This window comes from Lygodium microphyllum, chromosome 29, assembly GCF_053477565.2.
Source record: "Lygodium microphyllum isolate KBCC chromosome 29, Lygodium_microphyllum_v1.1.10, whole genome shotgun sequence".
Classification (NCBI taxonomy): Eukaryota; Viridiplantae; Streptophyta; class Polypodiopsida; order Schizaeales; family Lygodiaceae; genus Lygodium; species Lygodium microphyllum.
Window position 1 is genome coordinate 83991671 of NC_141163.1, and position 62083 is coordinate 84053753.

Below are 62083 nucleotides of genomic sequence, written 5' to 3' on the forward strand. Positions count from 1 at the left end.
CACACCTATTGCATGAGCCCCCTATGCTAGAAGCCTCTGTCCATGCCCGTGTAGCCACCATCAATGAACTAGAGGACGAGGATGAAGAGATAATAGCACCAGCATACCTACGGATCTCGGCCACCGCTCAACGTACACACACTTTTGAGGTCTTGATTGACGAGGGAGCTAACTTCAATGTCTTAACTCACGCTCATTGGACCCTCATTGGTCAACCACAATTATAGCCCACCAATGCTAAACTCAGTCCATTCGAGGGCAAGCCATATGCACTCCTAGGAAAGTGCAAAATCGCAGTCTCTATCGAGTCTGAGAGCCTATCAGTCATCTTCTATAAATTGCCAAACACGAAGGATGCAGGTCAAGAATCGTTGCTAGGACGCACTTTCAAGAAACAAGCACATTGCAATGTAGATTACGATCTACAATGTATTCACCTTGTCATTGGCAATGTTCGAATCAGGACATCTTTCAGCAAGGGCAGCGAGGCTCCACTCAAGCCTGCTATGTCACCAATAGAGCTACCTAGGACCAAGCCTAGGGAGGGGGGTCGTGACTCATCACAACCCACCCAAACTACAAAACCATAGCCAACAAAGGCCATCCCCAAAGCCACTGAGCCCACACTTAAATGGGAACCAAAGCACCAAAAGCGACCTACTCATAGCCAGCAAACCCAGCCCCGCACGGCTAACGACTATCATTCAAGACCTAAGAAACCAACACGATGCTATCAACATAGGTGTGCAATCAAGCCGCGATGTATCCCCAAAGATCTGTTGCGAGCCCAAGGATACTATGAAGGAAACACTTGGATATGGGTGCCCAAGAAAGGAAATCCTAGAGGCATAGCCCAACCACGACCATCGCTTGCCACCCCATCTCTAAGAAGCCACACTCCTGCTAAGGTAGGGAACAACAAGAAAACCAAAGCTGCAAAGCCTACAAAACCTACAACGGTTGAGGTCAAAAAACCCCAACCAATCTATTGGCCCAAACAACAGCTTGATACCCTAGGATCATCTAAGTCTAAAGAGCTTGGCACCCCAGTGGCTGTGCAAGAAGAGGGCAATGCACCATCTATGCCATTGGAGGCACCCTTAGTACCCCAAAGCAGCACTGGACACATAGATCAAACTACGGAGCTACCCTTAGACACACCACTATTAAGTCCACTGCCCCTTGAACCATCACTGTTTAGCCCAAGACCACTGCAACCACCAGCAGGTCTAAGACCTTCCTACGAGCAACATTCGTTCCTAACGGTCAGCAAGGACCTTGCTGAGAATACAGGAGATGACTTGGTGACTTGCATCAAGCTCTTGGACAACACTCTCACCACGTTCACTAGGAGCTATGAAAGACTTGACCTCAACTTGCTTGATGAACCCCTTGCCTCTGATGTTTGTTCTTTATCCTGCACTTGGAAAGAATACGAGTTCATAACCGTAAAATTCCCCAAGGTCGCAAAGGAGTTTATCAATAATGGTGAAATCTCAAAAGAGCACACACTCATCAAACGGTTAATAACATCGTACCGCAAGCCTCAAAGGCTTGTGTCACCCGCTAAGCTTGAGAAACTCGCTCATCTCACTAAATATAACTCATCCTTCCTTCAAAAATGGTGTAACCTACATCTCCAATGGGAGAAACGGGGTTGCCAAGTAATGACTAATGTTGAGCAGCAATGTGCGATTAAAACAACTGAATATGACCCAACTTACGTGGCACCAACCTCTTTCAGGGTCTTGGCCATCACTCAAAACAAATACCTAGACGACCAGGTCTTGGCCCACCCTTACATGATTGCATCCTTATGGAAGAGGAACTACATGTCACTAGCCGCATTAACTTGGGTGATTTTCCAATCGATGTCCTAACTTACATTACCCAAGTATGCTTTAACCATCGTAATCTTGATCGTCATGCCCACTTGGAATACAACCCTGATTTCTACAATTGGCTTATGCCAAAGTAGATAGCACCATATGGCGCTTAAATGCCCTTCCTCTCCCATGTCCAATCCTAGGAAGGATTCTCATCATTTCCCGAGGGGGGTAAGGTGATTAGGTGATTAAGAAAACATACGCAAGAAGGAAACAAAAAGACTTAATCAAAGTTAAAATCAAGAAAGAGTGGGAATGAATAGGCTACTATTCGAAAATTTTGTGTCTTTAATTCAACTTGTTAATTTTCTTCATGGAAGCAAAATCAATTTCCTTCCCATCGAAAAGCCATTAGAGGAATACTAATGTTGGATTATGGTAAATGACAAGTACCCACAATGGCATGGCAAGATAAAGGTGGCAAACTCCCCTTCATGGGAGGAAGAACAAACAAGATACGGCCTAAGCGTAGAAACAAGGGGCTTTAGTCAATTCATCTTCAAGCACATGCTAAATCTAGACAAAGCCATCCTGGAAGAGCCGACTGTAAAGCAATTGGTGGACAAATGCATCCTCTGGAAGTGTGTGGAGAAAGTAGGGCAATCAATTGACTATGGCATGTGCGTAGAGTTCTTAAGAAGCTTTGATGATGCAAGAAACTGCGGCACAATAACAGTCAGGACAGGAGGAGGAGAACTCCAAGTGTACCCCTAAGTGCTACAATGGTGGAGAAGGCCCTAGTTTTGCCCCGCAAGAAAGAAAAACGCCATCAAAGAGACATGTGCGCAATGCTGGGTATGAATAAGAATGATGTGCACACGATAGATGGGATAAGTCTGGCAGACATCCCAAACCCAAAAGTGAGGATGCAAGCGAAGATGGCCCGTGCTCTCTTCTCAAGACAGAGGTACAACACATTGATAAACAGGATTGGCGTGCTATTGCTGGAGAGCATTGTCGCACGGTCCCTTGAAGAGGTAGATTGGAATGGGATTGTCTTAAAAACCATCAAGACCTTGGCCATCGTCCTAGCCACAAGCGCACCACCAGCAGGAGGGAAGTCTGCAACCTCAATGGCTAGATCAATGCGTAGAATCCTACCTCCAAGGCCTCCACGATCAGATTCGACGGAGTCTTAACAGCTATCCTCCAAGAGGCCATAAAAGAGGTAGAAGAAGTTGAGGAGGAGGTAGGAGAGGCACCCTAGTAGTCGCCGCACCCTGATGTAGAGAAATCCAGTGAGAGAACCATCAACAAACCAGGGAGGGCAGGAAGTGCAGGCTACCCAGAAGGAGGCCAAGGCACAAGAGAAAAAGAAGGCCACAAAGTGTCAAGATTGTGGGAGAGAAGGAAGGAGTCTCACTTGTAGCTTTCTTGCTTGCACAATGGGGGAATACACACAAAGGTGGAGGCTGAAAACTGTTTTTCTCTTCTTAGTTGTGTAAGCCAAAAAGAACTCTCATACAAAGAAATAGAAGAACCCTATATATGGGTCTCAAACCAAACTCAACTAACTAAGGTGGCATACTAACTGAGCCACGAACAAGAGTAGATAAGGATAGCTATCATGTAGCTATTATTCATGGGTGGTGTACCAACCGCATCTACAACTGACAAGTCGGTGACATAAATGCACAACGGTCACCCTGGCATATCACGAGTGGAGCTCGATATCTCAACACTCCCCCTCGAGCTCAATCCCAATTCCTCCACACCAAGCAGGTCTCTGAACTTGCGCAGCTTCTCTGCGCCCAATGCCTTCGTAAATATGTCAGCTACTTGATCCTCTGTGCTGGCATAAACTAGATCAATAAGACCTAGTAAAACCCTCTCCCGCACATAGTGATAATGCACCTCAATGTGCTTTGTTCTAGCATGATAGACTGGGTTATTTGCCAAGTGTATATTGCTCATGTTGTCACAATAAATGACAACTGGCCCATCTGTAGGCTGATGCATATCATAAAGTAGCTTATGCAACCAAGCTACCTCACATGCAGCCATTGCTGCATCCCTGTACTCGGCCTCTGTGCTCGACAAGGCAACTGTAGGCTGTTTCTTGCTGCTCCAAGTGACTGCAGCACTCCCAAAAGAGAACACATATCCACTGGTAGATCGTCTATCAGAAAAACTACCAGCCCAATCAGCATCAGTGTATCCATGCAGCTATATCTGAACCCCAGTCTCATAAAATAGTCCATACTGCAATGTGGACTTCACATACCTGAGTATGCATCTAGCCGCATCCAAATGCGGTTTCCTTGGAGCCTGCATAAACTGACTTACCAGTCCAACAGCATAGCTCAAATCTGGCCTGGTAATAGTCATATAAATCAAGCTTCCTACTATGCGTCTGTACATAGTAGGGTCTTCCAGAAGCTCACCTGCATCTGCGCTCAGCTTCACATTCTGCTCCAAAGGAACTGAAATAGGCTTACAGCTTGTCATCCCATATTTGGACAGCATGTCCAATCCATACTGCCTCTGCAAGAGCTGTATCCCACTTGGTAATCTAATCACCTCAATGCCCAAGAAATAACGCAGCTCTCCCAAATCCTTCATCTCAAACTTCTGCTTCAATAGCATTTTCACATGAAGGATATCTTCATCACTGTCACCTGTCATAATCAAATCATCAACATAAATGACAAGTAGCATAATACCTTTCTCTGTTTTTCTCACATAAAGTGAGAAATCTGCCTTGGAAATCTGAAAGCCAATAGTCACAAGATACTGTCCTATCTTGTTAGACCATGCTCTAGGTGCTTGCTTCAAGCCATACAAGGCTTTCTTCAACCTGCAAACAAACTCAGGATGAACAGCATGCACATAACCTGGTGGCTGCTCCATATAGACCTCTTCTTGCAAATCACCATGCAAGAAGGCATTCTTTACATCCATCTGATGTAAAGACCATCCCTTTGATGTAGCCATAGCAATGACTGCTCTTACGGTTGCCATTCTTGCAACCGGACTGAATGTTTCTTCATAGTCAATGCCATATGTTTGTGCATACCCCTTGACTACTAATCTTGCATTGTATCTATTCACAGAACCATCCGCATTGTGCTTCACCTTATAAACCCACTTACAGCCAATTGCATTCTTACCTTTAGGTAAAGGTACCAATTTTCATGTAGTATTTGCTTCCAAGGCATCCATTTCTTCATCCATGGCTTTCTCCCATTTTTCTTTTCCCATTACTTACTCAAAAGAAGTGGGTTCTGGTTCCTGTATCACTTTGACCATATATGCATAGTGAATGGCTGTAAACCCATCATATTTCAGCCTATCCACAGGATACCTAGCTCTCGTAGACCTGCGCAAAGTAGGTTCACTCCCAGGTGCTCTCAAAACATCCCTGGTCTTCCTTACTCCAGGTGTAACAATAGAAGGAATACCCAACTCATCATCAATGCTCTGTTCTGAGCCACTGGATTCACCATCCACATAAGAGTGACCTGCATTCACATCAAACATGGACTGATCAACCTTCTCTTTTCCTTTTCGTGATACCTGCATACCACTATCTGCATTGCTTTGAGAAGATTCTCATGATCTCAATCTGCCTGTCCATGGTGAAGAATGTGAACCACTGCTAGAGGATGCTCCAGGTCCACTAATATTTTGTGACTGCTGCTATGAATTCTGTGCAGCATTACCATTTTGTGCATCTACATCATCAATCACATTTACTGGTTTATACCAACTACTCATCTCATTAAAAAAAACATCTCTGCTCACTGTAAACTTACGAGTAGAAGGGTTATAGCATCTATACCCTTTTTGCTGCAGAGAGTAACCAATAAAGATGCACTTCTCAGCTTTTGGATCCAACTTGGATCTCAACTCATCTGGCACATGTACATAGGCAATGCAACCAAAAATTTTCAAATGAGAAATATCCGGTTTCCTACCATTATACCTCTCCTCTGGAGTCATCCCATGTATTGCTGCAGTGGGAGTCATATTCATTATATAGACTGCTGTAGCAACTGCTTCAGCCCAATAAAAATCTGGCAAGTCTTTTTCGTTGAGCATGGCACAAGATACCTCTCCAATATGCCTGTTTTTTCTTTTTGCAACTCCATTTTGTTGTGGGGTATGACTGCATAAATATTGCTGCTTTATGCCATGCTCCTGCAGGAACCTTGCAAACTCATTTGAGAGGTACTCTCCCCCTCCATCTGACCTTAGGAATTTTATTTGTAGACCTGTTTCTTTTTCAACCATAGCTTTAAGAGTTTTGAAATGCCCAAAAACTTCACTTTTCTTTTTCATAAAATACACCCAAACTTTTCTGCTATAGTCATCATTAAAACTGACCAAATAATGACAGCCTCTAAGAGATACAGCTTTAGTAGTCCACACATCAGAGTGGATTAATTCCAATGGCTTCTTACTCTCTTGAACATGTCTAGGAAATGGTTTCCTTGCCTGTTTTTCAAACTGACAGGCTTCACATACCTTATGCATTTCTGCAACCTTGAATTTTGGCAATCCTGCAACAATATTTTGGGCCTGCGTTGATTTAAGTCGCTGTACATTAACATGACCAATGGGTTTATGCCACATATCAATATCTACAACTACACCGGTCCCATGTGCAAACATTGCTGCACTCAATTCAGACATGTCTGCATCCAACGTAAACATTCTACCCTTCTTCTTTCCTTTTGCTATCAAGCGACCTTTATTTTTCATATCCTCAACAAAGCATCCATGAGGATTAAATCTGACCTGCAAGCCCTGCTCAACCATTTGACCAACAGAAACCAGATTCTTGGTGATATTTGGGACATGAAATACATCAGACAGATATTTCTTTTTCCCATCCTGCATAGACAAAGGATTTTTTCCAATCTGCACAATAGGATGTGCAGTATCATCACCAGTCTCCACAAATCCTGGTTTTTCCATTTTCCTTGCATCCTCCATCCATTCTGCATGACCTGTCATGTGGTTTGATGCACTTGAGTCAACATACCATACATCGTTGCTTTCTTTTACACTTGTCACAAAATTGTTCATGTGCTGCACCATAAACAAATGCTCATTTCTGTCATCACCCTGTCTACAAGAAGATGCATAATTCCCTTGTTGCAGTTTTCCATTCATGATGTCGTTCTGCTTTTTATAGCAGTCTTTAGCCATATGACCCATTTTACCACAGTAGTAGCATTCAACATTACTGTTTGCATTTTGACCTCTTTGCCATCCACCACGACCTCTTTGGCTCCCCCTGCCTCTTGAGTTACCACGTCCTCCTCCATAGGACTGGTTTTCTTGAGTTTCCTGCATATTCTGATTTCTACCACGGCCTCTAAATCGGCCTCCTTTACCTCTGCCTCTACCTCTTCCAGCATTTGAGTAGAAGACAGCTTCTTTTGAAGTTCCTCCTGAAGAGGATGCACCACCATTTCTCTACTCCTCAGAAATTAGAAGAGCAATCAACTCCTCAAAATCAGGAAATCTTTCATGGACGGAAATGGATGTTCGGAACTGTGCATAATCCTTTCCTAGACCATTCAAGGTCACGGAAACTAAATCATCATCTTCCACTGGCGACCCAATGGAAGCAAGTGCATCTGCAATCTTCTTCACCTTCATGTGGTAGTCATTGATACTCATATTTTCTCTTTGCACATTGTGCAACTCTTGCTTGAGCTGCATTTTCCTAGCTTGTGTATTTGTGCTATACATTTTTGACAAAGTATCCCATGCCTCCTTTGGCATACTTGCATCTTGAATATGCACAATCATAGAGTCTGAAATGCTGATAGACAGCCAGTACATAACTTTCCTGGCTCTCTCATGCCATGCTTTAAATGCCTGCATTTGTTGTTGATTGGGAACATCAGGAAGAACTGGTTCTTCTTCATTTCCTGCAACAAATTCCCAATATCCTTTTCCCATAAGGAAATTCGTCATTCTAAACTTCCATGCTTGGAAGTTGTTCTTGTCAAGCTTTTCAGTGACAATCTGTGAAAGAGAATCAGACGCCATTACATAACACTGCAAGAAATTCTGTCATAGCAAAGAACACAACTTCAGCCTCACAAGGGCAAATCTGCAAAATTGACGAAAGTGGTATTTAACCACACAGTCACTTCCTAGTGACGATTTTGCATCAACAGGCAACAAGGATGATTCTGTAACTCCCAATGTCTCTACGCACAGGCATACGATGCAATTTCTACAGTAACTTTTCACCGACCTGTAGAACAGTGCTGCACAGCATAAAACTGGGCCTTTTCCTGAGTGCGTGCAGAAAACTTCCGCCTCCAAAACAAGCCCCGAAATGGCCTCAAATCAAAAAAACAGGGTTGCCAAAGGCTAAAGCCCTCACCCGCAGCATATACTACCCTCTTGCTTCACCGCGAAGGGCGTCTCAACCTGAGACAATGCACTCTTGCAATTTCCGGCTGTGGTACCTGCAGATATCTGCTCCCAAAACAGAAAATGAAAGCAACACTGCTCCTCTTACCAGAACACCGTGAGCTTGGCTTGCTTTCTTGATCTCCTTACCACGAACAAGGCTCTGATACCATGTCAAGATTGTGGGAGAGAAGGAAGGAGTCTCACTTGTAGCTTTCTTGCTTGCACAATGGGGGAATACACACAAAGGTGGAGGCTGAAAACTGTTTTCCTCTTCTTAGTTGTGTAAGCCAAAAAGAACTCTCATACAAAGAAATAGAAGAACCCTATATATGGGTCTCAAACCAAACTCAACTAACTAAGGTGGCATACTAACTGAGCCACGAACTAGAGTAGATAAGGATAGCTATCATGTAGCTATTATATCATGGGCGGTGTACCAACTGCATCTACAACTGACAAGTCGGTGACATAAATGCACAACGGTCACCCTGGCATATCACGAGTGGATCTCGATATCTCAACACAAAGCCCCATCAACAAAGGAGAGAGGAGATGACGAAGGAAGAATGGGCGGAGCTGAAAAGAGCTAAAAAAGAATCCACAAGGGCGAAAGAATAACAAAGGCGAATAGAGGAGGAAGAAATGAAGAAAGTGAGAGAAGAATCATAAAGAGCTAAGGAGGAGAGAAGAAAGGAGAGTGGAAGAAGAGGTGGAGGAGCTAAGGAGAAAGGAGGATAAAGACATGGCGAAGGTCATGCACATGTCTATAGAGGAGACCCATGGCCCCATAGAAATAGCCACCTTGAGCCCATGGCATGAAGGCAAACCAAGCGGCAATGCTCAAGTAGCCCTAGTTGTTGCAGGAAAGGGCAAAGCCCCATTGCATCCCCTCCCTTTGACTCTCACACCTCAGACCGCCATCGCCATCTCCACAACATAGGAGCCAACGCATGCCATGGACACCACTCAGCTTATGCCCATGATGCAATTCCTGGTCATGAAAGTACAAGAGATAGTACTAGGGGCAGGAGCCAAAATGCCGGCTACAACCTAAAAGCGCAACTCAGTGCCAAAGAAAAGGAGGCACAAGAGGATGAAGATCGCCTAAGGCAAAGGCTAGAGGATGAAGCCTAAGACCTAGTGGCGGAGTAGTGGGGCCACAAGTTGCTCATCCAACAATACGTTGAGCTCCAACAAAGGAATGGTACGGGTGGAAGCGATGTATGGAGAACTACGAGAGAGCCAATGAGAAGGATACCAGGCAATAGAAGAACAACGCCAAGAATAGGAGGATGCCCTAGTATTCAAGCTCTGGCCAACAATGGAGAAGCAAGGAAGGCTAGAGAGAGAGAGATAGGAGTCATGTCGAAGGAGAAAGAAGAGGCCATAGAAGAAGCCACCAGGAGCGTGCAGGACAACCTGCAAAACGCCCATCAAGAAGTGGAGGGACTAATGGCCATGGCCATGACCGAAATAAAATTGCACTTGGCGGAGCTAGAAAGCCACATGCAAACTAATGAAGATCTATCGGAAAGGCTCACAGAAGCCCACCAACAGTTCTCCATGGCTGATCAAGGTAGAAGAATAGCCATGAACCGCTGGGATAAAGAAATAACCCAAATGCTAGAAGTGTGGGATGAGCAACAACATGTGGTAATGACGTTGTCTCAGGAGATGGAAAGGGGCGAGGAAGATCTAAAAGAGAAGACATAGCAGTGGGAAAGGTGCAACTTTGAAAGTGTGCGAGGGTTGATAGAGCATATGGGAGCATTCGTTTGGCAATACTCTAGCGAACTGATGGGTCGAGGAGTGGAGCATCATAATCACACAATGGACGTGGAAACCCGCAAACTACTGGCAGGATAAGGTCTATTAGGTTCCCAAAACTGTCCGAGGTTACGAGGCATAGCCAAAGTGGCGGAGGAGGATTTGGGACACCAATTTTGATGCATGGATGGCCTTCTGTGGCATGCTACAGAAAGAACGGAATGATCCTATCTGCATGCCCTACCCTTGTAGACACGGAGTGGATTACGATAGGGGGTTCAATGCAGGTACGACTTTCCAAAGATCTACAACATCAACGCAACAACTCCCGAGGAATGCATGACCTTTAGAGTAAGGGACTTGCGCCCATCCATCAACCGCTTCCTTGAGGATTTCTCTTCCTGCCCGAACCTAGCCTTCATAACTACTTGGAATTACCTTAGGACCATTAGGTTTTTGCTTAAACAAAAAGCCAACAGTTGAGGAAGCCCACCTTTCCCCACTCTTTTTTGACATTAACCTAGGAATAGATAGCTGCGCTATGGCTAGGCACATGATTAGGGCAACCCTACTTCCCTCATTTTGCATGAGGATCCTTGAAGATATGAGCGATAGCCACTTTACAAGGTGCAATCATCCTTTCTTGTTAACCACACCTCTTAGTGCAAAGGCTAGCATCAAGGAATACATGCAAAGCCGCGCCTTTTTGACTAAGTCCCTAAGACCACCTTGCGAATCATTCAAGGAATTAGGGTTGATGCCAGGAGGCATATTCCATGGTGGACTCCATGAGATTTTGCGGTGGATTTCGTAAAATTATATTTATTTGGCAGGGCTCGTATACAAGGTGGATTCCTTGTGAGGAAAGTTGATGGGAACGCCTGTTCGTTTCGGGTGTCATGTTAATTTAATGTGTAAGTGGGTGATTCCATAGTGGGTGATTTCACAAAATACATATTTAAATTAATGGACGTTTATGAGTTTAGAGTGCACACTCATATTAAATTAAGGTTAGGACAGAGTTCCAACCTATTTATTTGTTTTGTAGCTGAAGACTAATAGGTATTCACTTTTGTTGGTTTAATTTTATTATTTTCTAACAATTGTGAATGCTTCAGTTGATATATAGAGCAGGCGGCAGTGGCACTGGGAAGCACTGGGCGATAGCATGTATTCAAGTTATTTAGAAGAAATTATCATTTTTTATGGGCGCGCGTCTTAGGCGTGACACTAATATTTATTTTGACGCACTTATTTATTGAAGCGGTTGACATATATTTATTATTTTGTATGCGCATGGACACACGATTTAAATATTCATTATTAGTCATTGTATTTGGGCACAACCTGACTCTTGGGACGCCCAACCGCTTTATTATTTATTTGGACAAAAGCAAACACAAAAGCTTAAGCATGCTAATTGTAAATTTGGGCTATTTTTAAGCTTGGAGAAAATAAAATATGAAATACATGCTTTGTGGAGTGCTCACACAAGGCATGGGGGGAGATTGTACCCAATTGGTCTTTTGCTTCATGTCGTGCAAGTCTATTCTCTTGGATTTTGAGCAAAAAGTAGAGTTCTTTGTTCTTGGGGACTTTCTGGCGCTCACTATGTACACATACAACATCCGATTTTTGTGCACCAAGGGTAGAGCTTAAGAGCACCCCTTGCATCAAAATGCCGGCTATAATCATCTACTCAAGAAAAAGGGGGGAAAAAACAAAGAAAGAAAAAATGGAAACACTGAATCCCCCAAAAGCACCTTGAGCGCCACAATCACTGCACCTAGGGTTTCCATACCTAGCCACGTCCCCCACTGCACATGCTTAGGGCACATCGAGGGTAGGACATTCTCCCAGACCTGTCTCCCTAATCAACACACCGCATATACAACAATGCATGAACTAGGTCCTCAAGTGTAGGACAGCACCGAGGGCTTGTAGACCCATCTCCTAGTTCCACAAGCATGTGCACCCTGCACTCCACGGTAAGGCAGAGACACTCCCGCGTAGTGCACCTTCTTTTCTTTCCAAGTACAAACAAAGGCATCAACTATCGAATTCGACAGCCCCCTCATCCATGCAATACGCCCCCAACCCCCACCACCTTAATCGGGTGATTTGTTTCTTCCCAAGCTCAATTTCTCTGCAAGCCTGTCATCATCGACTCACACATCTGCCCTTTCTCATCAAACCCTCATCAACTCAAAACCACAATATCTTGAGACTAGCAATCACTTACGCGAGGGGCCATTTTATGCAACAACGTTCCTATTAAGGCAAACCAAGGTAGGGGTAGATTGAGGTAGCCCCAGTCAAAAAGTGAATGAAGAAGCTCATTTGGAACAATACAGGAGAAGACAACCATGTTGAGCCAAATGACGGATCCATCCAACTTTATCTTCAATTTCAAACATGGATCCGCACGTCCATCTCTCTCCACGTAGGGATCTGTCCAACTTTATCTTCAATTTCAAATACATAAATTCCTCCAACACACCCTCAGCCAGGGCTTGTATACAAACTCAAAAAAGCCATCTGGCTACATTCATCACCCCTTCCAACCACTCTGCATCAATGCCCATGGGACTGGCACTCATCTAGGAGATGGTAATGTTAACCCTTAGGCGAACAAGGTGAAAATTTCAAAAAATCTAAAGCACAAAACGAAGGCATGCCAAGAAAAATATGGAAACAAAGAAGCATAGAAGAGTTCTAAATCAAGGAGAAAGGCACATAAGAAAAAGTGCAAGTCAATACTTTTGTAAAAGAGCGCAAGGCGCATCATGATTTATTTTAAGAGTACCGGGCTCTCCGTGCTGATTGTAAAGGTAGATGGGCGGTAGGAAGGAAACTAGGAAGATAGGATAACAACGGAAAAAGGGCCTAGGCCATGGCCGGCCATGTAAAAAGGGGATGACTGCCCAAGGGAAAGAGGGTTTTGTATATAAAGTTCAAAAAGTGAATGAGAGCTCATTCTTGGTGTGTGGCAAAAAGCATCTTCTCCTTCTTCTTCTCTTCTTCTTGCCTTTTTGTGTGTGCTTGAGTGTGAGAGAGTGAGGGAGTGAGTTTGTGAGAGTGAGGGATCGAGGAGAAGAAGCTCCCCATCTCCTCTCTTCATCTTCTTATCTTCAGTTGTCTCACGTGGCTATAGAGGATGGAGCTTGATGGAGAGGGATTGAGGTTCCTCAAGCTTGCATCGAGGATCATGGAGCTACCAACATGCAAGAAAGAGGGTACTCGATCGAGTATCAAGGTAAGCTCACTATACCCCATAGGTAGGGAGAGCGTGTCGGCTATGTGAGAGGTAGCCATGACCGCTTGGCTTAAAACGCTTGACCAATAAGCGGTTCGTAGGTCTCGGGGGTTGAGTGAGAGAGCTCCCTTAAAAAATCAAGGGTTTCCTTTCGCCCTTAAGCAAAGAAATTTCATGTGTCAATATGTCCACTTGGAGCCATAAGTTCCATGAACTTACCAACCACATAACACAAATCTCTTTGGGATTGAACTCCCCTTCAATTTCATACGTTGCACTTGCAGAATTTGCTCACTAAACACTTGCTCTTTTAACATTCCACATATATGGTTATGTCCAAGCATAGATCTACTCATTTATAAATATATAATTTTAACTATTTGCATAAATTTATGTGGTTGGAACCACTTTACATTATAGACATGTGTCCATGATAACTTTTGAAGTAACCATGTAATCATTGTGAACCACTTGCTTTGATTGAGAGTACACAGTGAGAGATATAATGCTAAAGATGGCTAAACTTGAAGAGAAGCCCCATCTTGTTACATTGATCGGATCCGTATCTAGGCATATTGTAATTTAATAGGCTTACACATCTAGACAATTTTTATTAAGCCATGAATCCACACACACACACACACACACACACATACACACACACACACACACACACACACACACAAAAGCTTGAAAACACACTCCTTTGTTACACAAATACCTTTCTCTCTCCCCCCAAAAAGAAAAAAACCTCAAGAAGAAATCCATAACCTATTTAATCCTCAAAAGACAATGCAATAAGAAGATCATTATGGTGAAGCCTTCTTATGTATACATAGGTTTGTAAGTAAACATAACCAACTTTTTAAATCTAGATAATGTCCATAATGAACTTCTCTCCATGTAAAAGCATCACGAAGAAAACATGGCTACATCTACACCCCTTTCTTACACACCTACCCCCTCCCCCCAAACCAACCAGCCAAAACAAGCCCCCTTCAAAAGAGAAAAAAAATCCACGCACACACACATGCACCCTAGCATAAAAAATTTCAAGCTATACATGCACACTTAATAATTTCAAACTCTATGCACACACATATATGGATCTTGTGCTTTACTTACTTAAGATCAAGTCTTTCTGTGGCATTTTTGATGATCCTCCAGGACTACAATATGATGTTATCTAGCCTACTTGAATTTCATTTTTATTTGGTGAAAAGTATGGTTTTAAAGTTTTGAGTGATTTAAAATTACTAAACATTGATTTGAGTTTGCGAATTTCCTGTAAAACCAAACAAACACATATATACATGTGCATACATACACTCACACACACACACACACACACACACACAAGCTTGGATATGCACATCTTTAATAATCTTTAAATTGTGTTTATGCTATAGATCTTGTTATTTGGGAAGGGGCCTCATGGCTCATCCTGGCTGCTTTAAAGAGGCGAATCGCTTATGAACGTCTCCTGTCTCTGGTTCTGACAGAATGACAAGCCAGCATGGCTTGTCCTTCTCGTCAGAATTACAGACTGGCCCCTGTCTGTCGGCCCATTCTCCCAAGTTCGAGCCATCTGTTGCTCCATCTGCTGCATTGAGGCTCAAGTCCTCACCATCAATTTCCCCACAGCTGGATTGCTTGAAGTTTACACGCCGAGGTTTCTTCCACCTTTCCGACCATCATCTTCTGAAAGGCCCCCTCAGGTTTAGGGCTTTGGCGTCCCTTAACAGCCAAGGGCGGGCAGCTGAAGACGACAGAAGTGGATTCATCAGGAAGAAGCTTGCAGTTTTTGTATCTGGCGGTGGTTCAAATTTCCAGACACTTCATAAGGCCGCATTGGAGGACACAATCTATGGAGACATCGTTGCCGTAGTCTCTGATAAGCCAGGTAATATTTGGCAGCATGCCCAATTTTTTTTAGTTTTCTGTCTGTACATACATTCACACATTCATATGTGTGTGTGTGTGTGGGGCATTGGGTAATGGTCTCTCTTAGTGGCTGCACTAATTTTTTTGTAGTTTAAAGCATACTCTACACTAAAGAGTAGGACCTTGGACACCAAATTGTTTATGATACTTGTTTAAAACCTATCATGACTTAGAAACAATATAAAAATGTGTACAAGGTTTTTCTTTTGGACTTCTGAGCTTTTATACCGTTGGTTATACATTTGCCATTCAAAACATTTCTTCAAGCACTTGTTTTCACTTTCCAGCTTGTAAAGCCTGTGATTACGCAAGAAGCAATAACATTCTAGTTCTTGAATATCCAAAGAATAGTTTTGCACCAGCTGGGCTCTCCCCCGTTGAGCTTGTAACTGCTCTCAGGTACATTCAACCTCTCTTTTGCTGCTTGTATTTCATTTCTTATATGTAGAATGATGATATTTCTTGTCATGCTTATTTTTCAATCAATATTGAGCTTACACACATCTCATCGAAAAATGTTCATAGCAACAAATGGTGCTTTAAACTTATCACTACATGGGTAGCAAAAGGCAGCTTGAATTGGTGGGCTCTAGGATGCCAAGGTAATAAAGAATAATTGGTAGGACCAAGCATCAACATTTGACTAGTTGGTAACTTTGTAAGGTCTTAGAGATATATGAATGTATCATTGCAATCTCTTTGATTAGCTATAAACAATAGTCAAACCTTGGGACACAAGGGCAAGGATATCTCGATCCACCACGACACCTTAAGGCATTGGATTGAATTAAACTAAGACTAGGTTATCGATAGTCCATGTCCATTTGTATTTGTTTCATGATCCATCTAGATGGGGTAATTCTAGTTGATAGGCATATTGGATTGGATAATTCTATCAATAGCTAGATTGTAGTGCATCCTTAGGGGTATACTTATTGGTAAGATATGGTATGAGATACCATTATGTTAAGTCCTACATGAATTGCTATATAGTCTCCCTTTTGTGTGTGTGTGTGTGTGTACACACACACACACACACACACACACACACACACATGTATGAGCACTCGGCATGCATACTACTCTTCAATCCTTCGTGTGACGAGATGCTCTAAACACAAAAACACAATACCAATCGTACGACAAAGCACAAACTAATAGCGTAGAACATAGTTAGGGTTAGGGTAACAAAGAGACAATGAACATAGAAAATAATGAAGTGAATGACTGATGAATATACAATGCTCATGCAACAAACACACTATGCAGTGAGTGAATATTGTACCACAAACTTTTGTATCTTGAGGATTAGGGCAGGGTTAATGAGTTGGAGAGAGTGTTGTACTGCGAACGGATCTCGAAATGCAGTGGTGCAACCTCCGGATATTGAACATCGTAGCAGCAAAGAAACACGTTTCTTTGAGTTTGAAACTTACGAAACGTTTCTTAAAGTAAGACATGTTTATGATAGTAAAAAACGTGGGGTTTTTTGGGGGGGGAGAGGGGATCCAAAAACATGGATTTTTAAACCAAAACTGCTAGGCAATGTTAATCATGATCATAGTGATGAGTAATGACTTGTGAGGACTCAAGATTTTGAATGATAAACTTATTTTTTTGGGATTTTGTTTAGTTATTGGACTTTGCCATTCTAGTATCTAGATTCTATTATTGACTTGGGAGTTGATTATTGTAAGACTTTAGTCTCATGTATGAGTTATTTATGATATATTATGATTCATTCTAGATTTTGACATTTTGTCAATTTGTTTTGGAATGAGAATCATGATGTTGCAACTTGACCCAATCCATATTGTACATGAGCCATTTACATGTTTATTTCAATTTTCTTTGTGTGATATGTATGAATTATAATGTTTGAGGTCTAAACCATAGTATATCTTGTCTAAAGACTAACTTTGACAAAGTCAATAATGAATCATGGATATGCAACGTATTATTCTCAGTTGACTCTTATGCATTATTACTAAAGCTTGATTGGCCTCTCTTTGTTTAAGAGAGAGTTCTATAGAGCTTTAAAACCTCTTTCCCTAGTTAAAGCTATTTAAAACTCCCTATATTAAAAAATCCATGTTTCTTATTTTACCCCCTCTTGAAGACACTTATGAAACACGTTTTTGATATTTTGTTTCTAAACGTTTCTGGTTGGTATTTCGAACACCAACAAACGCATCAATGTAAGTGATGGATTTGATGCAGACAATAGAGAAGAGAGAGAATATGAAGTAAACTCAGAGTGAGGAGAGAGAACAACAAAATGCAGCCTGTGAGGGTTGGGCAACAGTTGGAGGAGAGAAAATTGTTGAATGTATTTAGCACAAGCTAGCGTCAGCCTGTAGAAGATGGCGGCGATAGTTGAGGAGAGAGAAAATCTGATCAGCAACAGCTCCAATAGCAAAACGCAGGCAGGATGATGACGTGGTAGGCTGCCTGCCTTCAGTAGAGAGAAACACTTCAGTAGCAGTGGCCAGGTTGAGATTAGTTCCGAACGACGTGTAGAGGTTGGAGATAGGTGTCAGACTTATGTAGATAGTAATGGCTAGCTTGGACTGTGACACGTCCCGAGTGTGGATAGGAAGTTGAAAGGCTTGAAATTTGCAAAAATGAGATGGGAAGAGTGGAGGGCAAATTGCCTATTTATAGAAAGTTTGGGAGCCTCCACTTAACTCTCTCAAACTGTATCCCATGTAAGGGTTTTAAGTAAAATAAGCCTAAAGTAGGCACAAAATAAGATGTTTTGGGACTGTTTAAGTGGCTAATAACATTTCTTAGCTCAATAGCCCTCTCAGGTCTAAAACTGGGCGAGAAGTGGGCCAACCTAAAGTTTTGTTTATCCCAAAGCGTCCCATCCCAAAGCAGCTATGACATTGGACAAAGGGTGCTTATCAGCTGCTCAATGGTTTACCAAGACTATAGAGGCGATGGTTATCTTACCAAGGGAGCTGAAGTGATTACCCAAAAAGACCAAGGTATCGGATCAAGGGTGCTCGTTGGTTGCCCAAGGGTCTACCAAGTCTTGCAAAGGCGGATGAAATCAACAATGGATCTTTTTTTTTTGAATATATCATAAGTAATGGAGGGGTGGTGAAATATGGTGGATCTAGAGTCAACCACTCATGAAAGACCAAAAAGGGATAAATGCACACAGATGCATGTTTACATGAACAAAATGCCAGTGCATGGGGTAATGCAAGTGTGTGTGCCAATCATATGGGGAACATGTGAAGAGGCAAAAAAGATGATGTTGGGCTTAGCAAGACAAGCAAAGCAAGCAAGCAAGTTGGGAAAACTGCCATGGACAATGCCAAAAATATGGTGGATATAGAGTCGACCACTCATGAAAGATCAAAAAGGGATAAATGCACACATATGCATGCTTACATGAACAGAATGCTAATGCATGGGGTAATGCAAAGGGGTATGCAAGATTTCATGCTCATGCAAAATGCGATGCAATGGTGCCATTGGACAATGCCGTTGCAGGGGAATTGTTCAATTGTCTTAGTACCCTTTTATAATCATGTCATTGTGATAGTGCGGATAAAGTTATAAATATTCTTAAGTACAATACAAAGAATAAATGTTTGAAATGCCTAAAGCTAAAGTGTAAATATCATCACTGTCACCAATTAGGAGAAGAAACCGCTTCCTCTCAAATTGGAGGGAGAAGCTAGAGGGAAGCATCCTCTTCCCGTCAAGTTGAAGAAGTAGAGGAGGGTGAAGCCAATCCGAGGTAGGATGTACTGTAGGATTGGCCGATTGATCGTTTTGGTCAAAATGTTTGCAAAATTGTTGCTTGAGGCACAAACTCTAGGTAATAGTGCCGAGCTCAACTTGCTCTTTGGTAAAGTGGAAGTGGACTTCCACATGTTGTGTTCGAGGTGTGATGATTGGGTTGCCCGCAAGGGCAATGGTTTTCTGGTTGTTGCAATAGATAACTGTAGGAGAATCACAGGGGAACTGAAGCGTAGCCAACAAGCTCCTTAGATAGATCGCCTCAGTGATATCATCAAAGAGAGCCCTATACTCCATCTCCACCGTAGAAGCTGTCACCGTCTCCTGCTTACGGCTTGACCAAGAAATGGGAGCCATGCCTAAGGTAAAGAGGCAATTGCCATGGGAATGCGGGGTGACAGGATCTCATGTCTAGTCAGAATTGGTGTAAACTTGCAAGCATAAATCATGTCTATAAGCTCGTTCATAATGAAAAGTACATTGCAAATATCTCAACACACGAAAACAAGGAATCCAATGTAACATCCTAGGTGCTGAAAAATAATGACTAAGTACACTAACTGAGTATGCTAAATCTAGCCTAGCATGAATCAATCAAAGAAGCTTCCCTACAACAAATCGATAGGTGTGTATCGAAGGGCTGATCTAGGGTGGTCTTCAACAGATGGATAGTGGGATCAAGAGGTGTGGCCACAGGCCATGTTTGATCCATTTAATACTATGCCACTAGTTGAAGGGCGTACTTATGCTTTGAGACAAAATACTTTCCTCAGAACGAACTACCTCCAGCCCCAAGAAATAAGATAATGGTTGGCCTTAATTTCAGTTATGGCAGCAGAATTTGAGCCAGTGATAAGTAAGTCATTGACGTGCAACAAGATATAGCTAACCCTTGCGCATGTAGTGCACACATAGAGATTTGGATCATGAGGGGTAGAATGGTATCCATGAGTCTATAAGAACTCATTCATTATCTGGAACCAAGACCTCGAAGCTTGCTCTAGCCCATAAAGAGCTTTTCGCAAATGAAATATCTTATCCAAATTGCTTGCAAAAGGAAACTCGAGTGGCTGCTCCACATAGACTTCCTCTTTTAAATAACCATTCAGAAAGGTGCTTTTGACATCCATTTGGTATAATGGCCAACTGTGGTGAGCAGCAAGTGCAACTAGCAAATGGAAAGATGTCATTCTAGCAGTGGGTGTGCGAAGGCCTCCTCACAATCAATACCTTGCTTCTAACAAAAACCTTACACTACAAGGCGAGGAGCAAGTCGAGTAGATTTTCTAGGGTCCTTTGGAGAGCGATCCAGTGGAAGGATCTCCGAATCGTGTATAGTTTGCTAGTACTAGTAAGGTAATGAACCTCGTGGAGGGGGACTTGGGAGCGGAAGAGTCTGTAGGAAGGTCAAGAGCGGGCAGTAGACCTAGTGTGTAAGGCTGCACTATGTCCCTCTTATCAAAGATGACATCTTGCCTAACAATTACCTTGTTTGCCTAAGGATAAAAAAAACGATAGTTAGGCTTTCGCTTCAGGAGAAGAACCCACAAAGATCAACAGATCAGCTTGAGGAGCGAGCTTTCCTATCTTATTGTTAGGTGTGTGTATGCATGCATGACTCTTTAAGACTTTGAAGTGGAAAACAATAGGCCTCTCGCCAAAGAATGCCTCATAGGGAGTTTGTTGAGGGATTGCTACGGTCAGGCATCGGTTGAGGATATACACTGCAGTGCTAACAACTTCAACTCAGAGACTATTGGGAAGCTTCGTTGCGAACATATAGAGCGTGCCATGTTCAAAATTGTCCGATTTCTCTACGTTCTACAACTCCATTTTGGGAAGGGGAGTTGGTAGAGGTGAGTTGGTGAGAAATCATGCTCTCGTAGAACCTCGGAAAACTCGTGGGAGATAAAATTGCCACTGCTATTACTTCTCATGGCACCTACATGACGTCTAGTTTGCCAGCATCATCCAAGCATTGAAGTAGGTGAAAGAATTAGACTTATGCTTGAGAAAGTACACCCACATCATGTATCGAGAGAAATCATCCACTATCAAAAATAAGTAAAGCACGCCATTTAAGGTGGTAGTGGGTGTCGGGCCACAAAGATCAACGTGAATCAATTTCAATGGAGCCTTAGCTCTATGAGTGGCCTGCTGTGGGAATGGGATATGGTGCTGCTTACCTAAGTGACATGCTTTACAGACCTCTCGAGACAGCTTAAGGCAGGGAATGCCATCAACCATCTAGTGATGCAAAAACTCATAAAAAGCGTCACATGCAAGATGTCCTAACCGGTAATGCTAGAGACGCTCAATGCTCGAAGGATCCTGTGCAATGGCTAAAGCTTCGAAGAGATGGAACTTCGAGTTCTTGGCTGTTGGCATGGTAAGAAAATGCTTCATGTGATAGAGACCATTAAGTTGTGCCTTGCCGCAAGCAATGACTAAACCGGTCATCAATGACTTCGATTGCGGTCGATGTAAAGAAGATTGCTCGCCACATCTGACAAAGCTGTTGAACAGACAATAAGTTCACCCCAAGCTAGAGGACATGATAAATGTCATCTCCTCTAGCTTAGCGTGGTCTTGGCCCTCATGAGTGGCAAAATTGATGCGACCACAAGCCTGAATCTTGACTGAGGAGTTGTTCCCTACTCTGACTCTCTTAGTTGCAGGATATGTGGTGAGAAAAATGTCATCTATAGGGGTCATGTGATGAGTAGCTCCATTGTCCACAATCCAAGTAGGATCAGAAGTACTTGGCTGTGACAAGTGGGCCTCGGCAACTGTCTTCTTGGAAGACAACTCATAGATATGGAGTCTAGACGAGATTCACATCTGATGCCTCTAAAGAGACGATATGGGCCTTTGCACACCAATTGGATAGACCCTCTGGCGTTGAGAACCTTGTTGTTGACTGTGATGGCTAACTAGTGACAGTGTGAGATTGAGCTTTCCATTGCCCCTGAGATTGGTTGCCACCACCTTGCTTCCCTTGCTAGGGGTTACCCTGTTGGGGTGCGGGGTTTTGAGACTCCATGATTTAGATCTTCATCATTCAATTCATCAGAGTTTCTTCTCTCTTCTCCTCTTTTCCATGTTTGCCAAGTCCACTCTGTGTTCCTCCCTGCAAACCCTACTGTCTTGCTGGTACGTATTCTTTTGACATGGTATTAGAGCTAGAGCTGCTCAAACAGTGGCAAAGATTCTCCACTCCAGTGAAGGCAAAGACCGGTGGCGGGTTCGGCTTCCACTTCTCTTCTTCTTCTGTTGCATCAAAATATCGTTTTTGCATATTTCAGGTGTTTCAGCTTGCTGCCCACACCCCGTTCTTGGAGAACATCTCAGTCAAAGCTGTCCTTTACTGTCTCCATCAGTTGGCACTTGATTTTCAGCCCTCTTCACACAGTTGGAGTTGATTCCAGCCAGGCGACTGTTGTTCGTGTGCAGACCTGTTGCCGTTCAACTTGCCACGTCATCACTGTCCTGCTTGCGCATTTAGTCTTTCTCTCACCTGTTGCCTACGTTTTTGGTCTTTCTCTCTCTTGTAGGCTGTCGTGCCTACGTTTTAGTCTTTCTCTCTCCTGTAGGCTGTCCTTTCTGCGTTTTTAGTATTTCTCTCTCCTGTAGGCTGTCCTGCTTGCGTTTTTAGTCTCTCTTGTGCTGCTTGCATTTTTAGTTTCTCTCTCGTGCAGGCTGTCCTTCCTACGTTTTTAGTCTCTTTCTTCTCACTTGCGTTTTTCTACTAGTTGCAATCTCTTACTGTTGGTCATATCCTCCTCCCACTGGCAGCTCACTTCCAGCCCTTCCACTTTCCTCCCACCCCTTGAGGCGGACATTGCGGTTCGTGTTTCACACTGCCCTTACACCTCTTGAGGTGGACATTGCGGTTCGTGCTTCACACTGCCCTTACACCCCTTGAGGTGGACATTGCGGTTCGTGGTTCATGGTGGCTGATCTCTTGCTTCTTTAGCAAGGCACATTGGTATCCATGGCTTCTTTACCAATAGATGACCAGACTACTGGGTGCTCCTATTGTGGCATCACCAGACACACCACCGATGCTTGTCGACTTCGACCTTTGCTCCCCACCACCTTGGAGTATATGCATCGTCCACCGGGCACTCCTTGTGCCACCTCTCATTTTTGGGCCACAGAGAACGTTCTGCATCGGCTATGGACTATTTGTCGTATTTGAAGTATGTTGATTTTGGCCATTGTGATCATTGTGTTTATGGCAAGCATGCTCAAACATCACATAAAAAGTCTCTTTTACTAAAATCTTCACCCTTAGAGTTGGTACATTTAAATGTATGTGAGAGCCATGGTTGTCTCTAGAGGCAAAGAAATATTTTATCACATTTGTTGATGATGCTACACACAAAGTATGGGTTTATCTGATCCCTCGTAAACAAGGCTTTAGATAAGTTAATTTTTTTTTTGGCACTTACTGAAAATATAACCAACAAGACATTAAAGTGAAGTGTCTTCGCTTTGACAATGGTGTGGAATATGTGTCCAAAACCTTTTCAGGCCTTTTGTAGCAGCAAAGGGATAAAAAGGGAGCTCACTACCCCCTATAATCCACCCCAAAATGGTGTTGCAGAGCATATGAATAGAACTATTCAAGAGAAGGTCCATACCATGGTGTCTCATGTTACATTACCTCATGGATTTTTGGCAAAGGCTGTTATGACAGTCGTACACTTGATCAATCAGTCACCAAACAAGTCTTTGGGAGGGAGAGTTTCTCAAGAAGTGTGGTCGAGTAAGCCACCTTTGTATACACACTTGAGAGTGTTTGGCTGCGATGCATTTGTGCATATATGCAAATAACAATGTAGCAAATTGGAGCCAAAGTCTTGTAAATGCATTTTCCTAGGATATGGTGATGAGGGAGAAATGGGATATAAGTTATGGGATCTCGAAAAAAGGAAAATTGTATGCAACAATGATGTAATAAACAACCCCAAAAGATGGAATAAGTGTAAAGGGTTGTGTTTCAAGAAGGAATACAAGTAGGACAACAAAGAATGCCCGCTATACAGCAGCAAATACCTGCTGTAAATGACCCTATAAATGTCGGGAATGATGCTGAAATTGATCAGCAAGAAGTTGCCCATGATATATCACAATTTCAGCACAAAAATGTGCCATCGGAAGAGCTGGAAAAGGCAGGATAGCATGCTGAACCTTTTGAACAGCAAGCTGTTAATCCAGATTTACAGGCTGAACAGCCAATAAACACTAATCATTGGTTCCATAGGTTGACCAAAAATACCAAACAGCCAAATAGCTTTGTTCCTGGCGTGAATTATGTTGCTGATTATGTCATGTTGATAGATTGTGATGATTGTCGTGCTTCAAAGAAGCAATGGACAAACAACACAACAAGAAATGGCATAAAGCTATGCTGTTGGAGATGGAATCTCTAAAGAAAAATGGTACTTGGGATTTGGTGCATTTTGCCTAAGGGGTAGAAAATCCTATCATGCAAATGGGTTTACAAAATGAAGGTCACCTTGTCAGAGATCATAGCCTGTTTTCAGGCAGCAGGTGCAGGCAGCAGCTGCACAGTCGGACTGTGCAGTCGGACTGCCACGTGGCAGTCCGACTGCCTGCAGCCATTTTATTCCTGGCTGCGCCCTATTTTGGCACCCTGTTCTAGGTGATTTTTCGCCTATTTATTGCTGACGTTTTCAGCAGTCTGGACACTATTCTCTGTCGCAGATTACAGACCGGTGCTGTGCAGATCTCTGTCTCTGTTCGCAGATTTCAGACAGCAGACAGTGCAGACTGCAGCAGACTTCGAGGTGGACAGCAGGTCGCATCGTCGAGGTGGAGACACGCAGTCCAGCGCACTGCGCCCGTGTATATCTTTGTACTCAGCATTCTTTATACAGCAGATCTTCAGTGTACACTGTCTCTTTCTCTCCCTTCTCTCTCTGCGTTCTCTCTCTCTCTCAGTCCTACGCTTCCGCACCGCTGCACTCTGACATGGTATCAGAGCAGTGTTTGAGGGCTGACTGAGCGCAGAATCAACCTGAAGTGGAGTTTCCATCGCGACACAAATTTGCGTTTTTTGCGTTTAAGGGCAGACAGGAGGGCTGCGCCTTGGAACAAGGCTGAAACGAGTGTGGGCGCACAGGAAAGGAGTACAGGTGGTGGATTTGCTGCTGTTTACTGCTGTTTGACGCGGAGAAAGTTTGAGTTTTCAACCTAAAAGTGCAGGTTTTGCTTTTTCATCGCCTCCGGCGGGTGAAGAAGCTACGGGACGCTGAAGAGCCTTAGCAGGCTGAGTCTACTCAGTCAGAGGGGGCTGCTTTTGCGTTTGAGAAGGCATTGCAGGTGACGATGTCTACAGAGATGGACCTGGAGTTCCAGGCGATTATGGACCGGAAGGTGCCTGTCCTACCGGCTCTTCCTACAGATCAGAAGCTCGACGGCGACAACTACCGCATTTGGCGCGTTATGATGTTGGCCATTCTGGAGTCCTATGATTTGGCGGAGTTGGTACAGGAAGATATTGACCGGCCCTCGGTAAGAGATGAGTCCAAACTCTCTTCCGATGCTCGTGCGGAGTTAGCCAGGGCCCAGTCTCATTGGGACAAACTGAATGCCAGGATTCGATCCTTTATCTTTCTATCATGCACTACAGCCGTGATCGCTCACATCGAGCACTTGGCGGTGGCTCGTGAGATATGGCTGGAGCTTGATCAAATGTACAATCGGATGACCCTGATGAAGAGGGTTTCTTTGGAGGTACAGATGCGGACCTTGTCCGTCAATAAGTCTTCTTCGCTAAGGGAACACATTAACAAGCTAAGGCAGCTACAGATGCAGGTTCAGAATGCGGGGAAGCCGATCTCCTCCGAAGACATGGCGATTACACTCTTGTCCCAGTTGCCGCCACGATTCGGTACATTTTACTCTGCCCTTATTGCTTCGGGGCGAGAGTCTACTCTTCGGTGGGAGGAGTTGGTTCCTATGGTCTTGGACCAAGAGGAACAGTTAAAGGGACAGAATGCTTCCAAGACGGAGGCGTTGACAGGTCAAGCCTCTCAGAAGAAGGGGAAGGACCAAAAGAAGAAGAAGGGGGATAACAAGTCCAAGAAGGACAAGGAGAAGGACAAGGACAAAGACTCCACATGCCATATTTGTGGAAAGACTGGCCATTGGAAGAAGGATTGCCCTGACAAAGACTCGAAGGACACCAAGAAGAAGGAAACCAAGGATTCTGGAGCGGTGGCTGCACCCTCATCAGCTGCATTTCTACATCTAGTTGTCATTGAGGACGCTTCACCGAATGCTTCTGATGCTGCGATGGCGGCTTCCCAATCTCGAGAGTGGATTATTGATAGTGGTGCCTCACGGCACATGACTCCTTCATCAGATGGTGTTGCCCAGCTGCGACCTTCGCGTGGGTAGGTTCTCATTGGAGACAGCTCTTCAGTTTCTATTGCAGGTCGGGGTAAGATGCAGCTTATTCCGGATGGACGAGGTGGCACCCATACTTCAGAGGTTTTGCATGTACCAGGCTTGGGGTACCATCTCCTTTCAGTTCATAAGATTTGTTCCCTTGGTCTTCTGGTGGAGTTTGACAGTTCTACAGTGCGAGTCCTTGATCGTGGATCGAGGAAGGTTCTATCATCTGGATATGAGGAGAACGGCATTTACAAACTGAAGTCTTCCACTGCCCTCTCTACTATTCTTCTTACCTCACAGTCACAGTCTGAATTATGGCATGCTAGGTTTGGTCACCTGAACTATGACTATCTTCGGAAGGCGTCACGGGGACAGCTTGTTCGAGGGTTGCCGGATATAGTGGTGAGCCAGCAGCCATGTGTCTCCTGCATAAAGGGGAAGCAGCATAGGGATGCCATTCCCCACACCGCTTCGCGGCGGTCTACTTCACCGATGGAGTTAGTATCTACGGATCTATGTGGCCCTATGAGGAATGAGTCCCTGCGGGGGAGCTCGTACTTCATGCTGATCGTGGATGACTATAGCAGGATGACATGGGCCTACTTTTTGGCACTAAAATCAGAAGCTTTCTCGCACTTCAAGGATTGGCTTCTCTTTGAGGAGAACCGATCAGGCCGGAAGTTGAAGACCTTGCGATCCGACAAGGGAGGTGAATTTGTGTCTAATGAATTTGCTCGGTTTTGTGCAGATAGAGGAATTCACCAGGAGTTTGCCAATACCAATACTCCACAAGAAAATGGTATTCTCGAACGGAAGAACCGCAGTGTGATCGAGATGGCGCGCACCATTATGGAGCACCGACAGACCCCTCAGGTTCTGTGGGCCGAGGCTGTGGCTACTGCAGTCCACATCCTTAATCGATCTCCTACTTCGGCCGTGGAAGGGATGACTCCATTTGAGGCGTATTTTGGGTCGAAGCCAGATGTTTCTTACTTTCGGGTCTTTGGGTGTGATGCCTATGTTCACATTCCCAAAGCTCACCGTGACAAATTCGAAGCGGCTTCCCGCAAACAGGTATTTGTTGGCTACAGCTCCCAGTCCCAAGGCTACCGCCTGTATGATCCCGTCAAGCGGGATGTATATACTAGCCGTGATGTGCGGTTTGTGGAGGTTCCGACTTCTTCAACGGGTGAGGAGCATCCCGTTCTTGGAGATCCAGGGGAGAGTTTGGCTCCTTCTACAGTTCCACTGGAGCCTGTGCCGTTTGATTATGATTCTGTTTCTGACACGGAGTCTACTGTTCCACCGGATCCTTCTGAGGAGTTACCACCGGTGGACATTCCAGAGTCTTCTACTGATGGAGAACGACGAGGGGAGGTTCGGCCTCCTCCTCGCTGGGCCCGTGACACACTCCGTGATTCAGGGATCGAGGGGGTTCCTGAGGAGTGGGGACCGCAGGATGGTCCGCGGCGGTCACGGAGGCACCAGGCGCATTCTTCGGAGCTTGTGTGCTCCAATTATTGTTTGATGTCCCGAGTTATGCAGGATCGAGAGCCCACCTCCGTGAAGGAGGCTTTACAGTCCGTCCCATGGAAGAAAGCTATGGAAGCTGAGTTGGAGGCTATTGAGAGGAATGGCACTTGGTCACTTGTGCCACGCCCCCCGAAGAAGAAGGTGATTGGAGTCAAGTGGGTCTTTAAGACCAAATATCTCAGTGATGGTACTTTGGATAAGCACAAGGCTCGCCTTGTTGCTAAGGGTTTTGCCCAGCGCCCAGGGATTGACTGTCATGACACCTTTGCCCCTACAGCTTGTATGGCAACCATTAGAGCTGTTCTTGCTTTGGCTGGCCATAGGAGATGGCCTGTTTATCAGCTGGATGTGAAGTCGGCCTTCCTGAATGGTGATTTGAAGGAGGAGATCTACGTTGAGAAGCCTCCTGGCTTTGGTTCTTCAGATGGGAAAGTCTACAGGTTGAAGAAGGCCCTGTATGGTCTCAAGCAGGCCCCGCGAGCTTGGAACGAGAAGATTGATTCGTTCCTCCAGACTCAGTTGGGATATCGGCGGTCCAAGGCCGATCCGCAGCTGTATGTTCACACTTCCGAGGATGGTTGTGTGCTGTTTGTATTATATGTTGATGATTTGATTGTCACAGGTGATGATGCACAGCAGGTCCAGGAGACAAAGTCAGCTTTACATCGGACGTTCGAGATGACGGATTTGGGGCTACTCCATTTCTTTTTAGGACATGAGATTTTTCAGTCTCAGAGGGGGATCTTTCTCTCCCAACAGAGATATGTACAGGAGCTCTTGGTGTCTTTTGAGATGGAAGATTGTCGGGCCCTCTCTACTCCTATGGATCCGAACTGGAAGGCCACTTCCCACTCAGCTTCTCCTTTGGCGGATGCTTCCCGCTATCGACAGTTGATAGGGTCTTTGATTTGGCTTCTCAACACCAGGGTTGATCTATGTTTTGCTGTTGGGCTCTTGGCAGGGTTCATGAGTGAACCTAAGACGGTGCATTGGCAGGCTGCTCAGAGGATACTTCGGTATCTGAGGGGGACGTCTGATTTGGGGATTCATTACCCCGCAGGGACAGATGGGTCAGATCTTGTACTTGCAGGTTGGAGCGACTCGGATTGGGCCGGTGACGTGGACCACAGGCGGTCTACTACAGGTTACTGCTTTACTTTGGGTGCAGGTGTTATTTCTTGGAGTAGCAAGAAGCAGCCCACGGTAGCCCTTTCGTCTACTGAGGCGGAGTATCGGGCCGCGTCTTCCACCACATGCGAGGTTGTGTGGCTTCGGAGATTGTTGGAGGAGCTTGGGTGCCCCCAGACTTGTCCTACATTGCTGCGATGTGACAATGAGAGTTGCATTGCCTTGGCGAGGAATCCTGTTTTTCATGCCCGGACGAAGCACATTGAGATCCAGTACCACTTCATCCGAGAAAAGCTTTTGGATGAGACCATCACTGTGGAGTATTGCAAGACGGAGGATAATCTTGCGGATTTGTTTACGAAGGCGCTTCCTCAGGCTCTACTTCGGCAACATTCCAGATCCCTCAGGCTTCTGCCCTGTCCAAGCTCTGAGAGGGGGTGTCAGAGATCATAGCCTGTTTTCAGGCAGCAGGTGCAGGCAGCAGCTGCACAGTCGGACTGTGCAGTCGGACTGCCACGTGGCAGTCCGACTGCCTGCAGCCATTTTATTCCTGGCTGCGCCCTATTTTGGCACCCTGTTCTAGGTGATTTTTCGCCTATTTATTGCTGACGTTTTCAGCAGTCTGGACACTATTCTCTGTCGCAGATTACAGACCGGTGCCGTGCAGATCTCTGTCTCTGTTCGCAGATTTCAGACAGCAGACAGTGCAGACTGCAGCAGACTTCGAGGTGGACAGCAGGTCGCATCGTCGAGGTGGAGACACGCAGTCCAGCGCACTGCGCCCGTGTATATCTTTGTACTCAGCATTCTTTATACAGCAGATCTTCAGTGTACACTGTCTCTTTCTCTCCCTTCTCTCTCTGCGTTCTCTCTCTCTCAGTCCTACGCTTCCGCACCGCTGCACTCTGACACACCTCTAGTTCCTTGCCAAAGTACAAAGCACGGTTGGTTGCCAAAGGGTATAAGCAAGAACATGGGATTGACTTTGATGAGATCTTTTCTCCTACAGTCAAAATGATTACTTTACGAACCATATTAGGTTTGGTTGCATGTGAGGATATGAAACTCATACAAATGGATTTGAAGATTGCTTTCTTACATGATCTGCATGAGGATATATATATGTAACAACCAGAAGGTTTTGTGGCTAAGGGGCAAGAAAAGATGGTATGTAAACTCAACAAAATCTTGTATGGGTTGAAACAAGCACCACGTGAATGGTATCATAAGCTTGATACATTCATGCAATCTCAAGGATTTAAGAGAAGTCAAGCAGATCACTACTTGTATGCCAAGAAGGCCGCAAATGATAGCCTTATTATACTGATTTTGTATGTGGATGACATGTTGATTGGTGGTAGGGATGTTCATGCATTAAACACCTTGAAACGAAACCTACATAGCAGCTTTGATATGAAGGACCTTGGTGAAGCAAATCATATTCTTGGCATGCATATACTCAAGGATGGATCAAAAGGTCTTCTTTATCTGGCACAGCAGGAGTGTGTATCCAAAATTTTACAGCATTTTAATATGGAGAGGGGGAAAGCAATTAGTGTACCATTGCCTCTATATGTGAAACTCAATGCAAAGCACAACTCTACATCAAATGATGAAACGGCTGAAATGACCAAGATTCCATATGCTTCAGCTGTGGGTAGCTTGATGTATGCTATGGTTGCTACATGTCTTGACATAATTTGCTGTGGGAGTAGTTAGCAAGTACATGGCACATCTTGTTAGAAAGCATTGGAAAGCAGTGAAAGGTATCGTGAGATATCTTAAGGGCACAAAGGATTTGTGCATTCACTTTGGAAAACAAAAGGCATCTGTCATTGGCTTTACAGATGCAGACTATGCTGACTATGCTGGTCATGCTGATTGTAGGACGTCTACTTCAAGGTATGTATTCACCTTCACAGGGGGAGCAATTTCTTGGATCTCCACGCTACAAAAGTATGTTGCATTGTCTACAACAGAGATTGAGTATGTGGCTACCATTGAGGCATGCAAAGAGGCTTTATGGCTTTACACTCGGTGGGAGAGCTTGGCATTACTGAGACTCTTGTTCTCCATTGTGATAGAGTGCTACTACGCTAGCAAGAAATCTTGTCTTTTATACAAAGACGAAGTACATATAGATGAAGTATCACTTTATCAGGGATGTACTTGATAGCAAAAGCATTGAACTTGTTAAGGTACATACACTTTGCTCATTGCTGACAGATGATGGAGATTTAATAGTTGTATATTTCAGCTTTGTATATACTTAGACTTAGCTAATTCTTTTCTCAACCTTCAAGCATGCTACCTTTAGGTGGGAGGTAGGGTTGTTGGGAATAAAGGGCCATCGTACCTTTTATACATTCTCTAGTGTAAACACACCCTTAACACTTTGTACTTTAGTCCTTTACATATAACTTTAAAAAAAAAAAAGAGTGGTACAACTCTTTTGTACGCACATATCGTGTATCTCACTCTCTACTACTGTTGCCTCCCCTCCCTTCTTTGCCATTGCCATTGCCATTGCCAAACATTTAACCTTCAGTACGTGTAGGCCATCACAGAGAGTACATGTTGAATAAATTTGCAACCTTTCTTTCTTCCAAGGGCATTATTCGTTAGTGTACTATGTCTTATACACCACAACACAATGGTCTTACTAAGTGCAAGAATAGATCTCTTATGGAGATAACCAAATGTATGCTTAAAGGAAAGTCTTTCCCAGATAAGTTTTGGTTGGATGGAATTCATATAGCTTGCTATGTGTTGAATTGTTCACCTACTCGAGCATTAAAGATTGTCGAGCCTTTCAAAGCATGGAATGGCAAAAAGCCAATGGTTGACCATTGCATACATGCATACTTTTGAATGCCTTGCCTCCTTTCTAGCATAGTTGCGAAGAAACTTGTTTCATAAGGTTAGAAAACTTGTTTCACACCCACCTTTCAAAAACCTATGAAACACCCATTCTACATTTCCAAAATTGCTCTAGTCTAAAAAATATACTTGAACTTTTGTAATTCAACATTTGTCATGGATGCATTTGATACACTGACTTGAATATTGATGTTAATTGCAAAAAAAATTATTGAATAGTTGTCTATGATGCATGTATATATTGATGGCTACTTCTATAATTAAAGTCATTATTAGCATGATAATGGACTATGATGCATGTATATGTTGATGCTATATTGAATCTCCATTTGCATTGTATAGGGTCATGAATTATGACAAATTACATTGTATGGGTCATACTCTATATGTATAAAGTCTCATGATAGTTTTCTTTCATATTGAATGATCTAATGTTTTGGGAAACTCGTATGAAACCCATTTCATACCTCCCATTCAAAAACCCTTGGCAATTACGCTCTTTGACATTGGAAAGTCCTGGAGAATGAACACATTGCGAAAACATTGATAGGCAACAAAGGAGGCTAGCATGGCCTTCCCCTTCTTTGTAGAAGATGAGTCCTTTTGAGCCATGGTCTTTATCTTTGTGTAAGGGTTTGAATCAAAGTTGGATGAGGATGACACCTCCTCAGAGGAGTCCATATCTTGCTTCTTCTTCTTCCACAATGCCATTAGATCCTTGCATAGATGTCTATTCTTACCACAATGATAACATTGAGCCTTTATCTTCTTTCTCTTGCCATCCCTTTTTGAAGCTACAAAAGCAACTTGTTGGCCACCATATCAAGATGGAAGCCGCCACTATAACCGTTAGATGACTCCTGATCATGAAGCATAGAGGATAGATGATCAAAGGTAACAAGGATCACCAATGTTGGAGCCCATAAAGCACTGGTTACTTCATCAAACTCCAGAGGGAGCTTGCTTCTTCTTCTTCCACAATGCCATTAGATCCTTGCATAGATATCCCTTCTTACCACAATGATGACACCGAGTCTTTATTTTCTTTCTCTTGCCATCCCTCTTTGAAGCTACAAAAGCCTCTTGTCAGCCACCATATCAAGATGAAAGTCACCACTGTAACCGTAAAGATAACTTGTGCTCATGAAGCAGAGGACATATGATCAAAGCTAACAAGTGTCACCAATTGAAGCCCATAAAGCATTGGTTACTTCATCAAACTCCAAAGGGAGCTTATAGAGCACAATCCCCACAAGATGAGCCTTTGAAAAGGCAAACTCCATGTGCCAAAGCCAATCCTATATCTATGTATCCCAAAGCAAAAGACTAGATTGTATCCTTAGGCTCCAACTTCGTAGTCTTGTAGATGACCATAAAGGGTCACAACTCGCATAGTCAACAAAGCCTCAAGCACCATCTGTAACTTGTCCCACACTTCTAAAGTTGTTCTACATGAGATAACCAAGGGAAGGACCTCTTTAGAGATGCATCTAAGAAGAGCGGAATAACCATGGGCATCATTTGTCTCCCAAGTATGAACTACTTCCTCATAGTTATCAACATCCTGATTATCTAGAATAGGATCTAGAATCCAAGGATGCACAATAGCTCTTGAAACAATATACCACATGCACTTCTGTACAACCCATGCTTTCATCATGTCACTCCAAGTGAGAAAATCAGACTTTTAAGCTTATCATCAGCTGAGCAACAGGGGAGGTGCCATTGTACAAGATAGGTAGTGAAGATGAAGAAAATAAGAGATGTAAAGGGAGAGTGTTGGGGGTCAAGGTGCCTTTGTCTAGCCGCTCGTGGTATTACTACACTAATAGTACCTGCGCTTGCACACTGCAGGCGGTGGGCGCTCATCATTGTCACTTCATTCTTTATTCTTTTAGTGACATTTGAATAAAGGGAAGGCCGGTCACACATTGTGACTATTGGAGTTCCCACATTGTGTGTGTGTGTCTCTCTCTTGCTCTTGCTCCTTGCACCATAGCTCTCGCTCTCGCTTGTGCTTCCACTTTAGGGCTCACCTCCCTTCAATTGGTATCAGGGCCTTCTTCTTTGTGAGCTCAAGCTTGGTCCGGCACACTCTTAGCTTCCATTCGAATACCTACAATTGTCATCTCTTTGTTGGCAGCCATAGCCACTTCGTTCAAGCTTCCTATCGGTTGCATTCTTCTTGGGCACTCTATGAACCTTCTCGAGCAAGTTGGAATAGCCCCCCATAGTCCTCACCTTGCTGGTGTAGCATCACGTTGCGTGGAACAGGCCCTTTTTTTAGCAGTGGCTCACGTTTTTAATCTCCTACAGCATATCTTCTTCATTGGGCAGCTATACAAACACTTATACACTTGGTTTTGATGCTTGCCATTGATCCTTTCACTCTTGGCATTCCATTTGAGCACTAAGCTTCAGTTTTGGACTGTTATAACAGTCCACAGATTGTCATAAAAACAGGGCAGCACTTAACTTTGATGTCTATATTCATTGCCATTGGTTGGATGATGCTTGGTTACGCCCGGCTGATGCTTATATATTCGAGGATGCTATGTCATTGCTTGGAGTTGATTTTGGACTGATTTTAACCACTTCATTTACTTTGTTTTGGCGGAGGTTTGTTGGTTGGAAATACAGGGCAGCACTCTATTTGATGCTTCCTATGGTCAGCTTTGTTGGTCTTATGATACCTGATTATGCTGAAGTAATGTCTACATGTATGGGAATGCTACGTCCGTGTTATGGGTTGGATTTGAAGCTGATTTTGGTTTGGTTTGATAGTGTATTCACTGCTGTATATAGCAAGGCTAAACCTCTTTTAACAGGGATTCTATATGCCTATTGCTTTGGCTATGATTCGGGTGTTCTATATGCACTCTTGATGTTTATCATTGAAGCTAGTATATTGGCATATCATATGCCCACGATTTGAGGTGGCTTTGAGCTTGATTTGAGGACTGATTTACTTAGTTTTGACAGTGAATTTACTATTGTAATAACTAGGGTTGAAGCTTATTTGGTCAGTGTATGCTCTACCTATTGGTCGCAGATGCTTCCCAGGTGACTCATATGACCACAGGGATGTATACGGAGATTCGCACATGTCTTGTATTGCTTTGGAATGCCTTTTGAGCTTCGATCAACCTTTGTCTTGGTTGGCATTCGATTGACATTGGTTTACAGTGGCATGCTTTGTGACAATCATTATGCCTATGGTCTATGCTTGACCCTTTGGTACACGCTTTGATGCATATGCCAGAAATGCATGCCCCTTACATTGTCTATGTTTGATTGCCACTTGAAGCTTCAATTGGGCTTTCATTTGCATACTTTGGAGCTCTTGGATGCTTATTTGGGTTGTCAGAGATTTGACATCAATTGCTACATGATGTACTGGATATTATAGATGATGCTTGACCGATCCCTTGCTTTGGATGCTTCGTTGATATACGATCTTAGTTCCATGATGCCTTATGTATTCACATGCTATCTTTGAGCTTGGTTGCCCAATTGACACCGATCTTTTTGCCTGTGGGAGCTTCATGCTATCTCTGGATATATTGCAGAGCTTGTGGTTTATGCTATTGAGCTTTCTTGAGTAGATGAGATTGAGATCTCTTACATGTCTATGCTCTTGATAGATACTTGTCTCCATTGGATGCTTTTGGGTTGATTTGATCCGTCTTCTCTTTGAGCATACACCGACCTTTGTCAGGTCCTATCAGCTAGGCATACACTTAGCTTGCCTTACTCTTTGAGTTCTTTATGCCAAGGCTTGTATCCTTCTACTGACATCGATTGCTCTGACACATTTGGATGTTTGGCTCATGGTTCTTGGCTGCTACAGTGCTTGTTACATGCCCACTTTATGCAAGATCTAAACTGACAATCATACTTGACTTTGGATCACTATTAGCTCATTGTTTGCTCTTTTTTTCTCACTGATGTGATTTATTACAGGAAGCTGTTTTATGGAGACTATGATGTATTTACTGAGCTTAATCATGCCATTTTGATGTACTTTTGGTACTATTTGGTGGATAGCTAGTCATTTTAGCAAATTCTCTTATTTTCAGTTTGTTTTGGTAGTGGTTTTGGCTTGTTTACTGCTAATTAAAGCAGGCTGTTTTTTGCATAGTTTACCTCTGTTTGACTCATTATGGCTAGTCATCTCAAAGATACGACTTTGTTTAGTATTGCCGAGTTGGATGACACCAACCATGGCTATTGGAAGTCTCAAATATGGTAGGTTCTGGTGCAGCACTTGCAGAGTAAGCCACCAAGAAACAAAGGTATTAAACTCGAGATGATGGATGATGATGATTGGGCTGATTTAGATGCACTATGCAACTCCACTATCATTTTATCACTCTCTGAAGAGGTCCATGATAATGTCGTTGAAGATGAAGATCAGAGCGCGTGGAATCTATGGGAAAAGATTCAGGAATTTTATGCAAAGCAGAGCCTTGCTTCGCAGATGTATTGGCTTAAACTGTTGATGGATCTCCTTATAAAGGAGGGGACCCCATTGTTTGCTCACTTTAGCAAGTTTCATTCTATCATGAAGAATTTGCTTCAACAGGGTATTGAGTTTTAGGATAATCTGCATCCTTTGTTTCTGCTTGGCACTTTACTCGAGTCTTGGGATGTATTTCGCATTGCAACCTGTACCGACAAACTTAATGGGCTGAAATTAAAAGATGTAGAGAGTGCTTTTTTGACTAAAGAAATTTACAAGTTAACAATGATGCTTCCTGTATTTCACATGCTTTATCCATTAGAGGTGGCAGAAGTGGCAAAAAAGATGATGATCGTCATGGAAAGGACTTTGAAAAGTCCCGGTCGTTTAAGTCATGTGACGTAGCAAGTCTCGTGGACATAAGTCTGATCTTACATGCCATATTGTGGGAAAGCCGGACACATACGGCCACAGTGCTATAAGATGCACAATGACAAGTGCAAAGAAAAGGGGAAAGAAAAAGTGCAGGAGAAATCCAATGATCACAGCATTATACTTGCAAAGTCTAGCGTAAAGATTGAGGAGATCAATGTCATGCGGCTTGAGGAGTCCAATGGTGACTATATCTTAGCAGCCTCTTCATGTGATGCCTCTAAGCTGACCGAGACTCAATCTATGCATGCACAAGGCTCACCTCCCTTCAGAGAGTACAGCCCAAAACATACTCATCAAGAGTGCACTTACAGTATAAGAGATAGCTGATCACAAAACACTGCTGCATAATGAAAGAAGATCAAACAGATGTGATCGGATCAGAAAACAGCCAGCACATGGATAAATGCTGGATTGGCAGCCCATAAGACACAAATGCAGCCTCAGAAAAGTGCTGCCCAGCCCTCTAGAGTACCAGAAAACTGAAAATGCAGACAGCTGTAGCATAAACACTGAGTTGGCAGGTGTAAAACCAGGTCACACAGCAGTCAGATTCGTCACTCAGTCTCATGCAAGAAGAGTTAACACAAGTTCAGCTGGTCAAAACATAGACGAACAGGGCAAGGCAGAAATCAGGCCGCAAATGCAGAATATGTGGTCGCCTAGGCTCAAGAACAGTCCAGCAATCAGAAACAAAACAGATCAGCAGCAGATGAAGGTGAATACAAAGCTGCAGCAGCAGAAAACACACCATGACCCCTAAGATAATAGACTGGGCAAACAGTCTTTTGGTGATTTCCAGCACTGTGGGGCAGTTAGGAGGCCACACAGGCTGTGCAGATGCCATGTGGCATAGGCAGTACAATGCAACATTTATTGCTGTGATTCATCATTTGCAATAGTCAGCCAGTTTAAACTAGCTGACCTGATTATTATATTAGTTTTTTTCATGCCTATTTATAGGGTGGCCAGCCTCTGGTTATTTCCATTTGGTTTTTCAGGTGGGAGAGAGAGCTCCCTACAGAAATACATTGGACAGCTGGTGTACATATCTGCCTTCAGCATTAATTCACCACAGATTTCTGCATTCTATTGTCTTTCTCTCTCCCTCTTCTCTCAATGTTCATTTTCTTTTAGTCTGGTCATACACTTCCGCATTTTTTACACTTTGTCAGATACAATGCTTGGGGCAAGTTGAACTGATTGTCCCAATGGAGGTGGTCCTGTACTTGGAGGACATGGCTTGTACCCTTCACTCTCACGCATATTAGTTCTTGGCCACCAGTACCATCGAATTGTTTGATCCCATGTTGGTCAAGTGGAAGAATTGCCTTGAGCTAGTGGGTATGTGGTAGTTTGTATGAGAGGAATCAAGTGAGCCTATAAATGTTCTAGTTTTCAATGCAATGAAACAATTCCCAAACTTCTTTATGTCTCAACACAGTGTTAATTGTTGTACTTCAGTAGCATACTTAGTCCAGGCAATCATGGTTATGTTTTGTTCCTATCTTGTCAAAAGTTCTATATCAATTCATGCGCTTTTCATTTATAGAGAGCTAATTTAAGAACTCCTTTGCTCATCTAACCTTCTCTCAACATCTCAGTAGCTTACACAAGTGTATTCATATACTCTTAGTTCATTCTGTATTGCCTGCAACCTTGGAAGTAGAGGCGTGAGCTTCTACTAAAAGCATCCTCTTTAATAGAAATTTACCGGGAACTCCAGTTTAGCAAGGTGCAGCTTCTCCTAGTGGAATTTTTCTGTATTCCCTGTAACCTGAAGTAGAGGCGTGAGCTCTTACTAAAGGCATCATCTTTAACAAAATCGACTCCAGTATAGCAAGGTGCAGCTTCCCTTGGTGGAATTTTGCTGCTGTGGGTTTCATGACATTGTTTATAAGTTATAATTTGGTTTTGATTTGGGGGAATTAGTGTCACCAGGCAACTTTAATGCAGCATGTGTATGTGATATTTGTATTTTCAAATTTTGTTTTCTTCAGAAGCAGCCACCTACATTCCTGATGATTGAATGGTGCATAAATACATTCAAGGCACACTGCTTTTGCATCACATTTTAGTGTTTTGTGCAATCCTAGATTTAATAGACTGTAATATGGGCCAAAATATTTATTTGAACCAAATATCTACTCTTCAAACCATTTATTGACCATGTGGTGTGACTATCTGCAACTAGAGTCAAACTATGTGGAGACGTGCTCATATAAAAATTATCTAATCAGCTCTTAGAAGATGGATTCTGAATAACACATCTTTTAAGTTTTGGGTCACTTTCATGAAGAATTTCATATTCATGATAGTGGAGAAAAACGTTTCCATAATATCTTTTTATTCAACAGTGAAGCTGGTTTGGGAGCTTGAAGATCCATGTTATCTTCGAATAAGTTAAGGTTGCTTTGGGTGTCTGATAGAGAGACTGAAGGTTCTTATTGTTGCTGTCTAAAGAGATCTCAGTAATGGATTTGTGCCCTTTCCTTATAAGGACATTTGAGTTTGACATTCAGGGAAAGTTTGTAATTTCACAATACTTTCAACTTCTATGACTCGAGTGTGAACATCGGTGGAAGATTATTGGTACAAGAGACCACTTTCTCAATGTACTAGTAATGTTTTATGTATCATGAATATAATTAGTGACTGTACTTGTATTTTGTCAATGAATAGACAGTGAAAAATTGGAATGTCCAGTTAACATCTTGATGGTTTATGGACAGGCAGTTTGAAGTTGATTTTGTGCTGTTGGCGGGATACCTAAAATTACTACCTGGAGAACTTATTAAGGCATACCCTCGTTCCATCTTGAATGTACATCCTGCTCTTCTTCCTGCATTTGGTGGAAAAGGCTATTATGGGATGAAGGTTCATGAAGCAGTGGTCAAGTCTGGTGCAAGGTGGGTAGTATTTTTGTCAATCATTAAAATCAAAATTTTAAGGTAGAGGCAACATCAATAGAATTGGAATCAATATCCCTCTCTTAGGTGGCCAATAAACCCTGTTGCTGTGCCGCTTATCTTCCAGTGGCCACTGCCCTCATGACCACCTCAGCAGCAGACACCACTACCCACCCACAAAATCTCAATGACGTACTCCCAAAGCCTGTTCTAAAATTAATCTGCAAATAGATGTCAATGACACAGTTTATTTTCAGAATCAGGTTCTAGCAAGGTCTTAAAAAAACATAAGCTTAGTAATTTGAGTCTGTCTGGTTGTCTAATTCTGAAATCTTGTCATTACAGATTTTCTGGGCCCACTGTTCATTTTGTTGATGAGAAGTATGATCATGGAGTGATTCTTGCTCAGAGAGTTGTTCCAGTGCTTCCATATGATACTGCAGCTGATTTAGCAACTAGAGTCTTAAATGAGGTATTTTCAAATTATTGAGCTTTTGTTTGTTGAATGCATCTTTCCAGCCTTTTATTATTGTGTTCGAGAACTGTCAATGATTTATATGGATTAGACATTGCTCTCAAATGTTCTAATTTGGGGTTAGGCACCACCTGACATTCAAGTAAGACCACCCATATGTTTATGCGTTCAACTTTCTTGTTGTAGGCCAGGTGCCCTGTTACCCAAAAGGGATTTGCTGGAGATTTATGTTCTATGGTGTGACGACTCTCTACACCATGGAAAAATTAGGGGCAATTTATAGCCCTATTTTAGAGGTGTTTTAGCAAGCTTAAAGGTGATTTTATCAGACCATTTTACTTGGCATCTACTCTCAGCCTCTTCCTCTCTCTATATTCCTCTCAGAAATAGGCTGAACCACACTTTGGACCAAACACAAGAAGTCTTCTATTCAATCCTTTGTCTCACTATCAATGTTGTATTGCTTGCTCGTCTTTGATGTTAATGATCAAAATTTTTGAGTAGGGTAGGAATGTAAGCAAATGCTTCAGCCATAGTTTGCAACCTTAGTCTAATTTTGTGTTCTTGTCAATGTTGCACTCTAAAAGGCATTAGGACTAGGCTTCTAGCACCTTTTTGATCATTTGCACGTCTTCTATCATACCATTCCATTCAATACCCATTCTCAGCCTTGAATTGCTTGCTTGTCTTTGATATCGATAACCAAAATCTTTGAATAGGGTAGTAATGCAATCAAGTGGTTTAACCTTAGTTTTTTCGACCTTTTTCTGATTTTTTGTCCATTTTGGTCTTGCATTATAAAACGAATGAGGACTAGGGATTTAGCACCTTTTTGATCTGTCCTACATGTTTGTCTCCTCTTGTATGTTGTGTATCGCCACTTGGGCTATTTGGGAGCTAGGTTGCATGATGGCTATTGTGAGCTCCTACTCAAGGGGCTCCTTCTTTCACCCTAAGCGATTACACATGCACTTGTATGCCCACAAGGGGAGTGGCAAACAAGGGTCACCTCGGAGGTATTCCTTTGTGCAGATAGGATAACTCGCAAAGTAAATTCATAGCGGAGCTTCATTGTATTGGGTGAGAAGAAATGCAAGGGAAAACACAAAGAAACACAAAATGTATGACAACATGATGAACATGAGTTGTAGAATGCTCAATGAAAGATGACTGTATGGAAATGTGAATGATACAATGAGGGGCCTCGAACCTCCATGTCCCAAGACTGGCCAGATGTGAGTGGAGAATGGTATTGGACTGTTGTACTTGTCACGGATCCCAAAATGCAGCAGCAAGAATACATTGGTTGATGGTGCTGTGGGCAACAATGGAGGGAGCGCAACAAAGTCCAATCAACAGGATGTCTCTCAGGGAGTCTGTGCAGCAAATGCAGCTGATGCAGGCTGAAACACAGCAGCAGCTGATGGTGATTAGGAGCAGTTGATGACTACAAGCTGGGTGGCACCCAAATGTGCTGGATGGCAGTAGGAAGGTCATGTTTGATGGCATCAGGGACAGGCGGCAAGCTGATGGCAGCTGTAGTGCCAGTGAGGGCTCCTCCAACTGCAGGCAATGTCCTCCAGAGGCAGGGTGGAAGCTTGGAATGATGGTGATCGGGCTGGACAGCAGCCAACAGGTCTTGTAAGGTGTGGGGGCTGTAGATGGTGGCACTAGATGATGGGGATGGTGAAGGCTGGGTGGTATGCATTGATGATTGAAGGGCAAGAGTGTTGTAATATGGGTGTATGCCCACATGTCCTTCATTAAGGGATTTTGGGGCATTTGTGTTATTGTCCAAAATGAAGGCTTTTTAATGAATGATTGTATTTTGGGGCTCTTTCAAATGGAGAAAAGCAGGCTTTAATGCACAATAATTTTGTGTTAATGCATGCCTTAATTTTGGTGGCTCACCACCCCCTCTTTGGCATGAAAAGATGCCCAAAATCAAGAGAGTCTTCTTTCCATGCTTTTTTATCCCCTCAAGCCCAAAAAGATCCCAAAAATCAAGAGTATTTTCTCTAACATCTTTTTACCCAAAAGGTCCCATCCCAAAGAAACCAAGGCATTGGACCAAGGGCGATGTACCTTTTGTAGCCACCTGTCCATGATAATGTGGCACCAAAAGGGAAATAAAAGATTCTAGTGAGGGCGGTAAAGTTCGAAGTATTTAGCGGTGCACAAGACAAACTGAAGGCTTTGACCTTAATTTGATAGTTTGATGGGGCATATTCATTAGGAAACTTCAGTGAGTCATCCAAAGTCCGAAAGGCTACCACTTTCTTGAAGATTAATGGATTGCAGTGATGGATATCAATTCTAATACAAGGTAGAGCACTGTCAAACTATCAAATGATGCAAGTGTTAGCTTCCTCATGGTTGAGGAGTACCTTTGAGGTGATGTAATGACCATTTGGCACAAGTTGGATGTTTCCTAATGTAAGAATTTAGAGTAGTATATCAAAAAGTTTTGGGAGGTATTGCTGACCATTATTTCCTCTCATGCTGCCCCCCTTTTAGAGCAGATAGAGAAGCATTGTTGTGGGCTGCCCAAGGAAATCCAAGACTTCTGCTTAAAGACAATAGTGACCAGCATGTCTCAAATGATAGAGACCACATGTACAATAGACGCTTTGCTGTGTGAAAAGTCTTTCGGCTTCAAAGTTGTGATGTGCTACTTGGCATGCGTTGGTGTCATCATGTGCTTGCAGTGATTAATACCCATGACAAAGTGGTTACCTTTAAGCATAAGAACAAGGCTCATACTTTGGATGTAAAGCTTAAATGGTAATTTGTTCCCATTGTATCTACTTTTGCAATTTCCAATGTAATGAAAACTCATATTTCAGCGTACATTGTTTGCCAAATATAAAGAAGATAATGAAATTGTGGGTAATATATCTAAGTTAGATAAGGATTGCATGGCATTTTTAAAAGAGTATGCTGATTGCTTTTCACAATTGTTATTGGACAATTATTGATTGAAAGACTTGAGGATCATGCTGTAGATTTGATACCTGGTGAAAACCCTTCGAACAAGCCATCTTATTGTTAGAAATGAATGTAGCAATGGAAGCATGAGAGAATGCTGTAATAGACACTACTGAACACAAGACAAAAGAGAAAGGAAAGAGAAGACACAAAAATATTGCAAAGGAGAACTCAGAGATGTGCTTGGTAAATGAAATCCATACACGTAACATGAGATAGCTGTGTATAATAGTGGGTCACTAGCTGTGTGGGCATTGGCAACGGCTCCCTCTCCAACAGGACCTTGCACTAGAATTGGCAAGTGGTGAATGATTGAATGTTGAGGAGGAGCTCGAATATATAGGACAAAATAATGCCAATGAAGTGATCAGATCAGCCACCATTTAATGCTGCTCGTCTAGCAATACATGCCAAAATAATAATTCTAATGACAATAAAAAATTCCTAAAATATTATGAGAGTGGATAATGGAAAGAGGAATGTGAACATGGAGAGGAAACAAATAGAGAATATAGGAGAGAGAAGGAACAATGTGATTGCAATGGTTGAAGGTACAAGGTTCCAACAACGATCCTCAACTTGCAACTCTACACGTCAGTGTGGGTACCTGATGGTAGCAAGGGGATGTGAGGATAAGGAGGGTTGGTTGTGTCAGAAGTGGTGCAGCAATGGAAGCATATGCATGTGCTGAAATAAACTGCTGAACACAAGACAAAAGAAAAGAAAGAGATAACACAATACAGATGAGAACTCAGATGTATACTCGGGAAATGGAATCCATATACCAAGACATGAGACAATACAGATACAATGTGAGTCACCGGCTATGGAGGCACTGATGCTTGCTCCCTCTCTCCAAGAACTGTCCAGTGATGAATGAATATGTGGAGGAGGGAGCCATACAATATATAGGACAAATAAATGCCCAAATATGACTGGTTGGCTAGCATTCAACATTAAATGTTGGCCGACTGGCTGCAAGTAATGCCAATCCACAATAAACAATGGCAAATAAAATGCCTAAATAATCTAGACTCAACCATGAGCTGACTAATCTGCTAACACCCTCTCTCAGATCATGAGGGATCTGATACAATACAATATACAATATGCTTGATTAATGACAACATCATCTCAAAATTTCATAATGATATGGCGCTTTGAGTTGACAAGCTTTAGCAAGTAGCTCATTGGATAGTCTAGGTTGTGCTCACCAAGTTGGCACAACATTGCCCCCACAACAAATTTAGAAGCATCGATATGCACGCGGAAGGTAATGGTCCAATCTGAGGCTCGTAAAATTGGTGCTGTGGTTAGAGCCTTCTTCAACTCTTCGTATGCTCATTGGCATGCTTCAGTCCATTGGCAAAGATTCTCCAACTGCTCGTTTCAAAGGAGTTAGATTTCATACCTGGTAGACCCGCATCAAACTCATCCTGATGAAGAAGGGCCTTTGGGCCATTACCATTGGAAAAGAAAAGAAGCCTCATGATGCAAATCTTTCTGTCACTTGGCAAAAGAACAATGACAAGGCTCATGCCATTATCAAACTAGAGCTAGGGACAACAGCTATATCCACCATGTGGATAACTGTGAGACCTCACAGGATACATATCATAGTACATACAACAATGTCCGTCATAGTAGAACCATGGATACCCAAGTAGTGGGTGCGCAAGCCACCACCAAGGTGCCTCGGAGAGAACCTGATGTCGATGTCGATCGTACCAGCTCCTGAAGATAGAGAAGATCATAGCAGCTCTCAATGTCTAGCACACATGACTATCTTGTCACCAATGCCGCAGCGCATAAATGACCATGGATTCCCCTGCTTTGTCCAGACTGCCAAAGTGTCCCCTCATGTGAGCTCTAGACGAAAGCCACCTGCTCTGTGTCAAGTAACCAGCCCATCACGGACCTGGATGTTAATCCCAGCTCCAGAATTTGTACTTGCCAGACTTCAATCGATGCATTAGGGACGTCCCTCTCTGGATCCTATGCACCTGTATAGAAATATAGATGAGGCGTGGTTGCCCCATCTCACCACCCTCTCACACTCCCTCTTTGGCACCAGAGAGTTTTGAGAAATGATCTCATCACCACCACCACTAGAAAACAGATGAGGAAGGGGCCACCAAGCCCTTTCCACGATCCAAAGAAGAGGATCTCTTCCGTGCCTTAGACTTCACCTTGGCCGAAGGATCAGAATCGGAATTTGAGGCAGATGAGGACTCGTCGGAGGAGTCCGCATCCCGCATCGTCTTCCGCTCCTGTGTCTTCCTGGAAGCCGCTAACTCTTTGCAATCCTTCAGTAAATGACCTTTCTTGCCACAGTGGTAACACTGGGCCTTCGACTTCTGTGTCTTCAAACCCCTCCTTGAAGCTGTAAAAGCATCATTGGAATCTCCATGTAGCATATCATCAGTGGATGTGCACGAAGGAGCCATCTGTAGAGGATGTAGAAGAGAAGTAGAGAAAAGAGGTATTTGGGGAGGGAACACAACCAAAACACGAGCACAGACTACAAAAAACAAGAGTTTACATATAGTATAACCCAAAATCTGATCAAAATAAGCCAAAAATCTGCTGCACAAAGTCAAAAAATCAGTTCAAAACTGCTAGAAACAGCAAAAACGGCCTGTTTTGCTAGTCGCCCAGCCCAAAGTAGTGCTGAAAACAACAAAACGCAAGCTGCACATTGCATAAACAGGTGTAGGGAATTGGCGCGAGCAGCTTGATGATGAAAACACAGTTAGCAAGAGGTGTTGGACAGCAGGCGATGGCAAATCTGCAGAAAACGCAAGTCAAACAGGTCGCATGTATGGAGCAGCAGCCGCCTGATCAGCAAGGGTGAAAACAGTTCTGAAATTAGCAAGAAAACATAGCAGAAACACAAATCCTGAAATTTGATACCATGTCAGAAGTGGTGCAACAATGGAAGCATAAACATGTGCTGAAATAAACTGCTGAACACAAGACAAAATAAAAGAAAGAGATAACACAATATAGATGAGAACTCAGATGTATACTCGGGAAATGGAATCCATATACCAAGACATGAGATAGTATAGATACAATGTGAGTCACCGGCTGTGGAGGCACTGGCACCTGCTCCCTCTCTCCAAGAACTGTCCAGTGATGAATGAATATGTGGAGGAGGGAGCCAGACAATATATAGGACAAATAAATGCCGGAAATATGACTGGTCGACCAGCATTAAATGCCTGGCCGACTGGTTGCAAATAATGCCAATCCACAATAAACAATGGCAAATAAAATGCCTAAATAATCCAGACTCAATCATGAGCTAACTAATCTGCTAACAGGTTGATCATAAAGGATCAATGATGGATATTGAAATTGGGAGGATAGGCTACCTATATTTAGGTAAAAAGTGGCAAAACCCTAAGTACGGTCAAATCCCTAAAAAATGGCCAAAAGTCCCCAAAAAGAAATGCACTAATGTGTACCCCATATAAAATGTCTAAAACACATAAATGATAGGTAAATACAATGTTAGAGCTCCTAATGTACTCATTTGACTCACATTGAGGCTCACATGTAGGAGGTGACAACACAAGGCACATATGATTGCTAACACCTTCCTCTTAGATCTTGGATATGGTGGAAGGCCAAAGGAGATGCTGATCCAAGGGTGGTAGAAAGAGTATTGATGGTGATGAAGTCTGTCGATGAAGAAAGGAAACCAAGGAGCAAGACCCCCTCTCTATCTAAAAATTCGAACAAATGGAAAGCCACTAAATAGCAAGGGAAATGGAGAGGCTGCGAATAGATCACTCTTGAAAACTCCAGTTGGGGATGGGTGAGCCAAGCCTTTAACCAAAGTATGAGATGGTAGTGAGGAACTATCGAAGATGTTGTAAGCTACATAGAAACAATAGGGACCAAGGGCCAAGCGGTAGGAGATGGTAGCTTGATGATAAACAAAAGAGGTTGCCACATAAAGGAAAGGCCCAAAGTGGATTGGAAACCCTGAAGAAACTCCTTACAAGCATGGGCTAATATACAAAGGGCTAGGAAATCCACAATTGCATCACCAATATCGTTTCCCTCTGAAAGGGATGGGAGGTACGAGAGAGCCACCATAGGAGATGGTGGGGGATGGGATGGACCTGTGGAATAAATGGTGCATAATCGAGAACGGGTGCAACAATAGAAAAATGCTTCAAAGGGCCTTGCATAATGGAAGGGGAACGGAGCATAGATAGCCCCCTCTCTTGCCAACCCGTCACAAGAGTGGCTCTCGTAGAAAAATCCTCAATGAAGATGGTTGGCTCGGTGAGGATAATGTAGGTCTCGAGTCTAGGAAGGCCATAAACTAAGAGAAGATGGAAACACAAGTCAAGAACATGTAGGGCCTCAGAAATGGAGCTCGATGGATGGTCAAACAATAGAGGCAAGGTGCCAATACCATGAAGAGGCACCAAAGAGATGTCACCAGTAGTGATGATATCCTTTGATGGAGATCTTGCGACGAATCATCTTAGGGGGGTCATATGACTTGATGCACCATTGTCAATGAGCCAAGGTTGCTTAGAAAACGAGACAGTTGAAGAAGGCTCCTCCACTTGAAAAATGTGTAGAAACACAGATTCCATGGTAAAAGCAAGTAACGAAGTAGAGATAAACGAGGACTTTGATGTAGATCCACCCTTCAATCATGGACGAAGGTGAGGGTATATCCTGCAGGACTTCTCCATGGGGTGCGAGGTCTTTCCACAATGAGGACACGTGAGATATCCTCTATGCTTCTCCACAAAATTTGTACCAGAGACGAAAGATGTCTCTATCTTTTTTCTCTTACCTATCTTTTGCTTGGTTTGTCCTATACTTGGTGATAAGGTTGCATAAGTATGGCCATGTGTATGAGCTCCGCAAGAATTTGTTTCTTTGTGATGTGCATTGTACTCGAGCACCAATGGGGCTAGCTTCTTCCAAATAAGAGTCTCCCGGCTACGATAAGTGAGAAGATTGGTGTAGAGCACATCATATGTTGGTGACAAAAGATGTGAGAGAAGTGTCACAACTAGATTCTCTAAAGAAATGTCTGTACCTAGGGATGCAAGCTCATCTCGAATCTCCTCTGTCTTGTAGATGTGGTGTCTTATCATAGGAGAATCTACGACAAAAAGATGTCATAGCTTCAACTCAAGAGATAATTAATGCCTAAATGTTTGGATTCAGAAGAGATGCTAATCTCCTCTAAATCTCTGCAATGGTGCGGATAAGTCTAACATGCAAGAGCGCAGAATTTGTACAACTCAAAAAGAGAAAAGAGCGGGCTTTGGCATTCAATGGATCCGTAAAGCTTCCAAATCCGCGGTTACACCATCACGAGGATCTAGGTATGTTGGTATATATGGACAAGAACAAAATCCCAAAGGTCATTGTCGTCGAGGATGCACTCCGTGTTGCTCGACCATAGAGGGTAGTTCGTTCCATCCTACTTTTCGGATGTGAGTGGAGAGGGTAGGATTGACATGTGCTCTCGAGATGCCATTAAAGCCAATCAAGGATCCAAAACCGCGGAAGAATATAATGGGAAAAAGAGAGAGGATAATGGTTGGTCTGTATTGCCTCAAAAACGTGAAATGGGTGGAAGATAGCGAATTAGTAGACCATCCTCAATTGTTGTAGCTTTGTTTCAATGCATTTTTGCTTGAGACGAGTTTAGATCGGACTCCTTTAGGTTCAACAATGCGAGAGGTCTAGAGTACCATGTGATGCTCAAGGGGAAAGTAGTAGTTCCGCTTCTCTAGTGATAGATGGCTCATGCCTATGGTGGATCTCGGATGTACTCAGTTAGCATCCAAGGTATTATTTGTTGATAATATATTTGTCATGAGATCACTTTTCAATATATTAGTCATTTTAGTTAGTATTCATATGAGTACAATTTTCATTGCAACTTTGAGACTAAAAATTTATTGTCATGGGAACGTGAAAATTTGAGATGCTCTAATATTTTCGATAACATTTGATTAGGATATTAATCAAATGTGCAAAGTTGTTTAGCACATGTGATGCACATGGCAGTTATTTCATGGTAATAGGCCAAGGACTCCGAGGATGTAGTGGGTGTCAAAGGCAAAAGTTGTGATAAGCTATGCCAATTGGGTTTTGGTAGTTAGTGGGTGTCAGTTTTGATCCTAGGACAATTGTTTGGCCAATAAGTGTCAATGGTGACATTAGGGATTGGTATTAATTAATCAATTAATGCGAGTCTAAGGGTCAACAGAGGTTGGGGGTCACTCAAATGGCCTAGCCAATTCTATTATAGATGGGTGGATTTAATTTTGGGTAGGGTGGGAAGGGCTGAAATTAATTTTCAAGATTATTTAAATTTGAAAATTAATTAAATGGTTGGATAATGTTCAAAAATGGATTTGGAAGGCTAGTACTTTGCAAAAATGCCCATGCAAATAAAAACTTTTTTGGGAATTGGGTCTTAGTCATTCAGTCAGTTTATAGCTTGGGAAAGAGAGAGAGAGGTGTAAAGAAAAGTGCTAGGGTTTGTACTAAGGAAACACAGAGTGTATGACCATAATAGAAATGCAAAGAGACAAACACAGACACAGAGAGCAAAACTCAAAACTCAAACACAAACTTAAACACAAATAGAAGAAGGGGAAGAGAGAACACAACTCTGAAGTGAATGAATGCTGTAAATGAATGTAAGAGTGTATAGTGTGCTCAAGAGTAGAGCAATGTCGGAGTGTGATGCCCATCAGAGACGGATCCCAAGTCTGTAATCACCAGTTGGAGTGTGAAAGAGAGAGAAAATTGCAAAACGTTGACACCAGGGGCTGCCAGAGGCAAAGGTGACAACTGCAAAAGGAAGAGATGATGTCAGGCGGCTCCAAAAGAATGCAAACGCAGGTTATAGGATGTCTCTTGATGTTGGAAATGCTGATGATGGCAGCTGGAGGCCAAACGCAGCTTGGGAGATGGCGCCAAACTGTGAGCAACAGCCGGAAGAAGAAAGAGGAGCCTAATGTCGGCGGTCTTCCTATGGTGCTAAGAACCATAAGGAACGAAAGAAGATGAAGTAGATGAAGCACCCCGCTAGGAGAGCAAGGTAGAAGTCACTGCTATGATAGCATCAAGAGAGATGTTGTATGATCTGCCTTGGGAAGGGAAACCGCCATGTTGGAAGAAGAGCAAGCACTTCGAGGATGATCAAACCATGAAAGGAACGGTGTGCATCCCCATATCTCTAGCCTAGGTAGGACATAAGCAATCTGCAAGTTAGCGCCACATTCTTGGCTGTTGCAACAGGAGTGGTAGTGCTCGGAGATGGATAGTGTGAAAAAGTGTAGTGTGGGTAGGATAGGGGAGTGGAGTACACTTGGGAATGGGCCCGGGAGTATCCACCAAGCATGCGGGTAGTGTGCAAGGTGGATCCATAGGTAGGGATGGGCTAACTAGACATGGGCATGGTAGTCACATGAGTAACCCAAGGAGGTGGAATGGGAACACGAGGAGTAGAAGATGGTAATCCTTGTGTAGGTGCAACCCGAGGAGAGTGTGAAGACGCACCATAAGTTGAGGATGGAAACCCTTGCGGTTGAGTGGTCATGTGAGATGAGAAGTTGGGGATAGTGAGGAGGATGCCCATCACAGTTGTCCCAGGTGCTATGGGTGTGCTCATTTGTTGAAAGGTGAGAGGCATTGTGTTAAAGGGTGGCATTTCCCCTAACGAAGTACCATGGGGCAAAGAGGTAGAGAAGGAGAAGATGCTAGGAGCGGAGATGGAAGATCTAACTCCTAGGGCGTGTGATGCAGATGTGGAGTGTAATCCAAGGTTTTGAAAAGATAATGAGAGGTGATCAAGGTATAATATAGAACAGGATGGGATGGGAGGAAAGTGAAAAGTGTGTGTGACATGCTCAAATGAAACAGAAGCTGTAGATGTATCTGAATTACGTTTGCTTTGTGAGCCCCCTCTATTAAAGTTCACATAAGCAAAGTCATTTGGATGTTGTAACTCTAAAGAAGAAAGAGAAGAGAGTTTTGATTCATGCAACTCAAAAGGATTGTACAAATCTGACATTGGACTTGGCTGAGAAGATGAAGATGGATCGCCAGACGTTCCAAATGCGATATGTCCTCCATGATTGGAGAGGTGGCCAGCCTCACCAACCGGTCCGAATGTGGTAGTAACGCTTGTAGGAGAGGTGTAAACATTATCGTACTTGTTGTGATAGTACTCCTCAAAGTCCTCCTTTGTTATGTTAGTGAAATTTGGAATAGAAGTAGAAAAAGAAGGTGAAGGTGAAAGTGGGGTGTTGTTCTCCTCATTGAGTCCATAATACCGTCTTAGGGTCTCTAGTGATGGAGAAGCCTGATAGGACATCATAGGAACTGGAGAAGAAGGTGTCTAGAACATTGTGATTCGGTTACGAGTCATATTGTGTACCTCGCACAAAGACTAGCTCTCCATAATATCCGCAGAATACTCTTTATAAGAGCACTGGCTTTCATACCATGTGAAGAAAACTGCTAGGGTTTGCACTGAGGAAACATAAGAGTGTACGACCATGACAGAAACACAAAGAGACAAACACAGACACAGAGAGCGAAACTCAAACCCTAAATGCAAAACTCAGAACGCAAACACAGAAACACAAACACAAACAGAAGAAGGGAGAAAGAGAACACAACTCTGAAGTGAATGAATGCTGTAAATGAATGTAAGAGTGTACAGTGTGCTCAAGGGTAGAGCAATGTCGGAGTGTGACGTCCACCGAAGACGGATCCCAAGTCTGTAATCACCAGTCGGAGTGTAAAGAGAGAGGAAACTGCAAAACGTTGACACGAGGGGCTGCTAGAGAGACGCGACAGTTGTAGAGGGGAGAGATGATGCCAGGCGGCTTCAGAAGGATGCAAACGTAGGGTGTAGGATATCGCTTGATGTTGGAGATGTTGGCGATGGTAGTTGGAGGCCAAACTCAGCTTGGGAGATGGCGCCAGACAGTGAGCAACATCTGGAAGAAGGCACTAGGACACTGCGAGACTGGAGGAAAAGGTGGCAGCAGTTGCGAAGGCTAGACAGCCATGTGGAGGTAGATTGATGGTTGCAATCTGCACTGGAGAGTGTGAAACTTGCACAAACGGAATAGACTGAATGGGGACAGCCTATCTATTTATAGATGTACAAGGGTGTTGTCATGAGGAATGTATTTTTGAAACCTCACTTAACATGTGGATTAATTTTTAATCACATGATTAAGTAAATGTTGCATATGTGAGGTGCAACTAGGTGTTAGTTGGTGATACTAGAGAAGTGGTGTTTAATGGTACCTAACACTAATTTGATGGTCAAAGATAGTGCAGAGACACTCGGGAATAGAAGTTGCCTAGCCAATTTAATTATTGGCTAGTCAGTTTATTTTTCAGGGCATTGAAATAATTATTAGATTAGTTTTTAGTATTTAAAGGCTGAAAATTAATATTTAATTATGAAAAATGTTGGAAAAACCATTTGGAAAGGTTGTCACTTGTAAAAAATGCCCATGCAAGACTGAAAAACGTCTTTAGAGGCTAGAGAGAGGCAATTTTATAAATTCAGCCTGCAAGAGAGAGGGAGGGGAGGCTACTGGTCTGATTTGCAGCAATTGGAGGACCTTCTAAGGCTACAAGGGCAGGAGAAGACCAATCAACAGTAGAAGACAGCATCTACAGGTTGTTGAGACAGGGCAGAAGCAATAAATGATTGATTTTCTTCAGTTCTTTGCATCTACAAGCTGTTGTGGCAGGGCAGCAGCTGCATTTGACTGATTTTTAGTCATTCTTTGCGACAAAACTCTGAATTTTCTCTCTCTATAGCTTTCCATCTCATCTCCCAGCCATTTGACAACCTTGCTTCAAAGATCTCGGCATATGGATCCCTCCAGGCTGTGAAATTTCAGATTTCTCTATCGTAAACCCTAATCTGCAGCAGAAATTAGGGTTTATCAGCAGCCTTGGGAAGTGTGCCAGAAATTGGAAGCTCCAAGACTTGGATTTAACAAGGCTGAAGCTGTTTTTAGCCTATTCAAGTGGAGGGACCAGCAAATAATTGAATTTGGGGCATTTTCCATTTGCATCAAAGCGGGTGAAGGCCAATTGATTGCCCGAATCAAGGGGAAAATTGGATTAAAGACTTGGTGGTGATTTTGAACGGCAAGGGGAGTTGGAATACCGAAAGGGATTGGGAGAATCCCATTGTAAATCAACTTCTTCTTCAATAAAGCTAAAGAAATACTGCAAGGGGCGCCAATTTTGGGGCCAGTTGGGTGTGCATTGTCCAAGATTAGTAGGTAAATTTGTATTTTCAGAATTGCATTAACTGTTTGCTGCTGTAATTAAGTTGGAATCAGGGATTTACCACCTATCCACGGAAGGAAGGGTGGTTACAGGTGCCCCAAAAATTAGGGCTTTTGGGAGACCATTGAAACTCTCTCAGACTGCTTCCCTTTTTAGGGTTTTTCATTAATTAAGTGTGTTTTGGGGCTGTTTAAGAATGCTAATCAGCTGAAAAGCGTGTTTTAGCTCAACAAGTTGGAGCTGCTATTCCATTTTTTGATAAGAGAAACACAATTTGTTGTAGAAGATAGCCATTTGGGGGCCGTAGCAGGTAGGGGACAGCAAGGAGACACCTTCTACGAGTTGGCAATAACATTGCTGATCTAGTGATAGCATTTTGGAGTTGCTGGGCAGTAGGTAACTCATTAAATATAGGTTGGAGGAAGCAACAGGTGGCTTTTAGGATTTTATTGTGAGAAAATTAGATTTCTCTCTCATCTTGGCTTTCTCTCACCTTCTCCAATCCATTCTCAAGAGATCTCAGCATTTTCCAGTCATTTTGAGCAGATCTCAACGAAATTTAGTGGATAGCAGAGGATTTATGTTGTAAACCCTAAAGTTTTGCAAAAATTAGCGTTTAGCAGCTACCTTGGGACTTGTGCCAATAGGATAAGGCATTGTACACTAAAACTTGGGACTTGTGCCAATAGGATAAGGCATTGTACACTAAAATCAACATGTGCAGTTGCCAGTTTGTTGTATTGTCAAGGGCAGCACCTTGGCCAGGTGGGGTCCAATTAGAGCAAGTGCTACGTGAAAATCAAGGGGCAAATTGCCCCATTTGGGCTAGGCAAAAATTAAACATTGAATGCTAGATTAAGGCCAAGTGAAAGTTTAAACAAGCTTTAGGTTTAAAAGACTTTGCACATTAAATGTGGATGGGCAAAGGCCAATTAATGGATAGGAACAAGAAGTTTTTTCATTTTGTGAAACTTGGCAGCCAAGGAAGAAACCTCCCCATTCAAACTGGATAGGGCCTATTTGGGGCTGTTTGAGAGATCTTAGTATTTTCCAGTCATTTTGAGCAGATCTCAACGAAATTTAGTGGATAGCAGAGGATTTATGTTGTAAACTCTAAAGTTTTGCAAAAATTAGCGTTTAGCAGCTACCTTGGGACTTGTGCCAATAGGATAAGGCATTGTACACTAAAATCAACATGTGCAGTTGCCAGTTTGTTGTATTGTCAAGGGCAGCACCTTGGCCAGGTGGGGTCCAATTAGAGCAAGTGCTACGTGAAAATCAAGGGGCAAATTGCCCCGTTTGGGCTAGGCAAAAATTAAACATTGAATGCTAGATTAAGGCCAAGTGAAAGTTTAAACAAGCTTTAGGTTTTAAAGACTTTGCACATTAAATGTGGATGGGCAAAGGCCAATTAATGGATAGGAACAAGAAGTTTTTTCATTTTGTGAAGCATACTACTTGGCAGCCAAGGAAGAAACCTCCCCATTCAAACTGGATAGGGCCTATTTGGGGCTGGTTGAGAGCTGAGGGAGGTCAATCTGTTGTAGGTGTTTGCTGTAGGAGGAGATTCTGGCCAACAGGAGGCTGATCTACAGCAGCTGACAGCTCCAGTACCAGCTCAGATAGCAGTCGACAGCATTAGAAGTGTCATGGGTAGTAGATGGCTTGATTTGGGGCTGTAAATCTGCAGCCGATTGCTGGTACAAGGCCGGGACACATGCGACAGCAGATCTGGGCACTTTCTGGCAATAGATTGCAGAATTCTCTCTCTTCAGCCATGTCATCTTGCCTAATAATCCCTCAGCCAATCTTATATTTTCTCAGCATTAGAACATGGGCAGCAGTGGGATTTGCTGTCAAAACCCTAATTTACAACAAAAATTTGGGTTTCTGAGACACCTTGAAAACCATGCATACAAGGGGTGCGAGTTGTTAGGCCAATCTTAAATCTTGGAACAGCCATGTAAGGATATTACGCTAGAACAAACACAAAGAAATGTAGAATGTACAACACCATGATGAACACAATTAGTAGAATGCTCAATGAAAGATCAATGTATGAGAATGTGAATGATACAATGAGGGCCCTCAAACCTTTGTGAGAGGCGAGTGAAGAATGGTGTTGGGATGTCATGGATCCGAAAACGCAGCAGCAGCAGCACATCGAGCCGATGATGATGTGGACAGCAGTGGAGGGAGAGATTGTAGTCCTCTGATCAGCACAATGTCTTTGAGGGGCACTGGGCAGCAAAACACAAGTGATGCAGGTTGAAACACAGCTATAGCTGATCATGATCAGGAGCAGTTGGAGATAGTGAAGGCTGGCTGGTGTACACTAACAACTGAAAGCCAAGAGTGTTGGAATGAGGATGGGTGCCCACAACATGTCATTTTTGTAGGGAATTTTTGAGCAGTTGTTCTACTGTCCAAAATAAAGCTTATTTGATAAGTAATTACTTTGTTGGGACTGTTTGAAATGGAGCAAATTAGGCATTCATGCACGGCAATTTTGTGTAAATGCATTCCTTAATTTTCATGGCTCAGCATTGGGACCCTTCTTCTCAATGACCCCACTAAGGGGGAGGAATCAGGATTGAGTGTTTTGAGTGGGCAAGAGCCCAATCTTGCAAAGACACACCATGTAAACATAGATGTGGAACCAAGTTATGTATCCAGCAAGAGTTGAACCTAGAACCTCACAATTATCAGCCGAAGTATTGATCACTAAGGCATTTTCCTGGGGAAACTTGGTGAGTTACCTGGTTCTGCTTCTGCCATCTTAGTTGGGAATTTTCAAACAGTTCCTCACTTAGGTAGGAGGTTTCTTGACTGTAACCTATTCTAGGCTGATGGTCTGCAATCGACTGCTTTTTTGTGTGCGCGCTTGTTTAGAATATTATTAGTATGAACTTGGCAAGTGGTTTTGTGTTGCTCCAATTATTGATTAATCATCACTTTGGTTCTAGTCTAAAGTCTACTAAGATCATTGGCCCATTTCCAGAACCTTGCATGTGGTTCATTGTCATTATATCTAGTGTGGTTTCTTAATCCGATCCTCTCTGTATATTTGTCTTCTTTAAAACCTTGTCCATGAATTGTGTTTTTTCTTCTTCCCAAACAGGAGCACATTCTATATCCTGAGGCTGTTGCAGCACTTTGTGAAGATAGAATATTCTGGCGAGAAGATGGCGTACCTTTGATACGTAGATCATGGGATCAGGCAGACTACTATTGAAAATGGTCAGTGAGGAGTGTTGATTGAGATGTGAGCTTTTTTGTATTGTCTAGGAAAAGAACTTCATGCAACAAGAGACCTTATCAACAAGAGTGCAAGTTTTGTTATGTTGTGCCACTCAAAATTTTAGGTTTACAAGACTCTTCAACAGCTTTACTTAATAGTCCTTGAAGTACAAACCCATCTTTAACATCAAGACTGCTTTTCGGAAAATGTGCACAGCTGGTATTGTATAATTGTGCATCAAAATAACATCAAGACTGCAGATCCTTATCATGCTATTTCTCGAGTGCAAGAATACAGCTCAGTATTTGCATGTCTTTCAATGGGAAAGGTTTTTTGGGCATGGTCACGTCTATGGTTCTCTCAGTTGTGTCAATAGAGAAAAGATCCTGATGATTAGACAAGAGCATTCCAAGAAATAAATCTGAGGGTGGTTCATCTTTTGCACTACTGCATATGCATGGTTTCATGTATGTGTAGATGGTTATCAAGCACTATGTAAGAAAGCCATTTTGGATATCCATCAGTCTTTCATGTGAAAGATGCAGCAAAACTCTAGCAAAAAACCTAGAGAGACATGACATGAATGGTGGCAAGCGGGTTGAGGCAAATTTCTTTGATCAATTTGTACAATATATGCAAAAATTAAAGACTTGCCTTAGAAGCTCGTGAGTTGCACAGAGCTTGTAGATGGTGGCTAATGAACACAAGTAGCTGTGTGTTTTGACATGCTTGTTTAGAAAATGAGGTGTGTAGATGTCAATATAGAAGCATGAAGATGGTGGAGGGATATCTCTATATTCTAGATTGGACTGGTATGTGCCAATTTACTCAAGACATGAGGAATACTTGAAGAACATTGATCATGCAAATCATATGGATAACGATAAATGATTTGCTAGGCTTCATCTTAAAGTAGCATATCAATTCTTGCCAATGCAAGCCATGCACAAAGCTACAACGTGGGGGTAATTAAAAATGTGGGACTCAAGCTAATGAGGTAGCAAGGCATGTGGGTCAAAGTGTGGACCATTTGCTTGTTGGGCATATCATCGCAACATGAAGATCTATGTGACATAGTGGAGTGTAGCGGGCAACATTTCTTTATAATGTGTGTGGATGAGTTATGGTATGACATCATAATGTTAGTGGGAAGTTGAATTTTTGTGCTACATGGTTTGGATGCATGTTACAAAAATCAAAATTCATCTTAGCGTAAGCATGTCTCTATGTTACCAGAACGCTTTCTTGCCCATTTGCATAAAGTAAGAGGTGTGTTTGAAGTTATATCAGAAATTGCCATCTCAAGTCTCTGAAGTGTACATTGCAGCAATAAAAAAGTTTAAAGCCCTTGAGAGCACTTATGGGCCAAGCTATGTAGTGGATGAAAGATAAGTTCAGGGTGGTAAAAAGGGGTTTGAGATGTTTGTCACTAACAGCGAAGGATCTAAGTGCTATCTCATTGTATAAGATCCATAGGGAGGGGATAGAGGGATAACCTGTATACATAGTATATCCTTGAAAGTAGGATGTAACTTGACAAATAATAGTACTATACAGGATGGCTGATCAATGGTTAGGGCAATCATCGTGGAGATATGGTGGCATGCATTTCCATGGTCATCTTGAGTAGCTAGGTGGTTATATGGAGGTGGATAGGAGACATGCCATGCTCATATATTTCTAGATCTCAATTGTAAATGATTGTAAGAGTCATTTGATTGGCAAAAATTGTGACCACAACATTGTGAGAGTTGTGATTGTGCTATGAGGATGGTGATACATGGGCTTGTGTGCACATAACTAAGGCTTTCAAGTGAATATTTGGGGATCTATTTGTATCTATTATATAGCCATGACTAGTCTTGTAACATCAAAATATAGAAATTCCTAAATGATTCAAAACATTATAATGTTGTAAAGTATATATTGTCAAAACTGTGATAGCATGTGATCTCTTTTAAAATTTGATAAAAATGATTAGCATCCTAAACAACTCAAATCACAACTAAATCTTATTGAACATAATGATGCTAAAGGAGTGATATTATGTATTCTCTTTTGATATTTGACAATAAGTTCACACATCTTATTAAAGAAGGCATTCACTCTATTAAGACGTGGCATCAGTGCAATAGAAGTTTAATGTTCCATTAGTATAGATGTCTCTACCTCAATCTATATTCTTCTTTATGCAATTATAAGTGCTATACATTATCCTGTAGTGTGAGTGCTTCCCCACAAATTTTTGAACTGACATCCAGGTGGACAAATAGGGGTGGTCTAAGGAGCAAGAGGAATGTGATAGAGTGGGCACCTCTCTATGGGCAAGTTGATGCAAGTGAGATGAGCAAGTTGTAGAAGAATAAATGCAACATGAAGCTTGACTTTGCAGGAGCATTGCAAGGTAAAGAAGATATGGTTGAACTTTAGAAGTAGATGCATAGTGACTAGAAGAGGTTAAACGACAAGAAGAGTGCATCAATCAAGTATGGGATTTGAGTTCTCTAGGCTCAAACTACTTTCTTTATATCTCATATAAAACAAACATAAACGATTTTGATTTGTGTCGCCTATACATGTATTTCATGGGTTGGCCTCCTTTGGAAGAAGAAGTCTAAATTTGGTTTTGGTGCAAATTTGAATATACAGTTGCTCCCATGCAATTTAGATGTGTTGGAAGCGAATTCTTCTTAGTCTTGGTCTCATCTCACATAGAGAGAGATTGGACTCTCATTTTAGTGGTTGGCTTCAAAGGCTATATAGTATACTCTCTTCCTTGAAGTTTGAGCTTTGCCCCTAGCAGTGTCCTTGAGCATGATTGTCTTATTTGGGCCACATTCCCAAGGCTCCAAGTTTGGATGGATGGAGAGGATACACTGTTGGAAACCTTGGGCAAAATTCTTCGTGCTTTAATTGACATAATGCCCAATTGAGCTCTTAAGGCCTAGAGGCACGAGTGCATTTTATGGGATAGAAGGAAACCATAGCTAGAACTATTGGAGTCGTTTGACAAAAAATGGTATCAAGGTGGTCATTGAGATCTCATTCACAATCTTCCCTGATACGTGCAAATGTGGCATCAAGGTGGTCATTGAGGTCTCATTCTCGATCTTCCTTGATGCATGCTTCATTTGCACAGAGAGTAGACATTATGCAAAGGATCATCGGAAGAGAGCAGGTGCTTTGGAGAGATGGACTAAGGAGAATAAGGAAGATGGTAGAGAACCTCATGCTATGCATGCAACATCCAGTGAGGAAAAGAGAGGAGATTTGGACAAGAGTAAGGCCAAAGGAGGTAGCACCAAAATGAGAAGGACCTCAACTGAGAAGACTTGTCCTCAAGCTACTAAGGACCAACCTAAGGTTCTCCAAAATGCCAACTAAGAGAATTGAGAGCCAAAGAATAAAGATCAATATCATAAAGGTGTTAAAGGGAAGCATAAAGTCTCACTCGAAAAACTAGCTTGGAAGCCATTGATTAATTACAATTTCTTTGCCATATTGAGAGGAGAGATGCATATTTGATTATGATGAATACACTTATGATTAGGGGTAGGAGCTTTGACAAATTAATTGCGATAAAATGGAATCTTAGGAGTTTGGAAAGTCACCTTCAAAATTATTTGTGCGATGGAGTTTTAAGAAGAAAAAAGCCTAATGTGGTTGCTTTGCATGAAGTTAAATAAGGAGAGGAGAAGGCAAGGACATTGTCCTAACTATAAGATTTTGGGGACTACTGTGGACAAGGCGAAAGGGGTGTGATGTTGCATATTATTGATAAATCTCATTATTATTATTACTTTGGTTTTGTGAGTTTGATAGCTCCAGATGGACCAACATAACACTAGCAAGGATAGGCACCAAGCACCTTGTTTATAGGCCTAGGTAATTATGGACTTGAGAAAGGATAACCCTAATGCTCACCTAATAAAACGCCCCATCGCGACGATGAGTTCCCACATAAGGAGTGCCATGCCCATCTTGGATGTCAACTTGTATAGATCTCATTATGAGGGAGGGAGTGGGTAGGGGCCCAGTATTCATTATAGTGTCCTAGTGGAGAGGTGGATCAAACACACTTAGGCATAACCAAAGTCACAAACAGAAAACATGGTAATGATAGTGCTAGTAAATGAAGAAGCATGGAGAATGACCCTTCAAGATATCGAGATTCTTTGTTATTGTCTCTTAATGATTGTCCTAAGGGTGTGGCGCCACATCACCTTATGAATGGAGGTGAGCATTTCATTATAGATCAAGTGAGAGAGAATATTGAAATTATGAAAGTGCAACTAAAGGGAAACATGGTTGCTAGTTGTTGGTGCCCCTAAAACCTATTTCTTCAACTCATACAAGAGGGAATTTAGAATGATTAGTGAAGATAAGGAAACATAGTTAGGATAATGCAAAGGTCATCAAAGCCTTCTTTGAGTATCCCTTCACTATTTTGGGAGCTATCCACATATACCACATGATTATGATCAAAAGCTAGCCTCCTTTTTGGAGGTAGATGCCTTAATACTAGAGAGCCCTTCTTACTAGAGGATGTGTAGTATACAATGGGGGGAAATGAAAAAAGGCATGCCATTACGTCTAGACAATCTACTAGTTGAGGCTTTTCAGGCATTCTAGAAGGTATGCTCTCAAGACTTGTACAACCTATTCAACAAGAAGGTAGGGTTGCGTGCTTGCCCCAATTATTTTTGTGCTCCTAACCAATGTTGTGTCAAAGAATGTGAATGGAAGATGCAACAATGTACATTTCCAAGGATTACCTTTAAGTTAAGAGGATTTCTTTGTGTCTCAATTATATGCAAATGACAATTCTAATATTGTCAAAGCAGATGGTGTGCCTAAATTGGAAAGAGCTAGAGCCTTGGCTGATGCAATTGGGTTTAAAGATAATTGGCTTAGAGAAGGTATTTCTAAGTGGATAAATATCCATCTAAGTTTTGTTGAAAGGCTAGTTGCCAACTCAATTTGTTGAAGAGATGACAAATAAGATGAAGAAGTGGAGCAATACCTCTCTTAGCTTTGCTTGGAGGCTAGTTGTATTGAAAATGATTCTAATGTCAATGCTATTCTACCTAGCAATGATTCATTGCTATTGTGCTTTAGCTTGGGCAAAGGATAGAGAAAGAATTTGACACTTATACATAAAAACAAGAGACTAATAAGGGATGGATATTCATAGCTTGGCCTATTGTCCTAGCTCAATGGAGTGCAGGTGGGTTGGCTATTCCCCAACTAAAACAAAACAAACAATCATGGTTGCCCAAACTCAAAAA

The 62083-nt window shown here is 42.7% G+C and overlaps 1 protein-coding gene across 1 annotated transcript; it reads left to right on the forward strand.

The window, feature by feature from the left end:
- Positions 1-14709: 14709 nt before the first annotated feature.
- On the forward strand, positions 14710-56895 carry LOC148010855 (phosphoribosylglycinamide formyltransferase, chloroplastic-like). Its single transcript, XM_087671932.1, has 5 exons — positions 14710-15193; positions 15522-15633; positions 39586-39762; positions 40108-40234; positions 56676-56895. Exons 1-5 carry the CDS (start codon positions 14794-14796, stop codon positions 56787-56789), a joined length of 930 nt encoding a protein of 309 aa, XP_087528058.1. The 5' UTR covers positions 14710-14793; the 3' UTR covers positions 56790-56895.
- The last annotated feature ends 5188 nt before the right edge of the window (positions 56896-62083 follow it).

Coding starts and splice junctions, on each gene's coding strand:
- LOC148010855 (XM_087671932.1), top strand. CDS start 14,794: ATGACAAGCCAGCATGGCTTGTCCTTCTCGTCAGAATTACAGACTGGC. Junction 15,194..15,521: donor CGTAGTCTCTGATAAGCCAG/GTAATATTTGGC, acceptor TTCACTTTCCAG/CTTGTAAAGCCTGTGATTAC. Junction 40,235..56,675: donor CAACTAGAGTCTTAAATGAG/GTATTTTCAAAT, acceptor CTTCCCAAACAG/GAGCACATTCTATATCCTGA.